Source organism: Ixodes scapularis, unplaced genomic scaffold, assembly GCF_016920785.2.
Source record: "Ixodes scapularis isolate PalLabHiFi unplaced genomic scaffold, ASM1692078v2 PGA_scaffold5__190_contigs__length_132052651, whole genome shotgun sequence".
NCBI classification, from domain to species: Eukaryota; Metazoa; Arthropoda; class Arachnida; order Ixodida; family Ixodidae; genus Ixodes; species Ixodes scapularis.
The window spans coordinates 91,834,404-91,906,492 of record NW_024609880.1 but is presented as its reverse complement, the minus strand read 5'-3'; the positions used below and the strand labels follow the sequence as shown (position 1 = coordinate 91,906,492).

The following is a 72,089-nucleotide window of genomic DNA, read 5'->3' as shown; positions in this document are numbered from 1 at the left end:
CAGAGGTGGGTACCGACTATTTGAGAAACACGTGGCGTTGCCTTCGGTGTCTTTACGCCAGTTTCTTATCTGACTTACGGTGCAACCGAAAACAACGACGCGACTTGGCAGCGGTGCCAGAATTCGCGAATGAATAAATACTGCTTTAAAGGCGAGATCAGCCTCGTTTACATGAAAGCGACTTCAACGCATCGACTCCACTCATTCTTTGAACGAAGCCGACGCGGCAACGTTTACATGAATGCACGCTAAGCCCTACATGGAAGTGGCGCTACGCCGTGTCAAAGCTCGAAGTTATGCAGTTCCGGCACCAGCCGTACCACGTTTTCCGGTGTATCGCAACGAGAGGCCTCTCGACGCGTTCATTTGGTTCAGTAAACGTAATGATCGTGCCCGCTGACTTTGGTGCTGTGGAAGAAGCTACGAGACGGAAGAAACATCAAAACCCAAGCGTTTAGGGCTCCTAGTCGGGTCGCCGGGTCACTCTGGACCAGAGGAGACGTGCGTGCGCATGCTTTGGGGAAGCCTCCGCGCTTCGCCACGCCAGACCTCGCCGATCGCGACCGGACACCGAGTCGTGTCGTTTGCGCTTGCGCCGAAGTCTTTGGGACCCCTTCGGACGCGCAAGTGGTACTTCGCAAGGCTTGGACGGGCGCCGCACTTATCGAGCAGCTCGCGTTTCTTCTAGGGAAAAATTGCGGGCGACAATACGGGACCGCTCTCCGCGCCGCCGACGAGGTTGGCCGCTACCATGTTCTCAGCTGTTCACTCGCTCCCGCAGCGAGCGCCTTCTCATAATCCTCCCGTTCCAAAATGCGACGCGACCTCCGTTTACATGCACACTAAACTTTTTTACACCCCTTAGGGGTGTAAAGCACTTGTCCCAGGACGAGCACCCTTTGAGGGTGCAAACGAGCACCCCTGTGCCAAGGCACCCTATAGGGGTGTGGAGTAGCATAGGGTGCACGGTGCAATGCACCCCAATCCAAGGGTGCTGAAGGTGATTTTAATGCGTGCTCGAGGATGATTCATTCTAATCGAAATAGGGTCTTGTAAAACAAAACTTATCTTATTTACACAGATGATCTCGTTACAGTGAGCACTTAGCCAAGCCGAACTTTGTACAGGCAGGCTGGCACCAAAAGTGGACTATTATCTAAAATTAGTTGATTAACTTTTTCAATTGCTGGTTCGACAGTTGTTGCGAATTGAAGACAATCACCTCCTTAAACCAGTCAATTTTTAATAAAGCTTGAAATGAGCACACAGACCAAAAAAAAAAGGAGAAAATATCATTTCACCAAAGGCAGCGGTATTGTAGTGGTCCAGAAAGTATTGTATCCCACAACCCGTTTTGTGTGCACAAATCTTTCTCAATCGTTTTTTCTTAGGTTAGTGCTCATTTCACGAAAAATAAGCTGGTTTAAGAAGGTGACTGCCTCCATCTTCACAATATGTTCGGGTGCCATTAAACCAGTAACTAAAAAGCTAATTCATGGCTTTTAAACAATAAGGCCACTTTTAGCTGCCATCTTGCCTGTATAAAGTGTCTGCCAGGACAACTATAACACAACTGTAAAAAGATAATTTGCATAAAACAGAAGTTTTATTTTACAAGAATCTGTTCCGATGAGAATGAATCACACCGGTATCTCAACACTTGTCAAAGCGGGTTCAGTATACCAGGTATGGCAACCAGAAAACCACGAAGTATGCAGACCAATTAAACGAAGAAATAAGGAGATGCAAAAGTAAAGTACCAGCATAGGACCTCGTTACAGAAACTGGATTCATTATTTGATATGTGTGCAATGCATCGGCACACATGCTACTTGAAGCAGCTGTGCATAGATGCATCGTCCGATAATGAAGGCAAGATGTGCATGGCAGAAAAGGTAATATTTCAATGTGAAGCTTAACTTGTGTGCAAACAGAAGTTACAAAAAAATCTTGCATGATTTAAGTTTTACTTCCCACAAAATTTGGAAGGAAAATAAAAAAAAATATCACAGAATTTGTTCCATGCCTAAAGCTTCTGAATCTATTAATTGCTCGATGGTCTTAATACTCGTATACTAGAATAGATCAGTGGGAGACATTCTCAAACATCATTTTAAAGAAGAAGTCTGCCACCACTCTCAATATGTCCTTAAAAGTGTCCAATTGTCAAACTACCAACACTGAAGTGTGATATGCATCACATGCATAATGAGCACTTGCTTATGCAAACTATGCAATGTGAGAAAGTGTATGGTACAAACATAAACAACGAGGAGCTTAGCTTGTCCAATCCTGATACTTGGTCCTTGCATCCTGCTCTGGCTCGTCGGTTATTTGCCTTGCATATGAAGTGGTTATGAGTCGTCATACTTGGTATGCCGTAGTGCCTTTACACTTTCGCTCACGGCATGGCGAGTGGCATCAGCTGCATACAAACAGCATGTGATTGAGCTGCAAGTAAATAAAAGTTGTTATAAAATGAGAAAAAAAAAACTGAAAGGAAAACTAAATAACTATTTATTGAGCTATTATGTGACCACAAAAAAAATAATGAGGTATGTCCTCCACACACATATCAAAATACAATACTTGTGGCATTCTATCGAATATCACAGCCTATATAGGCCTAGATGCTAGTAAAAATCGAGAAAACATTGGGGGTTTGAGTAAATAAAAGCCAAACTAAATGAATAATCATTTATTGAACTATTATGTGAGCACAACAAAATAACCAGGTATGTCCTCCATACAAATACCCAAATATATATATATTTTTTTTAATATAACACCGTAGGCTTAAGATGCTACAAAAAAAAAATCAATACAGATTACCTCAGTACATGAGAATGTTTCTTGATGAAATGTCTAGAACAAAAGAACAATTTAGATGCCTTCCGGTTCGAGTGTATACTTTTTGTTCCATAGCACATGCGACTTTCATTTAAGACCCTAAAGTGGCATAAAAATCAAGCTACACTTCTTTCAGTTCAGGACTTCAAACATTAAACAAGCTCCCATATTTTCCAGACTAGAGTCCACAATCCGGTGTATAATGTGCAAGGGCTAAAAAAAAAAAGTATTTTCTTATATAGTCCGCACTCGGTGTATAGTCCTCAGGGAAAACTTCAGGCTGGAGAACTCCACAAAAGGGATATCTGCGGATGAATGTCGGAGGGCTTTCTGTGATCCGCTCGTCAGCCAATCGCAGAGCTCCTCAAGATTAAGCTTGACCCAAGTTGGTTGCGTGCGGGCTTCCAAGCAAACACCATGTCAGATGCGAGGTATCGAAAGCCTGGGAAACAGACTGACGGTAAGAGACTGTCTCGATTACTTTATCTCAGCATAAAATATCCAAAACATGGCAATCTGGCCTAACCAGTTTCGTAATAATGAACCATCTTGAAACAAAAGTTGTATATTCCACACCTGTAGATAGACCATACGGTGTAAAATATCAACATTTAGACATGTATAGTTTGTGCACTATAGTCTGGTAAGTATGGTACATTTATTTTAGTTTAGAGTTGGAAAGTTAAGGGTGGACACTACCCAAAAAAGTGAATTTTTTAACCACTTCTCTGATTTAAATGACATTTACAGTAGGGCTGGGCAATTGATCAATTAACCTTCCGATTAATCGATTAAGGCTTTAATCGCGATCAAATTTTTTAACCGGTTAATCGGTTTTTTAATTGGTACTCAAAAAGAACTGGACGTACGCATGGCTTCATCCTGGTAAGGAAAACGCTGCGTGGCATGTATCCGGTCGTTCTGTCCCGAGCGGTTTTCCGTTCCCAGCCAGGTGCTATGAACAAGGTTCAATTCTCGCGCTTGCGAAGCGTCACCTCTTTGAGGATATACATTACAGTTCTGCCTCGGCCAGACGAACAAGCCGGGCCCGCAATTGATCCCTGCGTGACCGCGAAACTTCATGTGTTGAGGATCTCTTACACATCCTGCCCAGGCAAGACACACAAGCAGAAAAACAAGCTGTGAAGCTAACAACGCCATGGCTCCTTGTACCAATATTCGGCCCACAAAAATGGACGAGTTCACGAGTATGAAAGGCAGTCTTGCTGGAAAGTTTGGGTTTAAAGTAAACTCCAGCGGTGAAGTTTCTAACTCAAAGGAAGTCACTGCATCATCTGCAGAAAGCCGTTTTCATACAGTGAAAGCTTAAGTTCGCTTCAGTATCACCTACGAGCGAAGCACCCATGTACTCCGCTGCAGCAAGGACCATCCGCCAAAACGCAGACAACAATCAACGTCTTCTCATCGAGGTCCCTTTCTCTGAAAAAAGAAGAAAGCATCGCCCAAGCCCTGACTTCTTGTCTTCCTGTCGGAAAATGTGGACAAACTTCTTTGTCTTCGGAGCTGGAGCAAACAATATGTGTCTGAATCGTTGAACTATATGTATCCTCAATTCTGAATGTCCTTTGCGCCGTGTAACAGAGAGTAAAATAAGTCTTCAAAGACAAGACGAGTTGTTGAATTAATTTTATAATATTATTTATAAAAATCAACGCAACCGATTAATCGATTAATTAATTGATTAAAGGGTGGCGATTAATCGGGTTAAAATTTTTAATCGACGCCCAGCCCTAATTTACAGGGCTTGTTTCTATTGATGTCGAGAACATTTGTGCCAAATTTTGTTAACCTCGGTAAAGTACAATAAGAATTGCTAACGTTCAAAGATGGAAGTGGGCGTGTCTGCGTAGGAAAACTATCGTTTTGAAATTAATTATAAATTTGTCGTTTTCATGTGTTATATTGCTTTAGAACAGTTCAAAGCAGATAGCTATGGAGCTATTTTTTCTATATTATACCATCTTTCATGACAAAAATGCCACTAAACACAAATGCTGTTTTTTTTTTTAGATCTCCATTCTTTGTCCGAAATGCTAGTTCTTGAGCATGAAAAATTACATAAATAAAAAATTCAAGCTCATAGCTATCTTCTCCTTAAAACTTCACCCCAGAAAAACTTATAAAAATGAATCAGTTATGTAATAACAAAACGATAGTTTTCCTAAAGGGAAATTTATGCCAAAAGTGGATTAGAGAAAAATGCGTTCTAAGTGCTCCAACCCGTACCTTTTCTTTAGCATCGGTGGACCGAAAATAATTTATAAAAAATTAACTATGCAGTGTAAACTAGTGAAAATTTATGGGAATACTCTCTAGATGTTGGTGGATTTGAATATGACATTTTTCAAAATCAACTTTTTTTTGCAGAAATTGTTTTTTCTGGGTAGTGTCCCCCCTTAAAAGTTGAATGGGTGCTGTAATGAAATTTGGCTTCACAAAACAAGGCATCAGAAGCACACAGTGGGATGCTACAAACCCCAAAACACCACTCATGCAGAAATATCTCAACTGGATGGCCATATTTTCGAAAAAGAAGGGAAGAGGAGAATAGAGATGTCGCAAGCTTTGTTCAATCATGCTCATATTTTCCAAAAAGTACTGCCACCCGTACAACATACCGTCCTATGAGTTATGTTTTAAGGTTTGCAGCATCCCACCTTGTGCTCCTGCCTGGTTTCGTGCTATCCAAATCTCGGTTCAGCATCCCTTTGGTACTAGAACGGTTGTTTGTTGGCCTCACTGATTTTACTCTCTTGCGACCTTGTTCAGGAATTTCGTCCCAACTGGCCTCGGAGTAGTGCTGCTGAGGCCGAAAAACAACCGTTCTAGTACAGCAACTGTGTTTGCTGCCTTTTTCGAGCACTTTATATTAAAAAGCCAGTAAGCCACCATGATGGCAGCGATGCCATCCTCTGCATTCTTCACGGACAGGAACAGCTGCCTATCGACAGCGAGGTACGAAAAGTCAGCCCCCTCGGCGTCATTGCCAGAGTACACGACGCACGACATTGCCGGGATGTCTTGCTCCTGTGTTAGCAAACAAAATCAATGCAATGTAATGCACGAACCATGTGTAATAGTCTTTTCTAAATCATCACAGTTAACATATCATTATCTACCAGCGAGCTGGTCCAGTGTTATTTGCTATAGTTACTTATCTATGTGTAATATGTAATGCCCCCCCCCCCCCCTGCAGGCCTGATTATACTTGTGCAGAACGCAGCTTAGACAAGTGGCAGTAAATCATGCTTTCCCAGCACTGAAAAATATACAAGATCATCAGCGCAACAGGGACACCTGCATTATCTCTGCGATTAGTTAAATTTCGGCAATGCTAGCCAGAAGTCTGGTTCCACATAGAGACGTAAACGTTGCTTTGACTTGTTCATTGCAAAAAAGTCAAAATCAGTCAACAGCAGCCCATATTCTACTTGTGTGATGACTTCACCTCCCACGTACATCTGGACCAAAATATTTTGCTTTAGATAGTTAGAAATCTTCGAGGAAACTACTTTTGGCCATGATATTCCCAACCATCAGTGGGACAGGAAAGACACCCACTGGATCTTTTGTACCTTTCTAGAAAAGTGCGCCATGCAGTGAATAGAAAGCTTGCTTGTCAAAGTTGTAGCCAAACATGTGAAGCAGTGCCATCACCACCGTATTGGCTCCCCTGAGACCCAAGTGACTCCTAAACCTCAGCTCCAACTGCATAACTTTGCTAAACTCTGATCTAGATAAAGGCTAAACTAGGTACAAGCATGGAACATGGCTCTATCTGTTGTGCAAGAAAGGTGCTAGTTTGTAATGTACCGCATGGTTGGCTGCCATTAAAAAAAAGAAAATGAAAAACTTTAATAAGATGGATACATTCACAATTGCATATGTGCACCAATGTTACCTAAACATTTGCTTAGAAAGATTGTGAGCAAGGGAATTCATAAAAGTGCTAGGTCACATTCGGCAACCTATGCTAGGAAAGATAGTGGAGAGCTTACCTCCTCTCCAGCAAAAGCAGATGTGACAGTGCCATGGTTTCCTTGACATTGTAAACCACGATCATCGTAGCCGCTACTGCCAAGATGTCTGAAAAATAGTGGCACCGTTCCAGTATGAGATTAGTAGAAATTCTCTGCAGTTTTAATGCCCTTGGCGCCGTGGAGGGCGAGCCCTCCACGGCGCTTGCCCACATGATTTTGCAAGGTCCATCAAAGTTGGAGTTTCGGGTACTAAAAGGAGTGTGGAGCTGGATATAGTGCTGTACAAGTATACTTCTTGTAAGCGTCTAAAGCGCACTGGCAGACTCTTGGCTCCAGCCGGTATCAGGGGCAGCAGAAGACGACCAAGACCACACTAATGTTCCGAGCATGCCTACTTACAGCGCCCGGCGTGTCGAAGGCACAGATTGGCGAGCATTTGTTGCAGTTAGTCCCATAACCACCTGTTGCAAAAAATTAAGGAGCTGGGTTCTAAGCAATGTTTCCTGCAATCACACAGGTGTAATTGCAGCCACTGCACAGCTGTGACAACTGCTCAAGGGTGCTTTTACTGCTGAGAGCTACTGCCACCGGCCGTGCACTAGTGCGCACCCTGTTCCACCGCTTCATGGCGGGTGTGTTAATGATGTGATGTTTTCGTTGCTTAATGATTCCATACTTTATAATTATAACTTCAGATGTTCCTTGCTTATCTACAATATTAAATAAAAAGTATCTTAATAAATAACTGGTGCAGCTCCCTGATTATAATATTCATTTTGCTTTAAAAAAGACATAGCGGGTCTGACCCATTGTAGTTGCTTCATGAGGCATCGCCAGTGCGTCGCAAGTCACGTGCATTCGGCATTATGTGACGCCACTGCAACACAAGCTGTTTCTGCCTTGTTCAATTAAAACATAATGCATAGTAACTTAATTCTCTCCTTATTGCCTAGGTTGCCCAAACCACCAATACAGGAATTCTAAGGATTCCTTTTATGTGAAGAAGCTGAAATGAAAGGTCATAAAATGTAACGAAAAAAAAAGCTCCTTTATCGTCTTTTGCCCAGTACAAACTGACATGTCTAGCTAATTGCTTCAGAAGCTCAACGACGTCACAACGCACAAAATGAAGGCAACTGCATGGCAACTCCATGGGTAGTGGATTATTCTGTCCGTCTTGTTTTTCTGTATTATTGTTCTGTCGTGTTGGCATTCAATTTTGTTATCCTCAGCCTGCATTCCTCCAGGGCAATTTCTTGGCCACTAATACATATTATAGATTTTTGGAACCAATTAATTTGAAGGATATGAACCTCAGCTTTTCTAGTGGCACAGAGGCATTGCCAGAGCTTGTCCCACTCAAAAGATAATGAAAGCCCATCCCCCTCTCCGCTCTCTCCTTCCCCCTAAATCTTCCATTTTGGTGGGGCCTCCTCTCCCTCATACAGCATTTTGTCATGGGCACCGCCGAATAAAAATTTTGGCTACGTGCCTGGCTTGCACCCATTTGTTTGTTTGTTCATTACTATAGGATTCAACTGTAAGCACAGGGTTAATGCAAAGTAAGAATAGCAGCATACTCTTGTTGGCTAGTGCTGATGATTGGACCAGTTGGTAGACAATTATTAAAAAGAAATTGTGAAGAATATGGGAACAGCGCACACGGACACGACACAGCACTGGGTTCCTCTCCTCCTCCTTGTCTGTGCGACTCCTAATCTTTGTTTTTAATAATTCATTTTTAAGGATATTCTGTTTAATATAATCTGTATGGGAGTTCACTGCAACAACCCACCTGCGATTGCGTTCACTTTGGGGGCAGCTCCCCCTTCCTTATGGGGGCAGCTCCCCCTTCCTTATGGTGCCAGCGTTGAAGGAGTGCAGGGTGGATGTCACTCTGACTCTTGTGGTGCAGTTCCCCAGGTTCCCATAGGTTGCAAGCTGCCAGCCAAACTGCGCCAGGCCTGCCAGCCCTGCGGGGGATGCCAATTCCACTCTTTTAGACGTAGACACCCACATTTTGCGTTTACCTAAAAAAAAAAGCTTTAACAGAGAGGAAACGCAATAATTGGCCCTTTTTGAATGCATCTTTTTCTTTTGCTGGGAACATACATAAAAGTCACAAGCTATTGTACATTCAATGGTGCGGCTTAATTCATGATGAACATTTTTTATATAACTTCGAGCATTTAGAAAAAATATACAATATAATGGGTCGGACATAAATTGTTCCGGTGAACTATCCTATAAATTTACACATTACCTGATATCATGAAAGCAACACAGCAGAAAAGGCTGTACTGCGTGAATTAGAAATTTATAACCAACTAAAAGTTGGCATTTATCTCATTTATTACTATTGGATATTATTTTTTGACAGAAAGAATAACTGGGCGGGTCGGTACGTTGGTATACTCTTTTAACACCATCGAATATTCAGGATCTTTTCGCGTTTTTTTATACTTTTGAATTTTCTAGCTGCTCTGCTTTTTGTAGCGGCTTTCGCTGCCACTTACAAACGCGACATCCAAACTCACTTTATTTACATCACACAATCGTAAACTTCGAGACGTGCCGCTTCGGCATACGCGAAGAGACCGCGCTTCTCTGCGGCACAGGCATAAACATAGGCAAGAAATCATGCTGTTCGCTCTTGTAACTTTTTTTCTCGCTCCCGCTTTACGAAACGAATCGGTGGCGAGCGGCTGTTGAGACCACACGGCAGAACTAGCATCACCTGTGATTACTTGAACTGCCGTCAGACTGCACTTGAACGCTCCGCAAAAGGGTCGTCGGACGAACGACGTACAACGGCGCCCAGAGCAGCCTCTCGGCTCCGCCGCACACGAATCTTTCGTCGCACACGAATCATTCTCGCTCTGCGGAGCGAGCCACAGGTTTTGAAGAACGTGCGCTCTTTTCAAATAACGAAATAACACCGGCCAGAAGCATTGTTAGAATCAAGCATAGCTTAGCAAGCACATGGTACTACACGTACACGACAGTTTGAAACGGCGATGCACTTCGCAGAAACAAAATAGCTCACCGGCGCTTGCAGCAGTGTTGATGGACTGTCCGCAACTTGCGTTGGTAAGAGGCAGCGTCTCCCAGCTCTCAGTCGTCGCTTGCTAATCTTGAACACGGTATTCGTAAGAAACATATCTAAAATATCTGCTAAAGCGGCTAAACCGTAAAAAGGAAGCGATTCTCGAAGCCTGCGTAACGGCCAGTGCCAACGGTAGCTGATTGCAATAGCGATGGTCCTTGCGCAGTCTTCAAAAGGCTCTTCCTTTTTGTTTTTGAAAACCAAACTAAGCAAATTAGTATGATATTACTATTAATAGTGTCACTATAATGCTGTAGAAAGTTGACAAAAATTTAGTCTATCTTAGATGTTATCTAAAATTTAGGTTTTCTTTTTCAATACGGAACCGAAACTATAGCTCAAGCACGTTTCGTTCGTCGTATTCGTTTCCGTGCGTGCGTGCATGCGCCCTGTTCGTATGCGCGTGTGGATACGTCCGCGTGGTTGTTTATGCGTGCATCTGCGTCTGCGTGCGTTTTCGCGTGTGCATGCTTGCGTGCGCGCGTGTATGTGTGTGTCTGCGCGCGCGCAAGCATATCTGTTTATGCGTTCTATTGAACTACGCCAGCGAGAAAAGCAATTGGATGTCCCTGGACACTGTAAAAAACACTAAATGATTTTATTATATTGTTATTATTGAAATATGCCAACGCGAAGTCCAGTGTTTCTTGCTTAACTCTGCAGTAAACACTAGTTGATTGATTGATTGAGCTTTATTTTTGCTGGTCGTAATTTGAGACAGATGCCTATCGGCCACTTCCGCGAATGGGGCGAACATCCGTGGCCCTTCTAAATATCGCGCTTTGAACCTACCTCGAGGAGTCCGACGCCTTGATTGTCGCCATTTCCGCAGTTCTATAAACCACTTCTATAATCCTAAATAATACTAATGGCGCGCCTAAATTATACTTAATTATGCTTAGAGCGTACTTCGAGTAGGCTAGTAGTTACATGATCTAAACATACTTGGCAAGTATACTTGGATCATGGAACGGCTCCCGCATGCCACATGCTACTACTGTACTTTTTTGTAATATTCTATTACACTCCCTGCCATACAGTACACTACAAGTGTATGTCAAGTATACTTTTATTCCGCTCTTTTTCACTAGGGGGATGACGGTGAGACAGAAAACGATTACGTCACATACATATATCAGCACAACATCAGGCGCTCCAGTTTTTGAATTGTGATGGAAAGGCCGATGGCTATTTCATAACTTATTGCATTTTCGCGCATTGTTTCAAACGAGTTACACTTTAAGAATGGTTTCATTTAAAGCTGCAATTGCAATATCGGCCATTAAACTAATAAAAAAATATCAAATTTTGGTTAATTAGTCATAAATAAAAATAAAATAAAAATAAACTAAATAAAAAATATACTGTGGCGTTTATCAATTCATCTGATGTACTCTGACCCCACTTATATACACTGAAGACGACATACAGATATCTATCGCTTCCCTTTTTTCCAAATTATTCTATTAAAAATAAAGATCTTCACCCTTGTCCGAATAATTGAGCACCCTTCCAACACCCTTCCAGCACTCAGCACCGCTCACAATGTATCGGAAGGGTGCTCGCGCCCAAGCACCCTCGCGCTCGTCATGAGGGGTGCTAACCCTACGAAAAAAAGGGTGCTGGACGGCTAAGTGAAGGGTGCAAACCCCTTGCAGCACCCCTAAAGGGTGCTGCAGCACCCTTAAAGGGTCTAAAAAAGTTAAGTGTGTGGGCTGAATGAATCCGCACTCGCCATCTCGATCCACCTCTGTCTGGCGACTTGAATGCGATGCGCTTTCTTTGCGCATTTTTCCGTTCACATGACCGCATTGAATGCGACAACTGGATTCGATGCGTCTAAGTCGCATTCATGTAAACGCGGGTACTGCCGTAGGCATTCTTTATTTAATGAAGCCAACAGAAAAGCAGACGCAGTTCAGTGAGGGAGCAACGCCGGTGGCGTTAGTCGATCATCGCACTCAGCGTACCACTTCGAATACAGCAGTTTTACGTCACCCCAACGAAACCACCACAAAAAAACTAGCATCCATCTTCGATGTGACGACGTAACCTCTGTCAGGCGCGAGCAGCAAGGGACGAACAGAAGGTATGGTTGCCAACAAAAGATGTCGAGGCATAGGCCTATCCGCACGACCAAGCGGGCACATTGAACACGTTGACGGCGACCAGATATTTGGATTCTCACCTCGTTACACAAAGGTACCGCGAACAAAATAGAATACCGCCTCAACATGTTGAAGTAAGCCCGATTAGGTAAACGGCCGAACATTGCTGTCAGAAGCCGCCTTCCCTCGGCGGCGTCGTGTTGCCAAAGGCGCGCCAAAAGAAACAAACGAAACCGATTGCCATCCACAGTAGCCCTGGCACATAGGAACCATATACCAACGGACGGAACAACGAAGTCGATTGGCCGCGGCGTCATATGAAATTTAGTTGAGAGGCATTTGCTGCCGAATTCTGATCCTGGCACCGACTGTAGGATTTGTTTTTAAATGTCACTGAAGATAAATCACATGAAGTTGATTGATTATATGTTTAAACGTTATGCCATTCTCTTCGTAATTGTCTTGACTTTAAAAGCATGTACGGATTAGTACATTATTTGTGCGCATTTATTTCGGTTGAAAAACCAAATAAGAAACCAAACCCGACCAAAGAGGACAATCGGCAAACCTTGACTTCGGAAAACTGAGCAGCTTTGTTAGAACGGTGATAGAACAAAGGCTTGTCGAAAGGACTACGCAGAAGGGACCTAGTTGTGAGCCCGGGAATTACGCAACAGTTGTATGGCTATCCGGTATGACGGTTCGCCATTCAGCCATTTTCCGTCCGCGTCGGTGGTATAGTGGTTAGCATAGCTGCCTTCCAAGCAGTTGACCCGGGTTCGATTCCCGGCCGACGCAACTTTTTCTTTCTTCATTTTTTGCTATTGCGTTTTGGAACTTATGGCCATGTGCTCTCCGCACCTAACCTCCCGTCTGTATACTTCGGGAACAAACACTCTGTATATTAATATCGTTTTTTTTTTGTTTTTTTTTTTTTGCGTTATTTTGTGCATTTCAAGCAGATAATTTAGCAACGGCACATCGTAGCCCATGTGGGAGATATTTTTGCTCAAAACGAGATGTACTTTGTGTTGCGCTGAAAGGACTTGAGATTAGAGTTAAATAGCTAAGTCCAGCGCACCGAAAAGAAAGAAAAAAAAAGAATCATGAACTAGAGAGTGAAAATGAAAGGTTAAGACAGTTCAGACTCGCCGGTCAAGGAATAATGTTGCATCTGAACATATAGTGAGAATACGCATAGCGTTGCTGACAATTTCAAATTGAACGTAGATAATGTTGTAGGTCTGTGTAAGATTTTTGTTTTTTAGTAGGTTACTTATTATTCTTTCGAATTCTGAGTTCTCGCAGACAAGCATTAAGGCCACGGTCCCACTGAATGTGGCAGTTTAGGTACTTTTTGGCAGGTCATGACTCATCTCCTTTTAAATACTGTTTTGTGGGATTGATGTCATTCGAAAGGCAATGCAATCCTCTTTCATTTGACATTATGTATGTGTTGGTTTTTACTGTTCGTGCGCATTTGTAGCGTTGCGAATATGATGGAGCGGACCCTCACTTGCTCCGCTAGTTCATGTTTTACGAACGATCCATTAAAGGTAACACGGTTCCAATATAGCAGTTTTGTTAAGATGATGTCGGAGCAGAATGTAACGATACACTTTTTTGGTATTTGCACTACTTTGTTTTTTTCACCCCTCCACCTATTGCCCTAAAATGGACATTTTACAGCACAAATATGTTTTTAATGACAAGCGCTAGGGCAATGAAATTAGCTACAGATGTAGTGCTTATAATTGGTAATATGCAGAAAAAATTTAATGTTGTGTAAAATTTTTTTGTTTAGACATTTTATATCAAACGCAGCACTTTTTTGTGCTTCGAGTCATGGTACTTCAAATGCCGCTGAGGAAATAATTAAACTATGATAAAATCTTTTATAACATTTAGAGCTACAATGGTTGCCCAAGAGGTGGACGATGGCTTTTTTTTTATTTTCAAAGTCATAACGCTCCAGGAGCCCTTCAAACTTACCTGTTTTTGACGCATATCTTTTTTGGACATCAAAGTGATTTATTGCATCTAATAACAATAACATTAATTGGTTGGAATAGATATACATTTCGATGTATTACATTTTCACAATGATCTTGCATTGGTTTCTTAATAGGTGTAGAGCTTAGCTAATTTTAAAAACAATTAAAAACTGTTTGGGTGTTTTGTTGCGCTACCTGGCGGATGGCAGACAAATTACTGATTTCTAATGTTCAAAAAATTTCCGAGGGCGGCGTTGGCGTCTGTATCATCATCAGTCTCCGTGTCTTTTTACCTTCACATTTAAAAAATATATTGAGAGATTTACTATCGATAAATGAATGGTTTCAGTACTGGGTCAGGTTAGTAAATCTAAGACAAATAATTACACAAGCATAGCGTGATATAATGTGTTCATTATTCGATATGGTTGAAATCAATAAACAGTAAAGACGAAGAGGAAAAGAATACACCCGAGTTCACTTCATGCCTAGAGTCAATAAATGAGCTTTAAAGTATCGGCACTCCGTTACCCAAAATTGTTTTGGGCGCCGCCATTTTGGGTCTTGTTCAGAGCAAACGCAACTGCCGATCGTCATGATCCAAAAGTACGACTTCCTCAGCATTAGATGCGGTGCTAGGAAGCTGATGCACTATTGGAATTCTCTGTCGCGGGTTGCTTAAACATTTGTAAGGGACGGAAAAGCGCTTCCTGTGATTTTAGATAAAGCTTCAGATAACTGGCAACCATGATTTTAAGCCACAATATGGCCAAGTGTCGTTACTCTGAACCGTAGCTAATTTACTGGCACAAGCGGGAACAACGAGGAAGATTTAGGTGTCAAAAGGTAGTGGCTTGTGGAATCCACGGGGCTTACCTCATGGCCCTGTAGGGTGCAACGCACCCACAGATCCATTCTTCTCATGAAAATAAAAGAGATGGCTCGAGGCGCAGCACGCGCACGCGCCTCGGAGAGCGCGTGCAAGGGAATGCTCTGAAGCCGCCATCACAGGAAGACACGTCGTTCGCTTGTCTCGTTCTATGTCCTCACTTTAAATAACGTGGCAGGGCCTCACGGCCCCCCCCCCCCCCCCCACAGCCCCTACAGGTATTACAAGCCTCTTGAACAAGAGCATGAATAGAGTCATTAAATAAGCTACGCTTCAGAGTAGCGACACTTGGCCATATTGTGGCTTAAAATCATGGTTGCCAGTTATTTGAAGCTTTATCTGAAATTACAAGAAACGCTTTTCCGTCCTTCACTTTAAACAGTTTGCTACAAAGCAAAGCAACATTACATGAGCTTCCTAACACCGAATCTTATGCTGAGGATGCCACACTTTTGAATCATGACGATCGGCAGTTGCGCCTGCTCTGCACAAGCACCAAAATGGCGGCGTTCACAACACTGTCGGGGAAGAGAGTTCCGATACTCTAAGCGCAGCTCATTTATTGGCTCTAGTTCCTGCGAAACTCCTTTTTCCTGACTGAAACTGAAAGTAAATATGAATAATACACCATTATTATAGCTTATTTAGTTATAACCAACTACACATAATGAGAGAAGGAAGCGGCCGGGTAGGAGAAACGCGGGTTTCATGTGCGACCGTTCTAACCGTCTCAAAGGAGAGAACGCGCGAGCTTGCGCTGGTTTTAAAAAAAAGGCATCCAAAGAAAAGAGGCGGCACGCTGTGTTCTTTGTTATTATGCCTCTAATTGCAAATTGTTGTGTGTATGTTTATACAGCCGGAAGTTAGTCTGCCTTAGTAGGCGTCTGGTGTCTCAGCTGTAGATGAGCAATTTAGCCAGTGCGGTACATCCGCAAACCTGGGGTCTTTAACGTGCACCACGCAGTAGTGATACACGACCGCACGCCGGTACGATGCTCTTCCAGATCTAAACGGGCAGGGGCGGGGTGGGTTCTGCAGCGCGAGCTTTCGCTCCACGTGCTCCAAGCTGGTGTGCGCTAGACCATGCACTCGGCCACCGACCCCCCCTCCCCCCCCACCCCCTTGTGCGTCTAATTTATATACAGGTAGAAGTATTTGAAGATCGCCGATGGACGTTGATCGTCTCGAGGTAATGTAACGTAATAACATTATATAAATAATAAACTTGTTGAAGGACTGAACGACTCAATTTTTCAATTCTTTTATTGTAATATGGTGGTAGCCTATTGTACTTACTGTTGATGAAGAGCAATATGAGGTGGCGAGGTGATGATTAAATGATGAGGCTCTATAAGGACGACGACATTAGTGGGTGTCAAACCACAACGTACAGTGCCAGACTTGTTTCAAGTATCGTGTACCCAAAGACTTTACTCAGCCGCAACAGAATACGGTAGAATCAATGAGGATGCTGCTTTACAACTCTACGTGGAACAGGAAAACTGCACTGTGCAGAAGTGCGGCTTATTCGTTAATATGAGGGACGGATTTCTAACAGCATTCTCTGACTGACTACTTGGAACAAATGGCCTCGTTGACGTAAAGTGCCCCCGTTCCAAAAGATTCTTGAAGCATACTTAAACCGCAATGGAGTATGAGGCGAAAAATAAGAAAAAGGAGCTTGGTGTGAAAGGTCCAAATCACCACCATAGCTTCTACTATCAAATACAAGGGCAGTTACACAATACACAAAGAGAGTTTTGTGATTTAGTTATATTTACTCTCAAGGGCATTGATATCCAACGTATTCAAAGGGATGACACCTTCTGGTCAACCAACATAGAGCCTTTTCTACTCAGGTTTTACATGGAAGGCCCGACTTCCGCTGAAATTTCTCACGTAGACGAGTTGTCCGACCGAATAAACTGCCATTACTCCTGATCTGGGAAACTCTCGATCTTCGTTCGTAGGCCATAGTATCATGAGATCGAGTGGTGTGGCTCTTCGTCAGCCGAATATTGCTTCGGCGGGTGTTTTTACCATGTAAGATGAGACCGTCGCGTGCTGCTGAAACAAGAACCTGGCGATTCTTCATTGAACTGCTCCTTCTGTAAGCTTCAAAAGGGCTTTTTTTCGTTTCGCACATCATCTGTTCTGCTTGCCCGTTAGTTGCAGGATGCTATGGTGCACTAATGTGAAGCCTGATGCCGGTTATTTTTCTTTAAAAACTTGTTTATTTTATTTGAAGCAAGATTTGGCGCGTTTTCAGAGAAAAGTATTTTCGGTAGGGCAAAAGTAGGTAAAAGAGACCGTAGAACGTCAATGACGTGTTTGGACGTCGTGGCAGGCATCGTGTAAACTTCCAGCCACTTAGAGTATGCATCGACCATGACTCCGCAGATGTGGATACGTTTCGCCACCCACCGACTGAATAGTGGATCGTTTTCAGTTACTGTTCATGATGGCGTTGGACTCAAGGAAGACTTCGAGTCTTTCCAGAAAGTTAGCCCAGGTGCCAGGACTTTTGTCGAAAGCGGTAAGTGTTCGAAACGTCGACAACGTCGGTAGCCCCGTGTTGTGATTGACAGTGGACACTTACCATTCGCTGAGAAGAAACTTGATTGTTCGTCTGCCACGAGTCGTCCGATATCAGGTCTTCACCGCAACACCATCTCCCGACAAAACTGGTCTTCCTTGTCCGCATGTCCCATAGTTAGCAATCACGTCAACTTATAAATTCCCGAACGCTCATAACTTGCCGTCGCTAAACGCCGTTCATTTATAGCGTCCTCATTGCAAATAAACGTCTTCCTATTTATTCTGATGGTTTTCATCATATTACTTCTAAGCCGTACTTGCAACATTATGTGTGTCGGTACTTCCGAAAATATTGCAACGGCGTTTGTTTTCTTGGAAATATAATGTAATAACCTCTACCACATCTTCCGAACCCCGCGAAGCACAATATTTCGTGGTGTTATTTTAGTCGTCAATAAAATGGTGAGGTAAGTACCGTAAATCGCGAAGCAGTTTACTTGACGTCCGCTTCCACTGGTGTCTTGGAAGATTGAGTCTACTGAGCGTGCATTCCTGCAGAAGAATTTTTCATTGATAGAATATTGACACGTCAATCAACATTTCATCCCTTCTTGGTAAGATTTATTGCGAAAGCCCGTGACAACCGCCGAACCGCATTTCCCTATATCAGAGAACAATTTATGCCCAGCCTGACATTCTCGCATACATCCGTTTGCTGGGCCACGCTATTTGAACTAGCTGAGCACAGCTGGCAGCGGCGCGAGCAAGGCCACGAGGGGAACGTGATGGTGCTCGAGCCATCCCACTGTCAACCAATGTTTCGGCCACCCCACGGGTGCGTGTCGCCATCTATTGGTTGAACTAACGCCTTGTTCAAGATGGCTGCCGTGGGACCGCAGCCTTAAAGGGGCACTGACACCCCAAAGGTCGTATTTATTTTTATTGTCTAAAACGATGCAAGTTGCAGTCATAAACACGCAAAAAAAACCGCATCGCGAAAAAAAATTTTCCCGCGCGCGCGCGCGTCTTTTTATTTTTGGCGTTTGATTTTCCCGCCTCTCGCCTCCTCGCTTCTTTTGATCGGTGACGTCAAAAATCAGGAAATTTAGAAGCTTTGTGGGCGACATCTCTATAACATTTAATTACGGCAATCCTAAAACATGTTTTTTAACGCAATTGCGAACGCACTACGGCCCTTCTTTTTGAAATACCAAAAATCGGGAGTTCGTTGTGGTGCCGTCTCCTGGATTTGTATCCTCCAACGGAAAACGGGCGACACCGCTCAAAACCGGTCCGCCGCAACGCCGGGCGCTCGCTCCTTTCCTCCTCGCTTTGGGTCGCCATGGCAACAGCAGGGAGTGGTGAAAGGAAGTCTACTCTCAGGTCTCCGTAATTTTTGACGTCAAGGCACCGGCGCCGATCGCGCGGGAACTTCGAATTCGGCTTTTGGAAGTTGTTTTTTTACTTCACGAATACTGAATTCCCAAATCTCAAATTTTGAGGGTAATGTCCCGGCATCGTTTTCAATCGTTTCGGATAATAAAAAAAAAATATGATTTTGATGTGTCAGTGCCCCTTTAAGTGATGTCGGCTAGAATGTATATAAAAAAGTGAAATAAATTTATTATGAATAATATTATTATATTATTATTATTATTATTATTATTATTATTAATCAGGTGACCTAACTCTTCACTGGCCAGCTCGCACTAAGTAGGCCTAAGCGGCTTCACGGCTTCACCAGACGTCCCTTCTGGAACGCTCGTCCTGCGCGAGCTCGCCTGGAACGACGATCTGCACGGTGAGCGAGCAGCTCGCGCCGCCCTGCTCAACGCCTCAGTCCAACTCAAGTGACACGGACGCGCTGTACTGCATACCGACTCCTACGCTTCTACAATGTCCCCTCCACTCCAGTGCGCGCAATGCAAGGAGAAGGTTATGAACGACGGTCGGCACATGTCCTGCGCCGACTGTGGAGCATTATACCATCTGGGGAAGCTTTGCTCCGGTATTGCAGACAGTACATTCAAGACCATGGGCGCTGGAAAACGAAAGGCCTGGCGTTTGCCACGTATGCAGACAACAGCAAAGCGGAGATGGGTCTCGTAGTGAGGCAGATTTGTCGCAATGCGCATCTCCTGCCACTACGGAACATTTTCAATCTCTTGAAGCTAGGCTGGAGTGCCTTACTTTACTCAAGGCCAACGTTGACACCCTCCTCGAGTTGCCAACCCAAATGAACCAACTGCTAACGCTGAAGCCGGTAGTCGAGAGCCTGAAATTTGCAGTAACGGAGGTTCAGGAGTCCATCGCCTTTCTCTCGGCTAAGTACGACTCTGTGCTGTCGACAGCCACGAACAACGCAGCAGCTATAAACGAACTGCGCAGCGAAACCACATCACTGAAAACAGTGGTAACGGAGCAATCTCAGATAATCGAGCACCTGAAAGAAGAGCTCAATGACAGTGAACAGTACAGTCGTCTCTCAAACATCGAGATACATGGACTTCCTCAATCCCCAACTGAAAATTTAGTCTCCGTTGTCAGTGAGTTGGCGTGTAAACTAGGCCTTGGTGACTTTCGGCCAATTGACATAGTGGCAGTGCATCGTCTGCCTTCTCGACGCGATGGCCCTCCAGTTGTCCTGGTTAGATTGGCATCCGTGTCACTAAGAGAGCAGTGGCTTGCCACACGAGGTAAGCTGCGTACCTTGGCGGCAGACAGTTCGTTGCCAAAACTCTACCTGAACGAGAATCTAACGCGAAGGAACAGGGAACTCTTTTGGATGGTGCGTGAGAGGGCAAGGGTCAAGCAATATAAATTCACTTGGGTGAAAACTGGGAAGCTATTTGCGAAGAAGTCAGAAAGCTCTCCTGTAGTGCGCATCTATCGGATGGTCGACTTGGAAAAGATTGTCTAATTTCTTTTGTTTCTTAATGGCTTGAAAATAAGGCGAGATAACTACCACTTCGAAAAATGGAAGTACAGTTTCATCGATGTTCAGATTTTTCTTCTTTTTAACGTCTCTTGAGCCCAGTCAACGATACCGCTCTTTGCTTATTACATGTAATTATTAGGAGTATTCGTAAATATTGGGACCAGTTTGTAATAACTATCAACAGTGTAATGTCAATAATTGATGTTTTTGTGCTAACAGAGATCAATGTTAAAGAAGAGTTTTGTAGTGCCTTTCAGATACCGGGATATAAATCATTTTTTCTTACACGACCAATTGGTCGAGGAGGAGGAATCGCGATATTCGTTAAAGATTCATGGTGTACTGAAAACTTTGATTTAGATTTTTTTCATTGCGAGTCTTTGTCCTTAAGGTTATGGAATTCTGAGTGGTCGTTGTTGTTATTTGCACTGTACAGAGCTCCGTCATCTAATGCTTTAAACTTTTTGGAAGAACTCAGAGATACACTTGGTAAATTTCAGTCCGTCGACATCTGTATGATAGGTGATTTTAATATTGACACTCTTCAACCCATTAACTTCCTTGTTTGTGACTATCTGAATTTATTAGCGGAGTTTGGTCTAGAAGAACTGATTCTAGCTCCGACTCGAGAGGAACTTCTGGGTGATCATCTCGTTGCTTCATGTCTTGACCATATTAGCGTACGCGCCGCAAATGTCGTTGCGCAGTCAGCTGTAATAGAACAAAAACTAGCGGACCATTACTTTGTTGCGTGTCAACTTACATCAAAACTTAGCGTTAAAACAAAAACAGCAACAACAAAAAGAGTTGAAATAATTGATAAAGTAAGGTTTGATAGGTTAGTTAAGGCCTATAATTGGGATAGTTTGTTGTCCATTTAAGACTTTGTTGAAATTTACAGTACGTTTAGAAATCAATTCGGCTCTTTCAGGGAGCAATCCAAAAAGATTATTACTGTCAGGCGGCGTCAAAATGCACAAGTGTGGTTAACAGGGGACATCTTGTCATGCATTAAGTATAAAGATGCTTTATGGGCTAAATGCCGACGTTCTCCTAAAAATGTTCAGTTAAAAATAGAATTCCGCGCTACGCGAAATCGTGTAAATGCGCTTATCCGGTGCGCTAAAAGAAAATACTTCCGAGAGAGATTTTTTAAGGTAAGGTCAAATATTCGTGAAACTTGGCGTTTACTAAATCAGTTGCGTGACTCTGGTGTTAGGAGATCCATTGATGATTCACTTGAGAAAGTATTTGATCTTAATACGAAAGTGGCTGAGGATTGCAACAAGTTTTTTGCTAAATTCTCTGGAGTAGCGCCTAACGATGCCACGTTCTCTACAGAATATCTAGAGTCTAATGTTTCCTCGGCTTTCCTTCCTCAAATGACCGAGCTTGATCTACGAACTTGGCTTTTCAGTTTCAAAACAAACAAGGCGCCTGGCATAGATGGCATCAGTGCAGAAGACCTGCAACGCAATTATAATTCTATAAAACACGTGCTTCTTTATATGTTAAATGGTTTTATTTCTTCCGGGATTATCCCAGATGATTTAAAAACTGCACTTGTAAAGCCTTTATTTAAAGGAGGAGAGCGCAAGAAGCTTGACAATTACCGCCCAATTTCTATTTTACCCTGTATAGTCCAGATCTTAGAAAAACATATCCTTCAATCTATGACGGGGTTTCTTGATCGCTTTAACATTCTATCGCCAACTCAATATGGGTTTGTCAGTGGACGTGGGACCCAGCCACTTCTAGAAGATTTTGCTGATGAATTGAATCATACCTTTGAGAAGCATAAGGTTGCTTGCGCACTTTTTATTGATGTGGCAAAGGCATTCGATACCGTGAGTCATAATATTTTACTAACTAAATTGCAAAACATTGGATTCCGCGGTCCATTCCTTTCACTACTTCAGAACTTTTTGTCGGGAAGGACACAACTAGTTTCCATAGCGAATATCCGAGGCTCCAAAGTTAGCTTAAAAGCTGGGGTTCCTCAGGGATCCGTTTTGTCACCTCTCCTTTTTAACATCTTTGTAAACGATATGTCCAGGGCAGTTTCCTCATGTAAATTATTTCAATACGCTGATGACACGGTATTGCTATCGCAACACCTTGATTATGTTGCAGGAATCACTTTACTCCAAGACGACACTTGTCACCTACATGACTGGTTTAGAGCTAATTGTCTCACGATCAATATACATAAAACTAAGCTTGTTTGCTTTCATAACCCACTTAAACTTATAACTACCGATTATCCACTTTATATGCATACATCTCGGTGTACACCTTGCGACTGTCGTCCTGTGTCTTATGTTGATCAAGTTAACTATCTAGGAATACAATTTGACAGTGACTTGTCGTGGAAAGCCCATTTATCACAACTTTGTAAAAAACTGCGAAAAGTATCCTGTTTTGTGTATAATGCCAAATCTCTAATACCCATTTCAACCAAAAAGACAATAACTCACGCTTTAGCATACAGTGTATTACGCTACGGAATAACTATTTTTGGTCACAGCCCAGGACTATGGGGCAAAAAAATTGACTCGGTTTTAAAAGGAATATTTAAAAGCATAATGTACGGTGCAACGACACAAATTGATGAAGAAATGCTAACATGCTTGGGTTTGCCTTTTTTTTATCCTTCACTTGTACACACGGTTGTTCTAAAATACTTCTGGAGCGATACTTTTAAGATACCTCGTGTCTTATTTAGACCTCTTCGGCGTGTTGAGCGGTTTGAAGTGCCTTTCGTAGAAACAAAGTACGGAAAAAGAGTGCGAAATTTTTACGTTCCATTTATTTTCAACAATTTACCAGATGATATCTATGCTGTGGACTCTATAAAAAATTGAAAGAATCACTTCAAGGTATTAGGGAGAAGTTGTGACTGCATGTTTCTGTTTGCATATGTTGAAATGACCATCATCACCTACATTGTTCTGCATCTGTAGTTGAATTTGAGCTGTGAACTTCTTGTTTGTGGGGACTCTTTCAAGCATGAATTATAGGGTGCTGTCCCACAAGCCACTTCTGGCTTTGACAGGCCCGTGTATCTGCCTTGTTAAATGCGTGTTGCAATAAAAAATTATTACTATTACTATTACTATTATTATTATTATTATTATTACTATTCGTTATTATTACTATTATTACTATTATTACTAATTATTACTATTCGTTAGCCTATAGTCACCTGCGCTATGGAATAACTCTTTTCGGTTCATGCCCTAATTTATGGCAAACGAAAATAGACAATATCTTAAAGGGGATTTTGAAAAACGTGTGCTATAACCTCAATTATTCTCATTTAGACCTTTCTGAGACATTGTCAATGCCGAACTTTAGATCACTTTTTTTAGAAACAGTTGTGATCAATCACTACTGGTCTGACGACTTTAAAGCTCCTCGTCTCGTCTCACGGCAGCTACGGAACGTTTCCAAATATCTCGTCCCGAAATGCTACACACGGTATGGCAAAACTATGCGTTCATTCTACGTTCCAGACATTTTTAATCAATTACCATCAGATCTCTGGAACATTACGTCAAAGAAAAAACTAAAAAAGCGCCTCCGTCATATGGATATACTAAAAGAAAAAGGATAACTGTCTTTTTTTTTCACATTTCTGTGGAGTATGTTTTTGTGACTAGGAGAGACTCATCGCGTGGTATTTCTGTCCCTCATATTTTGTGTCGATCTTTGAATGTGCTGTGAACAGACGTGCCGTGTGAGTGCGCCCTTTTTTGTTCATTCTGCTAGACTCCTCATCCCGAAGATCTGTGCCTCAAAGTTTTGTGTCGATTTTTTTTAATGTCCTGTGACCAGACGGACAAACCAATTTTAACTCTTTTTTCTCCTGTTTTCTTCAAATAATTTATATTGATTAGTACCACCGAAGTGGACATTTACTGTGGACTTCTAGTGTCTTAACGTTTTTTGTTTTTTTTTGGCCGATTATGTTACCAATTCTACCCAAAAGGGTTTAGTCACACAACCCATGTCGGCTTTGACGAACCTGACAGCTTCATGAGTATAGTCCTCGAAAATAAATGTATTATTATTATTATTATTATTATTATTATTATTATTATTATTATTATTCAAATAAATTAGATACCTATTTGTCCTCATTAGTGAAAGTGCATGGTGGCAATGCTGGATGAACCAGTCGTGACGGGGAGTCCGACAATTTTTTGCTACCTGTCACCCAATGGGCCAATCTTTCTGAAAATGAATATTGTAAGAGCGCTACGATATACTTATATGTGGGAAACCTGCTAATACGTATTAAAGGCGCTACTCAGTAAGGAAAATTCTTCTTACAACTAAACCTCGTAATTTCTTGTTTATATTTTGTTTACTCTGTATTTTGGGTGTATTTCAATTGTGTGTGCTTAACCCAGTAGGCTTTCGAGCTGTTGGTTAGCACAAGAGAAAAATAAACATCGATTGATTGATTGATTGATATCAAGTAAATTATTCGAAGCAAAACTTCAAGAAAACAATTTTGGCGTTAAAGAGATCGCGCATCAATTTTTGTTGCAATCGGTGGCAGTTACGTAGCTTTCAGCCTAAGTACCGAGTACAGCAGCAAAATCAAAATGGTAGCTGCAAAAAAAAAAAAAAAAAAAAAAAAAAAGGTTCGTAGTGTTAGGGAATCGAAACAAGTGTGAGGATCTCCTGATTGGAACGGACACCTCCTGCATTACAGGGCCAGAGGACTGAATCTTCAAAGGTCACCCGAACAAGCAAACGCGGGGCACGAGCATCAGCCGTCGAGCGCTGACGCGGCACTCGTGTCCCGTCCGTGTTTGCATCTTTGGGTATCGTTTTGCTCTCCAGGAGCGTCGTTAGAAGACAAAACCCCCACAGAAGGAGTCCGCAACAGTGACGTCATTCCCCCGAACAGCGGTCACGTGATGAGGCTATTTTTAACATTCTTATTTGTTTTTATCCCGTAAAAATGTCCGCATCTCCGTCGGTGAAATGGTAGAGTAGTGTTTAGCGTAGCTGCCTTCCAAGAAGTTGACCCGAATTCAATTCCTGGCCAACGCATATTTTTTGTTTTTTTCTTTTTTACACGAATGGTTATATTTGCGACAACGAACCCGCAAAGACATGCGAGCGTCGTGACGATGCACTTTTCGTGCAACCTGATTGACTCCACTGAACTCTCTACCATCGGCTGCGTTCGGACTTGATGTGAAACGGATTATAGACCTTTTCATCCGGGCCCTCTGTCCACGTGACCGGTGGACAGAGGGCGCTGACACAAGCGGCTAAATAAGGTGGCTTGGATTTGGTTGGTTTCAGTTTCAGCGGGCTCGCAGGGTGTGTTATATTGTTTTCTCTTAGTTTTGTGGTGTAAATATTTTATTTGTGGTACAGAACCAATGATACAGTGGTCATGGGCCACCTTGAGAACTACGACGTAGTGGCCAGCCTAAATTCTGGACGTTTTTAGTACGAACACCTTCATATGATCATGTTGTAACGGCCTGGAGTTGAGTCGGTTGGCTTGACATGCTTCCTTGAATACCAGCCTCTACGTTCAGCTGATATCAACAAAAGCTAATCATGCTCTTCGTTCGGCCAGGTTCGGCGGCGAAACGACAGAAAAGATGGCGATGGAGGATTACGGATATGGACGGCCGCACTGGTCGTGCCCACTGATACTAGTTTCTATAAAAGGTAAACTAATGAAGAGACTAATACAAACACTAAAAAGCAGGTCGACGATTTGACTAACAGTGTGCTAAATCACTGAGAGCAGAGGAACTCGCAAGTTTAGTAGTCACTGTTCGGTTTTCGCGAACACCGTTTCGTAAAATTTGCCGGCAGGAAAACCCTCTTGTAATGATGCATGGAACAAAAAAAAAAAAAAAAAAAGAAGCGGTAGTGTCTAGATAGGTATCTTTAAAGAAATAAGCCATGCTAAAGTATTTATTAGAAGCATTTCACAATGTTGGCCTTGAAAACTATTTGTTATATGGACATTTCCTTACAGCGTATTTTGAGAATATAAAGTCAGAAACAAACCCGTGAATCGAAGTCTGAGTCAGACTTCAATTGACGGGTTTGTTTCTCACCTTAGACACCTTAGACGAAATATATTTAATTTGCGCAAGAAAATTAACCTCCAGCAACCAATTGGCTCACATCAGATGTCAGGCACCACTTCATAGATATGTGTGGCGAGATCTTTATTTGTTTGAACATATAAGATTTCTACTTTCAGCGGCGTCGAGAGTAAATGCGGCATCGACAACGCACTCGAGTGATTTCCGTGCGAACGGCTTCTTTTCGGCGTCACATATTGCGTGCCTCAGGTACTTTTTTTAGGCACTCACAAGCTGTCTTTGACGCGTTTTTCACGGGAGCCAACCCTGTGTGTCTAAATAAATACTTCAATTGGGTATCTTAAGAAACTTGAATGATTGCAGGCTTGCGGCCGAACATAAGGTACTGTTTCTTTATATTCAAAAATAAACAAATGGAACAAATGCTTATACCGCAAAAATGGATTCCCCTTTGTATACAAAAGAAACTTGGATTTTTATGAAGGCACAGCACGATGCTTTCAAGAAAACATATCGTGACTACTTTCAGTGTCAATATTTGCCTTCTTATTTGAGATCATACATGCGTGGTCATAAATACACTTTGCGCTTCTTATTGCGCCACTAATATTAGCCCCTATCGCTTAAGAAAACTTTCGCTGTCATAAAGAATTGGCCTCTGAACCCTAGTGTGTCCTAGAGACATCTACATACTAAATGTGTACCAGTGTTAACGCTTATTCCTCTCTTCAAGTATGCAGTACCCCGACGGTGCATATAATCATAACCTCTTATAAAATAAAGTGCAGAAATTGTGCACACAATGATGACATGCAGTTACGTAGTAAAAGAAGTGTCAGACGACACTTCACAAACCAAGACCAAAAATCGGAGTAAACCTCGACGTCACGGAGGCTGACCCTCCCCACCTCGGTTTTTGTCGAAGTGCGGAGGGAAGAGCGGAGCGACGATTTGCAGCCACCTTTTAGTGGCCACGTTACATGGTTCCAAGATGGCACCCCCATGCGACGTAGGGTAAAAGGTCTATAGAACGGAAATTTTCAGGTGTATTTTTATACCAAAATTTGACGGATGTTTTTCGGGAGTTGAAAAAGACATAATTGGGACTTTAGGGCTTACTCTTTGTTTCCATCCCTGTTTCTCTAGACGCCCTTTAAAACAATTGCTTTGCTTGATTTTGGTGTTTATTGAACTAAGCGTGTCCACTTGAGCTGAACTAGAAGACGGAAAGGTTTTGTTTCGTGCATTACAAAACAATGCCGCGATCTAATACTAATTATATATCTGTCTGTCTTGATCTTCATATCTGAATAAGTAGTTCGTAAAAAAATCTTATTATGTGTTCATAGAGTTATTACTAAGTCAATAATTTGTATGACTAAAATCGAAATACAAACAAATCTGATGAGCAGCTTTAGGCTGTATCAGCGCAGTTCTTGAACATCAACTAGCACCACTAGAATAATTTTCGGCAATATTTCGGGAACTGGCAATAAATACAATAACGTATACATGTAAGTAAGCCCGATTTCACCAGACATGTGCGTAACGCGTTACTAGTAACGAGTTATTTCTGCATAGTTACGTTTTGCGGCAACGAGTAAGGTACGCGTTGTGGGAGCAGCTAGCGCCACGCAGCGGGCGGCCGCCTCGTGATACAGCCTGCAGCGGGCAAAAGAGAGATGGAATGCAGGCAGGATGATCTGGGATGCGGGCCACGATGGCTCGCTCATTTTCCACATGGATTTGAGCGAATATAAATATGCAACAGTATTTAGTTAATGATTGTAGAAAAAGAGTGAGAAACGAAATTAGTTACGTTTAAGGCAACGTAACAAGTAACGGTATTTTGTTACTTTTGAGGAGTAACATGTACACCAATTTTTAAATAGCCTCGTTTTAATTCTAGCCTGAGTATGCGTCTATTGAGACATAGGAAAACGGGCAATTCGAAAAATAACAGAACACTATGAAGGTATGGCAGCGGTTGTCACTGAACACGCCAGTCGAGCTCTGCAGCTGGGAATGTCCTTCACCAGAGACAATAAAGTTCGCCGGTTCAGCCTTCAAGAATTGTGTAGAGACAGAATGTAAACTCGGAGATTGCCCACGAGGGAAGGCACAGAACCCATTACCAACGTTGAACTTTAGAAGCAAGCAGAACAAACAAAACAGAGAGGGGAATCCCAGATTCCCCAGCTCTTCCTCAAGCACAACACTGCTGTTCATTCGCGAGCGTCCGTAGAACTAGTCTTCAGCGTCGCTGGAGATGAATCCTCAATGAAGCGGGGAAACAGAACTGATGAAAACTTACTGAGGCAGCTACTTTTTAAGTGCAGCGACTACTGAAAAGAAAACAAGAATCCATTAAACAAAACACACAGCTGTGTATTAGGTCATCTAATTAACGATAAAAATAGCTCGCTTTTATCGTGGTAAAGTAAAAGCGTTCTTTTCAAGAATCGGTAACGAGTAGCGTATTAAGTTACTTTTTAGATGAGTAACGAGTAACAGTATAGAATTGTTTTTGAGGGGGGGGGGGGGTAAGAGGGGGGTTCGCGTAGATGTCTGGATTTCACCGAGTCAAATCTTGTTTCCTCCTGTTCTATAGACCAACTCAACTCACTGACGTCACGCCCCTGCGGTGGCGCTGCTGTCGGTACTGCGCGTGCGCAGAAGCTTCACTGCTCCCGAATTCGGTTTGTGCGCACGGGCGGCGCCCACACTTGGTGTGGGCAAAGCGGGCTTGTTTGGAAACACTGTGTTGGTGTATAGAGTTGGCTAGGAAAATCACTGCTGCCGTTACTGCTTATATGCATACGCTATAAAAATGCCTGCGCGTCATCTTGCCCGCAAAACACTCAAAGAGCCAATCTCTGCGATATACTAAATCAGCTCAGCGAATGAGACAAAACATCCATTTGGAAGTGAAAAAAAAAATGGATTGTGGCATTCCGCAATGTAAGGCGTCATGCTTGCATTGCGTAATACTGCAGCTCAGACTTAATTTTGAGCTCTAAACAGATGTTCCGCCTCAACATTCGCTGAGCTGATTCCGTAAATCGCAGAGATTGCCTCTTAGAGTGTTTTGCGGGTTAATAGACGCGCGGGTATTTTTAAGAGAAGTACATGTACCGACTCTCTTTGCCTTTCTCTTCGTTGTTTAGAACAAGTATCTCAAAGGCAGTTCTGGACGCCACTGGAAATGAAAAACCGTGTCTCATTTTTTTTCTTCAATGCTGTTTCAATTGCGTACCATATTTTTTTATGATGTAATCCTGTTATGCAATAGAGGCAAGAGAATCAAACTAACGACCATATGGTCAACACCAACGAGCTGATGTGGCTTCCGAATGCAAATTCCCCTACTGGTTGTAGTACTGCAGATGCATAACTGGACCCTTAAAGCGCATCTGTAGTTATTTTGTATTCGAGCGGGAAAAGCACAAACTTGAATTATCTGTATTGACCCACAAGTATCAGGAGTATCACAATGTTTTTTTGTTTTGTTTTATTTGAATTTGCGGAGTGCATATATATTCGCTTTTAAAAAGAATGCTTAGTAGATTCGTCACAGCGCACAAGAAACGAAGATGAAGTACAAGCGTGTACAAAGGACAACGTTACTAGAAAAACTCAGTTGGAAAACTACCATAGAGCCTTCACTGAAAAAGTGGCACCAATCAGTACTTGAGAATTGAGCTAATGGCTATAGCAACGCCGCGCCACCCCTCCCACATCGCCCACACTCTTAGAAAAAGGTTATCGATAGTCCTCCCTAAGGGGAGGAACGGTCTTGTAACCTATGTTTCTTCAGAAAGGGAGGAACCCTTGTCCCTGAAGCAGGGGAGCAAATAGTTCCTCCGTCGCCTGCATCTCATTATGGCGGCCCTGAATCGAGCAAATCGAGCTCCATAAGGCTTAACGAGGACGCTACGTCTCCTGTACGAGACGAGAGGAGTAGCAAATAAAAGCGTTACTGGAGCTTTCCGCGAACTGAGTTTATTTTCGAAGCCAGATTCCCCCGGCAGGTACAGGAGCTTGAGTTTCGAAAGCAATAACTCAGTCTTGTCGTCGTCAGCACTGCGATGTTTAACGAAGACAACCCATACCTAGTTACTTCGCGCACTTTACGTCTTACCTTTGCTGTTCCTCGAGCCACAATTCCTTCGTCAACCTCACATCACGGAGGAATGGCAAGCCAATCCAAGAAACTAAAAGCCGCTCTCAACAGAGCAAACTCGAAGCCGCTGTTTATCGCGTAGCGTTAAGGAAGGTTAAATCGCTTGCCACCAGATGGCAGGGTCAAACAGAGTAATTGCAAGTAGCTAAGCTACGTGGCGCTAGGTACCCCTAATTCATGTTCCACAAAAAATATTTTTATTTCTTCAGGGAACCATTGCGCTTCGGGATATTCTGGAACTTCTACTATACACACATGAAGACAAATGCTACAAGCATCAGGTGAATATACATTGAGCGCATACATTCATGGTACAAACATCAATACAACGGCACACTAACCCGAATACTCCACCCAAACTTTGCGTTTGCGTCTTTTATACTGGCCGTTTTTAACGTACGGAATTTCTCGGTGATTGCCTAGGCAATAAAATAATATTCCCAGCATGTTGATTTTTTTCCAGCAATGTCATACCTCTGAGAGTATATTGAATGGCTCAGGAAATGAATCTTTTATTAAAAAGTAAACGCTCGATCATGCCGTAATTATTTGAAAGCCAATACATCAAGCCGCTCCAATGCGGTTCGAAGCCATGAGTTTGTCTTTCCATGGCGAGGCATGAGTCGGCGTCGCCATGGAAAGACGAGGCCGGCCGAACGTCGCCACCTACGACTCTACCAAATTTTTCGATGACTTCATCGTGGAGCCTAATATTACATTTATAGTTTGTCTGCCCCAGCAATCTACAACGGGGCTACCATACAGGTTACGGCCCGTCAGGTCCAATCCCGAGCCCTTGAGAAACCACTTACGTATCCAGGAAACGATATAACACGTGCATTTTTATTTGGCTCATGGTGGCACCAGACAGGCCTCAGCTTAGGGTTTAGCACATCGCAGGATGCGATCAAGTACACGTCTTCGATGGTTGTTCAAAGCACTAGAGAGAGAGGTTATGCCCATGCCCGACACTTATGAGTCCTCTCTTGCTTCATTTGGGCCGTCTGTGTCGCCAGAATAAGTGGGTAGCAGCGCCTCCTTTTAGATCTTGTTTGCGGATTTTTAACCTGTTCGCTTTCACTCCTGAGAAGTGTAAATCGAGACCACACACCACATATTGTCAGTACTTTCCACAGCTTTGACTTCGTGTCCTTGACCTTAGCTGCGCTGAAAGCTAGCGTAAAACAAAGAAATGATGCCGCATACCTCTACAGCGGTTGCGCGAAATGTGTAAACTCATTTATCTAACGTCGCCATTCATTTTTACGTTATGTTTGTGTATGTGCGAACCCTTAGTAGCTCCAAAAAATGCAAACAATAATAACAGCTACTCTGCCTAATACTCGCTTAATAGTTAGCTGTAAAACACAAATTTGTAATCCAACATTATTTTTTTGTCTTTGACGACCCGCGAACAGGTAATCAAGTTACGCCAAATAAAACAATGTCCTGAGATAAATGGTGATCGTTTCTTTTTATGTGCGATGTGTAAAGTATGCGACAGCTCCTTCAGCCCTTTAATGCATCTACCAAATTGAACATTGCATAAACAAAGGACATTGCCCTGAACGTACCCTTCCTCTCGCTAAAAGGAGTACTGAGGGCTATCCTGGAGTAGGTTTGGACCAAAAAATGGTAGTATAAAACCTCCACGTCGATAGGTGTTCCCCATCCTCCGTGTTTTGCAAAAATAAACAGCTACAAGGCCTTGAACCAGGCACCCAACAAAACATTAAAAATAAATCTTTTTGTGCTAATTATTCGCGTCTTATAGATAAAAAAAGGGGGGAATCTGTCATTTGCAAGTTTAAACAACTAGCGATATAATAATGAAACTAAATAGTAGGGATGCATCATAACCGCGATAGCAAAAAAACAAACAAAAAACAGATGGATGCATTATAAAATTATTTTCTTTTTACGACCCACCGAACATAGGACAACAACCATTTCACACTTTCTGACGACTTTCTGACGCTTTTGTTCTAGTTTTCTTTCTATCTCAATCGGACGGATGCTTCCGCTGCATGAGGGCCGGCATAGTATCGATGTTCGGCAAAGTAACGCTTATCGCTGGGGTACGTAATTTATTTCCAGGCTGATTTGCCGAGAAAAAAAAAGCACGACGCGTCATTGCCAAAATTTGTTTTTTTTTTTTTTGTATGAGATAATAATTGATGCGTTAAGGGAATTCTTGAGATACTGATCGAAGCGTTAAGAAGGGTACAAAATGCTAAAACTCGAAAAAGTAAAAAAAAAAAAAAAAAAGCGCCGCACTTGGGTGCACGGTGCCGTCGGTTATCAAATCCTTTATCTGCATGAAACCGCAAAGAAACCGGATCGCACTTCGTAGAAGCTTATAGTTCGGAGAAACAAAACAATGACCAGGGATGACAAAATTGAAGAGATGGCAAAATCCATACTTTATCAAAGCGCCATCATACACGACTTTATCTGCTCATGTCTAGGTCTGGATGACGATGCCGGCGCCATCTCTTGTTCTAGAATCACACTAAGTGAGGGTGGGGTTTCACTGTAAGAAACGCAAACCGTGGCTGGCTCGTTTTGGTTTCGAGATTCGGCATTTGAGAATATGTGAGCACAGGAGCGACGATCGGGTACTCAAGAGATGCCTTGTGTGTCGTAAGCTGTTAGAAACTATAGCTGCATGAACACAGGGCATCACATCATGCCCCCGTAGTTATGGGAGGTGACTTCGGTGTGCCTTTGCTTAGGCAGCACGATCGCCACAAAAAGTCCACAATCTCGGACGTTCAATGCCAAGTTTCAGTTACAAAGTGAGGGCTATTGCCTCCTCATCACGCAACGATACAAATTAATATAACCGCAGTCGTATTGCGTTCGCGTGAAGCCGCTTACACTTCGTCTGCCTCACTACGCTCAAGGTCACTTCCTAGAAAGTCCAACCGGCAAAGGAAGTAACAACAGAGAAGCGCGGAGCGGGACTCAAATGACTCCCTCTACAACGGGGAGAAAATTGAAATAATATTCGTTTGGCTGTTAGCACATGATATTGAATCCCGGAGAAAAGCTCACCGGAGAAAAACTCACCGGAAATAAGCTCACCGGAAAAAAGCTAACCGCGAAACCGGCGGATGCGGAGAAAAGCTCACCGGCCATTGAGCGCATGCGGAGAAAAGCTTACCAATATTTTTTTGTTCTTTTTATATGGAGGCTGTGGGATAATGCGTAACATGTATCAATTTATAATCATTAAAATTCGTCGGCTTTGTAAAAAAGAAAATGTCTTCTTTTGCAATATTTGTTAAGCTTATTGGGTATATTGCTCCCAAATTAATTGCGGGCGAGTGTTTTCTGTGGCTTACTCTCGAGGCAACGAAAGCCTAACTAAAAACTTCATGAACTTGAAGAACAGGAAAAAGTTAAAAAAAAATTTAATAATGTCTGCATAAAACCTAAAAAATCAAAGCTCTTACTGTCGAAAATTCAAAAGTGCATGCGCAACACCGCGGTGCCTGAAATTCTCTTTGAAGCTTTTGTTAACCTTTGAAAACAGGATAAAACAGTCAATAGGATATCGAGGCTTCTTTCTTCCACGGACATGCACGTGTTCTAGCCTGTTCTCACACGTTCCCTTTGTGTGATACTGAGTGCCCTTCTACGGTGAGCCACCCATGACCTTCGGAGCTGCGCAATGGCACCGTTGCCACTCGTAACCTATAGAAGAAGTAGTCTTCTGTTATGCAGCTAATAGGGCGAATTGGTAAACGTTATACATGATGAAAACCGCTCAAACGACGACGACGGAGTGAAGAAAACAAACACGACACGACGAAGCTGTTCTCGCAACTAAAGTTTTGTTATTGAAATTAACAGAAAGAAAACAGCGTAGCCGACACTGATTACATCAACAAACACCTTCTTATCTATTAGGCACTACACAATATTTGGAGCTGAACCGGTTCACACACCGCTATTGATTATAGCTCGCAAAGAACAAACCTCTTCATCTTACGGAGCTAGCGACGGCGCGCTGTTAGCTGTCAATAAATTGTTGCCTCTTTTATCGGTGTAAGATATTTTGATTTTATGCTTGCTGCTTCATTAATTTATAGAATAGGTGATTACTAATTTCTGAAGAATTGGTAAATATGCCCAATGAACTTCAAGAATATTACAAGAAAGGGGACACATTTTTCATGAAGTGACGAATGCGAATTGTGTTAAATTGCCACGTTTGACGCAGAATCAAGCTAAGCTAAAAAAATATCGGTGAGCTTTTTACCGCATCCGCTCAAAGGCCGGTGAGCTTTTCTCCGCATCCGCCGGTTTTGCGGTGAACTTTTTCTCCAGTGAGCTTATCTCCGGTGAGTTTTTCTCCGGTGAGCTTTTCTTCGGTGAGCTTCTCTCCGCCGCCCCATAATATTGGACGGTTTCGCGTAACGTACACCTTGGGACACTTTTAGCGAGAATGCGACATCGGTGCTTTTTCCTCATTTCAAAGGGCAGACGACAAAGTTTACGTCATTGATTGGTGCCCCAAAAGGACACTTTGCAGGCTACACCAATAGAATGTTATTAGGTCAACTTTTGAATCTTAGAAGAAGAAACAAATCAAAACAAAAACTGGCGATTACTTGTTTGAACATGGAGTCTTGCGCTACACTTCCTCATCGAAATCTCTTCAGATTCATGTTGAAGGACTTTCGCCCTATAATTTCATATTCGAAGATGCAACATTTTCCGCCTCACTGGCGTTATTTTTGCTTTGTGGTTAAATACGTTAGCTGGGGTGGTTGGCGGCATAAATAGGGAGCATTAGTTGGTACTCGATGTTTTACCTGTTGGCCTCTTGTTGAAGGTAATAATTGCCGGTGATCAAGAAGTCCGCTCGTCGACGGCAAAAATGGCCGCAGCAGGGGCCATTTTTCATGGAGCGCTCTCTGCACCTAAGAGGACCAGCTGCTGTTCGCCGTCTCTCTGTGCATGATCGTCCGCCGGCTTGTCCTATCAAGCGAAAAGAGCACGCCATGAATATGCGCTTCTTGCCACGTTTGATTGGTCCTTCCGCTCATAAGACAGGCCGCGCACGGACCTCAGGGGAAACGAAGTAGAGACAAGGCCATTATCATTTATGCTCGGGGTAAGAGTGTCAGCTAATCTTCTAGATCAGTGATCACAAACGCATTTGAGTGCGGGGGCCAGATAGTCCACACCGGAAAGACCGAGGGCTATCGTTAGACCGGAGAGAGGGGGGGGGGGGGGGGGGGTTAGTAGAGGAGACCTTCTGTGGAACTCTTTTTGTAAACTCAGTTTTGCCAGTGACGTCTTTACATTTGATCATCTTATACGAAACTTTGGTCTCTTACCTGATCTGATAACAGTAATTAAAATGACGCCGCCCGGCCAACGTGCAGGAATTTAAATAGAGCAAGAAAGCAAGTACACTGTCGTTGCCGTTGCTCAATTCACTCAGGAATTAACGAAGCTAAATGTTTCTCCAAAAAACAATCACTTAATTTGGCAGGCCTCGCTTCCCAGTCGATTTTCACTACAACACCTGAACAAATATTTTTATTTTAATGGTAATCTTTTTTTTTTTCTTATGTCGAGAATTGCGAGATTTTTTTTTCTTATTTTTGGCAGTTGCTCTTTCTGATCGAGAGTTCACATAGCCGAGATGCATTCTTCAACGAATAGCTCGCGTTTGCAGCCCAATAAATTAACTGTTGTGCATAAAAAAAAGGAAGCAAACAAATAAAACGAAACAAAGGGAAGATGAACGCAGATAAATAAGACCTATCTGAATACGTTAGAAGAGCAGAGCTGCGTTTCGAGCGAAAATGAAAGGGCGAGGTGTGATCACTATGGCGCATGCCATTTCTAGTGCTCGTTACATTGGAACCAGGACTGGTCGCCGGTTGTCTAAGGGCCACGTACCAGCGAGTCGCGTACCGCACGCGGCCCGGGTGCCGCGTGGTTGAGACCTTTGGTCTAGATGAACGGAGAAGCGTATCTTCCCTATCATGCAAGCGGTAATATAATATGCAACACAAAATATTTTATAACAATGTTGCAGTTCGGCACATGGGATCCCCGCCAACTTTGTGAGCTTCCAAAACAAGCGACAGATCTGTAAAGCGAAATGGGTGTGACATAGAAAGTTCAATTCAGAACTTTGGTCTGAAACGCAGTTAAGTCTAAATCGGGAGATGAAAAAATATAGAGGTCAAACTACTGACTTTCTGTCTATTTGCTTGGTTTTCACAGACGGCAATGCGTAAGGTTATTCATTTATTAATTCACGCATTCATTTCCATCTTTATAGTCTTTGCTGTTAAACATCTGATTTTCAGGAGATAATGCACAGTGAGATTACAAATTTGTCAAAAAACAGCTTAGATAAAATGAATATTGAGCGAATGAAAACAGTTAATACTCGCTGCACCTGGGTGTCGTTATAAAAGTGATGTATGCAATTAATGGAAATGTGGTTAATGGAAATGCTAGGAATAACAAAGAATGCTAAAGAAAAAAGCATAGGCTGCCTTTAAAGGGTAAGTGCAAAGAAAAAAAAGGATTTTTTTTTTAAAAAGCCTAATTGGGACAAGCATGCCAAAAAACAATTTTTCCGCGAGAAAAAAAAATTGCAGAAATATTTATTGCGTGAGAATGATTTTAGTTTGCGGGCTATTTCGTCCGTTTTAAATCGCGCGCCACGAAGTTTTGATTCCTTGACGTTAATCCCAATCGGCTGCTATACTTCTCGTTGGCTAAGAGTTTAATTGACTGCATAGATCTTGCTTGTTAAACCTTTCTTATATGTTGCCATTTCCTTTTGAGCGGCATATTTTTACGTTCAAAGAACAACCCATGTGATGAGAGGAATTTTTCTTTACAAAACGTTTACAAGACGGGCACTTCCGTTTGGATTCATACCATAAGAAACAAAAGCTTCGCCATCCTTTCATGGCCGACGAAGTATTGCCGAAGTCTCTGCTCCCGCCTGTCTCGCCTATCTGCACTAATCGTTTCGCCGAAGTGATCAGTGTTTCGTGCTGATCCAGGGAGTGAGACTTCTTGAAGTGAAGTAGTGTGTGTTTAGCAGCTGTCGCAGGTGTGAATGATTGGAAGCGACGCGTGGTTTTTCGCTTTCATAGAGCGGTTTTTTCGGTTTCCTCTTTGCTTGCTTGACGTGCTCTTTTAGTTTTTTTTTGTTTTTTTTTTTTTTTCTGCTTGCTTGCGCGTGCAATTGCCGACTTTCCGGAGATTTCACATGAGTGATCCCGAGAGCGAGCCTTCCAGCGGCCATTTCGCCCCGGAAAGGAATGCCATTTGGCTGGAGGCAATCGGGCGGTCGCGTAGCGACAAACGTGTCCAGTTAGGTTCTCGTAATATCTCTCCGGAGGCCGTCGAGATTCGCACCGGGTGCACCTAACGCCCGCGACTAGGCACACAAAATAAAAAAGCACTATGTTGACTACGTATAAAATGGTCTCAGTTCATGCACCTATGGGCAGGTAGGAAATCTTGCCCAAATTTATTCACACCGCACGATGAGCGCAACACGTCGCTGTGTAAACGCAGTTCAAAAACACGAAGCATAAAAACTGCAGATCTAGGACAACAATTCGCAGTCCATTGTTATATTAAAACGACGTAATTTTGTTGAAAACGCCCACAGCTTTTGACTCAGGGTATGCGTCGGAAATCTTCCACATTTTAAAATAGAAGGAAGGAAGATTTACTTTTAAAAACGCTCGCTGCATCCTCCCGGACCAGTTTGACTGGATCAGCTGACGACGACGGGACTGAACCCGTTGAACCTCGATTACGTGTTAACACATCCATCGAGCCAGTACATCCACCGAGCCATTACATCCATTGATTGATGTAATGGCTCGGTGGATGTACCAGCTCGTTGGATGTGTTGACACGTGCATGGATGCAGCTGCTCAATGGATGTAGTTACTCATTGGATGTAGTTGCTCGATGGACGTAGTTGCTCGATGGATGTAATTGATCACCCTTCCTGTTACGACGCCTAGCGTGCCACTACATCCATCGTGCTAGTACATTCATAGAAGGCAAGATGGCCGCCATCGGGTTTTTTACGTTATTCACATTCTCATGCGGAGAGCAAGTTCGTCTGCTTCTTTTGCAGGGGTTGCGGAGACGTCAGAACGCCGAGTTCTGACTGGTTCTGATGGAAGGATAGTGGGTAGACCTCAAGGCAGCTTGCTTCAAGGTCTACCCACTGGATCTCAGATCAGAGCCAATCAAAGCTCGGCGCCTTGTGTCTTCGTCTTCTTACCTTGTCCTAGTCTTTCGGCGCTTGTCTTTTTCCATTATGAACCAACTGGCCCAACTCACCATTTTGTTGCAAAGCTCGGCGTTCTGACGTCACCGCAACCCCTGCAAAAGAAGCAGACGACTTGCTTTCCGCATTGGTTTGGGAGCCACAGCAAACAAACGGTAAGCCTCAGAACGTTAGTGTATGACAATAAAAGTTTATAAGACATTCAGATTTTTTTTCTCCCAAGCGAAAAAAAGGTGTGATTTCGTGTACCGTCCTAATTCTATAATAATGTTAATATTTAGATAATTTTGAGGGTGAAAACAGCAGTATCTAAAGTTTGATCAGTGTGGAAACAACCAACAACGAGCCAACGATGCGTTAAAGCAAGTAGGCAGGAGAGCTGGTTAAGGATAGACATAGTCACCCTGGAGCCTGAAGACAAAAGGGACGGACAGACACGGTCTGTCCGTCCCTTTTTGTCTTCTAGCTCCAGGGTTATTATGTTGACTATCGGTGTTCGACTTTGAAGACGCCGAGGGCCGCAGAAAGTGCATGACACCCCCAAAGCGGGTCCTTTTACTCACTTTAGTGCATGCAATTTAGCGTATAACTGTTCAAGATAATGTGGTCTATTAAACCGCAAAGTTAAACGAAGAAATAAACCTACGTGATTGGTGGATGTAATGACACGTTTTTAAATGAAGCTGCATAATGGATGTGATGACACGATGGATCTGATGACACGATGGATGTAACGGCACGACGGATGTGACACGCTTTTGGACGAAGTTGCTCGGTGGATGTGATGGCCCGGTGGATGTAATGGCACGATGGATGTAACCGCATGATGAATGTAATGACCAGTTGGATGAACTGGCCAAAAATGGATGTAATGGCACGATGGATGTGCTGTCACTATTGATGTACGGGCACGATGGATGTAATGATATTAAATTGGACGTAATTGCTCGATGGATGTAATGGCACGATGGATGTGTTGCCCCCAAGCCGTTGAACCTCTACCCCACAACAACCAAATTGCGCTCCGTGTTAGTGTGGGTGCCTACTTCCAAGCGCCGCATTGCGCACACCACGAACGTTTAAGCTCTTTGTCACATCGCCGTATTGCATTAAACAGTACTAGATTGCCGAAGTCAACGCAGCGCTGTCGTGAACGTTGGCTTGTGGTTGCGCACTCGTGGATTCTTTGACTCCCTTCGCTTTCCAAGCACAGACGACGATTATGAATGATGCTTTCCGTCGTCCGGGAACATCACAATGGCACTTCTCCGGTCATGTCTTCGCTATGTGCTCGCAAACCCCGCGGGAGTTTCAAATGTGGAGAGTTTCTGAGTCCGAAAAAATTACGTCCAGTGGCGTAAATATTTATAATTTTTTTTTTTCGGGGAACATTTTTTTTGTGACATGCTTGTCCCACGTAGGCTGTTTTACAAAAAAAAAATTTTTCTTTGCAGTTATGCTTTAAACGTGGCAAAGCTGGAGTCTGCTTTCTATAAAAAAAAAAACAATATTTGTATCAGAGGTCTACAACTATGGTCTGAAAAGAAAAGGACCATTTCATGTTCCTCGTAGAAATACCCGGTCATTACGATCACCGCAAAAGTAACGTCAGGGTCAATTTGATTTTCATATTTACAGAGATGTCTTTTTTTCTAATTTTTAAACTAATCTTTTTAGGGGATTTACCGCTTATTGGGATATTTGATAAAATCGCAATGATAGGCCCGGGGTGTCATAAAAAAGTGCATGAAAAAGTGCATGAACGTTTTAGATTGTTAAGAAAACACTAAAAAGATTATCATTAAACACGGATCACAAAATTGAATAAAATCATTGAAATTGATTGTGGAGACAGAAAGACGTTTGCGGGTATAAACAAATTATCGCATCTCCACGTGGCGAATGATGCTGATTGGGGCGAAGCTCGGGTGGTGCTGATGATATTGATTTTAGTCATAAGTAATGATGATTGTGCCGTTTTCATTCATGACAGTAGGAGAATGTGTGGTTTTCATCTTTTTCTTTTTTTAAGAAGAAAGATGGGATGGCAACTCAGAACCCCGTACTCTTTTTTTTTCCCTTTTTCTTGATACTGATGTTGGTCATACGTAGTGCTGATGGTGCCGTTTTCATTCATGTCAGTAGAAGATTGTGTGCTTTTTTTTTTCTTTTTCTTTTTGTAAGAAGACAGATGGAATGGCAACTCAGAACCCCCTACTCATTCTTTTCTTTTTTTTCTTGATATTGATTTTAGTCATAGGTAGTGCTGATGGTGCCGTTTTCATTCATTTCCGTAGAAAAATGTGTGGATTTCTTTTTCTTTTTTTAAGAAGACAGATGGTATGGCATCTCAGAGCCCCCTATTTTTTTTTATTTTTTTTTTGCCCTTCTTGCTGAATTCACGAGCAGGGGCACGGCAGACGGCGGACGAACATACGGACATGGCTAGCCCCTAAGGAGCTTCGCCCCTAAAGGTTTATCACCAAAATTATCAAAGAAAAAAAGAGCTGCTACAAATCCATCCTGCTGTCGCTGTGATCGCAGCCAGTCTCGCCGTTCGGGCAGGGCTCGTGTTCCGTGTCTGGTACACGCCACGGCGTGCGTCACGCTGCGTTGGATCACTGTCACGCATCTTGGCGTGGCAGGCATTCCTGTAGCTATCGCTCGTCCGCTACAAGATGACACCAGGCGCACCTTCCGCCTACGCCAAGAAAATTTCATGACACGTCTCCAACAGCGGATTTGCGATACGCTCGCAGTAAAACATGCGTAAAACAAAACTTAGGGCCGGAATTAGAGTTGGAGAAGAATGATTCGGACGTTGCAATGACCTGCAACTCCAGGCATTGTGAGGGGAAAAACCCAAGCTGCAAAAAGGGCTTTTTCCTCGTTGGTTTGTTTGGACTGCAACTATATAAGAGCTTTGGACTCCTGTTAGACACCACGGCCCCCTTTGCGTAGAGCTGTACGAAGGTGAGTAGGGTCGCTCACTGATAGAGGTACTGCTTCTCACTCTTTTCTTCGTTTTTTTTAATTCATGCCTATTCTTGTTGTTTATTAAACAAAAAAAAACGTGTAAGAGTAATGTTGCGGGCTAACATGAATTTCAACTAAAAATGTAATCAGGAGCCCTACTTCATACAAAGAAAAAGAAACTTACTTGCTTGCTAGAAAAAAAAAAACAGCAACAGATAAAATAGCTTTAACTTACACTGCTGCCTCGTAAGCCTAATGCTGTTAATTATTAGACAAAATAAGGTGGAAACTAAAAATAGATATATTGTTAATTTAATTCAGAACTAGCAGTTTAATTGCGCAAATTTTTAAGTTATTTTCGTGTTACGATAAAAGCAATTTTAACAATCATAAATATTTTTGTTGGTGACGCAGCACACAGGCCAAGTAGAACACCGCATCATAAACCTTGAAATCATGAAGGTCATTCCTGTTGCCTTGATCGCCCTTCTCGTTGCTGGTGAGTGAATTTTTGGTAGTTATTCACTAAAATCTTAAACTGTGAACTCGGAAGCTGCTTCTTGACCTCTGACTTATGAACCCTATGAACTAATGTCCCGCATGTTTTTACCTTTTTCAGGAGCGTTTATGGCTTCCAGCGCACAAGAGGAAGCAAACCAAGTGGCTCATGTTCGAGTTCGTGAGTAACACCACCCCAAATATTTGTCCCTGTAAACACATTAAGAAAAGTACAGTAATTTTTAGGCCAGAAGGGGCTAATAGCATGCGATGTTGTTGCAAGCATTTTGATCCAACTAAGGTCCGGAATTTTCCACTTATCCACGCGGTATGTTCTATGCCAGGGGTGGCCAAACCGCGGCTCGCGAGCCGCATGCGGCTCTTTGCTGGCCACGGTGCGGCTCGCCGATCCCTCGTAAGAGAACCCCCCCCCCCCCTTCCCCCCACGTCCCTTTCCGCGTTTCCCCAGGAAAATAGAAATTATTTCAGAATAAAGAACAGCTTGCGGTTCGGAAGCGTTGTGCCCCCAAACGTACATTCGAATCGCTTTTCACTCGTATGTTTCCACAGATCCTGTTTCTTTCATTGTCCAAGGGAGTTTTACCGCGAAGTCATGCGGTTTAGAGAAGCTCGTTTTAACGAACGCCGTTTTACCGACCCCAGTTTATCGAATTGCTTTATAGAGAAACCCAGTTTAGAGAAAATGGCGATGAGCCTCCTTTTAGCCAATTCGGCCGCCGCGAAGCGGCGTGTGCGGATAAGTCAGGTGAGTTAACATTTTTGTAATGAGTTGCCGCAGACTGCCGCCGCCAAGCGGCGAGAGCGCAGCGGGGGCTTGGGTTAACACGCGCACCAGTGATACACGCGCGAAGTAGAAAACCTTTTTTTTTTAAATCGCGTCACCTTTTCGATAAACGGCATTTCTCTAAACTGAGGCTCTGCTTTCTCTAAACTGTGCTTCGATAATACGTGCCCATTCTCTAAAACGTGCTTCGACGAAATGGCATTCTATCAACCGTAGTAAACCCGTTTCCCGGACCTTAGGGGGAAAGGCATCAAGGACAGGGACTGTCAAATCATGCATGCGCTTTGGCTCGAGGTTGAGGAAATGTTCGGTCTCGCGGCCTTTGTCAATCGCCGGGGATACTTGTCCCCTTTAGGTAACGGATGTTCCCTCCATATCGTTTCTTGTTGAAGGTCGGGGAAGCCCGGGCTGACCTCATTCATAGCTTCCACTAGTCACAAAAGTTATGCTCAAGTTCACAAAGGATCAGGTACATTCCTATTGTTGATTTTACCGGCTTTCAGTTGTGACCCACAGGCTGCTTTTTTATGCTTTCGGGGGAGGGGGGGGGGGGGGGGGGGGATAACCAGGTGGCAGCGGTGTTTGTTTCGCCCCCCCCCCCCCCCCCTCTTTTTGGCGGCTCTCAGAAGTTTCGTGGCCTATTTTGCGGCTCTTAGGCCCGGTCAGCTTGGCCACCCCTGTTCTATGCTATGTAGCAATAAAACCTCAAAAATCTTTTTGAGCTCTTATCACCGAGACAAAGAATACCGAATCAATTGGCTTTGCGCATGCGTGGATTTTAATATTCCGCAAATGTTCCGACCATGTGCTATGCCGCTCTCAGCATGCGCGGAAGGCTACCACACAGAGAGCTACTGCTGTTTTTCGAAACGCCTTTCAGATCCCAGTAGACAAAGCTGGCCGCACGCCGAAATCTATCATTGGAATGACTTACGCGTCTCCCCACACCAAACTCAGATGGCAGCCACCCGATTCGCCACAGCGTCTGCATTAGGCAGCCACGTTAAGGACTTCAAAGGATTCATCTTCAAAGTGTGCGTGCACGAGTTCATGCAGGTCCGATAGCCAAACGTTCAGAGGTACTCAAGGGGCCAACAACCGTGACGGAAACACTTCAAAGGAAAAAGTTTTCGTCCTTTCTTCATCGCCGAATATGTTTGAACTGAACCAAATGAGGGACATTTGTGGAAGTTTATGTCACAGAGCTTTCCAGTCTGTGCGTCATTCGAATATCCCCCACGCCGTACGACACACTATTTTCGCCATTTTATGTTCATAGCTTTCTCGATTAACTCAAAGCGATTTGTTGAATCATCAAATCAAAATAAGCCAGTTATCATTTCACAAGTATAACTCACCATGACAATATAAAAAAAAAGAAAACAGGCCGCGTCTATATCACAGCCATTATGTGAATAGACTGAATTGTGAATCTAGTTTTGTAGTATCACGCGAGTACGTTTTATTTTTTTTTTTGTATTGAGGCACAACGTATTATTACATATATCTCAAGTATTTATGAACTGTTACTTGGGCCGCACTTGTGGGCTTGGTCGAGTCTTCATAAGTGAACTAAAAAGTGCTCATGCAACACCCTATAGAATAACGGAGGCCTCCGAACGCTCGACTCTTTATCCATGGAAGGTCACCACCGCCCGATGGCGCAAACTCGGTCATTGGACCCGAGCCCTATGCCAAGCGTACTTCAGCGCGTTGATTGGAGACGAGGCCCAACCGAGCGATGACGCAGTACTCGTGTCCAATTCCTATATTCGCTCGCTCTGATTGTGATGACGTCGAAATCCTCGTGTGCAGGCTTTGATTATTCTAGTTGGGGTTGGTTCAGGTCGGTAGCCTCTCAGAAACGTGAGGGAGCAGCTTGCAGTCATAGGCAAACATGGAAAAAAGATTAAAGATATTTTTGTCATTAAATTTTTAATCTAGGGTGGAACAAAGTTTAGTCAAGGAAAATATATTTATTATAAATCAGGCTTATTTCATTTATATTGTATTTATTTGACTTAAATCACTGTAGTTAGAAATTAGTGATTCTTTACCGCCAGATTTTTTTTAACATGGCAGGTCGTTTGATCATCCTTTGGATCACTGATAACAATGGGGAAGAAGAAATTACAGTAAATGTTAAGTAACAGCTTGATTTCTTTAGTTATTTATAAAAAGTGCCATTTATTGATTTTGTTCAAGTTTTGAGTTGATCAAAATCAGACATTAAATTCCTAGTTTTTGTTTCTTACTTTATTCCTCCGGATTTTGTGGCAATTGGACGTTACGCACTTCATTTTGCTCGTCTTCATTCTTATAGAAATGTTTCTATGTGAAGCGACACCAATCGCTGGTAATATTGCCAAAATTAATTAAACGGATGCGACTGACTGGTGTTTTATGTAGCTCGTTCAATATACGTGTGCGAGCTTTCTAAAATGTAATATTTTTGCTGATTCGATATAAATGTGTTTTTGCAGGACGTGGTTTCGGATGTCCCTTGGACCAAGGGGCGTGTCACAGGCACTGCCAGAGCGTCGGACGACGCGGAGGTTACTGCGCGGGATTTCTGAAGCTGACGTGCACATGCTACCACAACTAGAAAAACAACGACGCTGCTATACCACCCCAAATGTGAGGAGGCATTCGACTTTGATACGTTAGACACGAATCAATGTGCTTTTCGGTAGACTGTGAGCTTATTTGCGGGGATGTTCTTCTCTCAGAAACACATCTACTTCTGTAACCGCGTGTTTACCGTCCTTGCGATGGCCTTTCAATAAACTCCTTACTTTGCTTCACAATCTGTCTTTATTATTGTAGTTAATTGAACGCAAAGCTATTACATTTTCACTGGCAATTTTTTTTTTTTTTTTGCGTGTAGTACACGATACGGCGTCATAAATTAGACCCCCCCCCCCCCAAAAAAAAAAAAAAAAAAAAGAAAAAGAAAATTCGGCCGTAGTGGTGAAAAGAAAACCCAGCATGGGCGTTTCTGGCGCCATAAACCTTTGAGAACGAGATTAGATAGGCCAGGTGTGAATTCATGTACAAGGGGTTGGGCAGAATTACTACGCCGCGCGTCTAAGCAAGACATACATTGGCAATCCCGAACGAAATAGGCAACAAGAAATGAAAAACAACAATAAAGACAACGAACAACAGTACGATTATTAAAAAACGTTTAAATGGGCCGTGTGTCAATAAAGAACCCAATGCGAGCATCACTCTCTGAATATATATGGGTGTTTTCATCTCAAATCGTGCAGGCAAAAAGGGTCGAATTTTTAATTTCGCTGAAAAAAATGTATGTTATGGCGCCGTCTCTAAAAACGCAGTAGCCTATTGCAAGTTCGTCGGATTTTTGTTCTCGAGTTACGAATTCTAAAAGAGGCCGCGGCGGGAAGCAGTGTTTTTCACATCTGTCGCGGGTCGGATGTTTCGCTCGATCTCCCGCTGTGGGTTTTCAGTCCAAATTATATTAACTTTCTTCAAGCACTCTGTGAGCACATTTAAAACGCTGTAATGCAATGAAATAATTTTAGACGTTTTTGTGTTTTTTTTCTGTAAAAATGGCAGTTACGCCACATCGGTTAATTGTTAACAAAATTTTACAATTAAATACTGGCGATCTATTTGGGTTACTTAAATATGTTTTATGTCTACGGAGAGCCCAAGGCACGCTCTTTATATATATTATATGATGACTCAGCTGTATGAAATATCCTTTTCGAGACGTTTACGTCAATATTATGCGAAAACCAACAAGTACAAATTTTCAAATTAATTTTCTCAAAAACCCATCTTTATTTTTTTAATCTGTTGTTAAAATGCGTATATGATAGTTGTCTACTCGAAAATTAAGTTAAGAAAGTGTTATTTTGTTTGTATGTTCTATAGTTAAGCCTCAATATCGGAAAACAAAGTGTTCGTTTTGCAAGTCCTAAGTCAGTCATGGCGACCCGTGCGTTTCTATGAACTGTAAAAAAACTTTTCTTGAATTTTCGTTTGAATTTTTTAGTCAATTATAAAGGTATTTTGTGGTATTGAATAGTTACTTATGTTTTGATAGGAGCGGGAAACCGCGAGAAACATATCCAACCAAATCAGCAGGCCTAGTAGACCATAAATATCCAATAGGCACAGATATTGTATTGTTTCGATTTATAAACCTTTCACTGTGAACTAGCATGACTAGCTATTACCTGTCATATTACTAAGACATAGGAAGTCACCACATCATTGATATATTATATATACAATTATTTTCAAAACCAAACGCTAGGGTTTGTTCACCGAACATCGCACAGATCACCAGGGAATGTCCTTTCATTTCCTTAATACACTAAAGTTATGACACAGAAAGAATCCGAAACACACGGAGAGAGTGTCACGGAGAGGGACAGGAATAAAAATAAATAAATAAGTATAAAATTACCCAACTCCGTTCTTAACAAAAATTGCGTTAAAAAAATTAAAAAATTGGGTTTGAGCGGTGGCAAGGTGATAGGTTCATGCCTGGTGGAGAGTCTAACAAAAAAGTTGACAAAATGTAAAGCTAAAAAAAAAAAAAAAATTAATAAAGACGGAAAAACTCAGCCGCAAATGGCAAGAACAAAAACCAACTCCTCCGGGCATTCCATAAACGGGATACAACCAAATGCGTGGGAACACGCTCTCTACAGCACCATCAGGCCGCTACGCCAAGACGAAATAAACCCAACAACTAAACAGTGCTAGCAAAACAGTGACTAAAAAAACATAAAAAAGAAAATGAAAACGTTCAACACAACCGCATCCGAGAAACAAAGTTCAGCTGGGCAAAGAATCACACACGAAATAAAAAAAAAAAAAAGTCTTAACTGACCGACGCCGAGTCCAGTCCCACGACAGTGAAGCCTGACAGGATGACGGCGTCCAGATGACGCACGAATCTGTTCTTCACTCTATTACGTACATCCACGACTTCTGTGCGAAACAGTGGCTGAGCGGAGCAAAGTGAAGAATAGATTCGAGCAGCGATGGTACGAGAACGTAACCGAGACGTAACGTGCCTCGAGTTTCGTATCGAGAGAGAAGCTTTCGAGGTAGTTACTGCAGTTACTCAAACTTTCTCTTTCTCCTTCCCTTTTTCAAAAGAACGCGTCAGCCGGCGCTAACTTTTCATCTCGGGAGAATGCCACTCTTCACAAGCGGCTATTCGCGACTCCAGCAAAACAGACGCCACCAAGCGGGAAAACCGGGAAACAGCCGGACCAGGTCGTTCCGCGCCCCTCCGCGTCTCTGGTGGCTGGCTTTCGCGGACACGTGTTGTCGGCGCGGTAGCGAACAGTGTAATTTCACGAAGGTCCGAAAATTTCTGAAGTTTGCCTGAGTGTTCATTAGTGTAGGGAAGCCTCAGTAGATTGCTTCCTTCCATCACGTGTTTGAAAGCCCGTTTTCTCCCCAGCACACGGTCGCGTGCTTTAGATTTCTTGGATGGAAAGGAATCACGGAAAAAGGTTTTGATTACTTGTCTGTCTCTAATCACATTCAAAGTGACGACTACTTGGTAACTGATAAGTGTATTTTTTATGCGGATGTAGAACAGTGGACTAAGGACGACAGACGAAGCGTTCCACTGTAGGGAACACCAATGTTGCAGTCAAGTGAATGGGAAGGTTCGACAGCGGCTGTTCTTGAGTTTAGTTATGTTTAATTAGATTCAAGTTTGAGCCACCCACGCCGGTCGGTGCGTTGGCTATTCATCTTGGCTGCTTTTCGCCGAAAAAGATTCTGGACCACACTGAAGGAGTTTGGGCTGATTTCGCAATTACTTGATTCAGGAAAACCTGCTCGCTGCAAATGATGAATGAGGGAAATGATCTGTTTTCAAAAGGTGGGGACGAGTCTCGCAACGTTAGAAGCCGTCACGGCATTTCGATCTATCGCGCCTCCAATATTTATATCACACCCCCGTCCAAGCCAGCAGTCTACAACGCTCAAACTGACCGGCCAAAAAAAAAAAAAAAAAAATTAAATTTTTTTGTTTTGGATTTTAAGCAAAGTTCAATGCAGAGAGGTTCTGCGTGAATCTCCGATGAAGACTATCTCCAGTTTGTCTCCGTGCTGCCGGCTAGAACCATTTGGCTAAGTTTCAGTAGTATCTTTCTGTCTGGCAAATATACCTTTATTCAGCAGTTCACCTAATAGCAAGACAACTAAGCTCATATTTCAACCCGAAGAATATACTAATATCGCTTTAGTGGGACCCCCCTCCCCCCCCCCTCCCCCATAGTACGTAATATAATACATAACCCGCTCGTCAAAATGACTTCTCGATTGCTAGTAAAACCTGAATTGGAATACGACTATCAGCTGCTTAGTGGGGCTTCGGCGAGTTAACATGGTCCTCAGCAGAAGCGCTTGCTTAATTTTTTTAATTTTCCTGCAGCCTGTGTTAGATTGATTGAATTTGGTGGTCGCATCGATACCTTAGAAAACGGCCCATGACCACGGAAAAGAGAGTGAGCGAGACTCGAACCGGCCAGTTCTTGATCGGCGGTTTTCGGGCGGAAAGAAACCGAATTTCGAATCGCAAATTGTGTTCTGGGTAGTTGGGCTCTCATGTGTCACGTACAACTAAAAATCTCGGCGAGCATAAACACCCTGTCAGTGTCCCTTTTAACGCGGATACGCAGAAAAGCTCGATTTCGCGGTCAGATAAGTCGCATGGTCGAGGCATGCGAGTTAGCTGAACATTACTCTCGGTGGAACAATTCTCTAGTCATCGCAGCTTTTCTTAGATGATCAAAACGGATTAGTATCTTACCGTCTCTCCGGAACCCGTAGTTTTGGTTTTGAACGAAATCTCCGAAACGAAAGTTTGACATGAAAAGAACAAAAAACACCCGGAAAACAAAACTATGCTTTGCAAGCTTATGTGCGCCGGCATAACTTAACCGTCTCAGTTCAAATACCTATAAAATTGGACATTAAACAAAAGAAAACCTGTTAAATTAAACGCGCCACCTGTTCAGGCGGCCCGGTTGAGCCGACGCGACCTGGACTCAGCCGCCATTTTTGTTTGGTGGTGGCGCGCCCTATAGGTCGCTGGAGTCGCGAATAGGCTACGTTTACATGGATGCGATAGCAGCGCATCGGATCCAGTTCAGTAGCGAATCGGATCCACTTCAACCACTACGTTTACATGGATTCGGATCGACCAGTAGCGGCACCTGGTGTCGAAGGATCACAACGCAGACCTCGTGACCTTCAGATTGTTTCCGAGGTGTCCGGTTTGCCTAGCGGCATGCAAAGCAAAGCTCCCGTAATCCCTCGCTCGAGCACTCGATGCGATCCGCTAGCGTATACAACATGGAGAGTCTCGATTTGAATCGACCATCTAAAACCACCCCGCCCCAGCGGATCGGATCGGATGCGATCTGATTCGATCCGAGCTGTTCACATGGACCGATTCGATTCGTTAACTGGATCCGATGTGCTGCAATCGCATCCATGTAAGCATAGCCATTGTTGACAAGGAGGCTGACTTCGACTCAACTAGTCCCCGGGCAGAATAAACACAAGTATATTTACCAACACTCGTTTTTTTTTAATGTCAGTCTCCGGGCCTTGCTGTTTCCAAAAGAGAGATAGAGCGCGGCCGTTCTAAGGGATAGGGCGCTCGAAGCCTATGCAAATACGTGGTATCGTGCACGGATGGCTGGTTTCAAAATTTCCCAAACATCCCTAACAAAAACGGCCCATCTTTGTGTGTGAGTCTGCAGGATTTTTGTCACGCACCGCCGGTTTTAGCGCGCACGCGGCGTTGTTTTGGCCGGCAGAACTGTTGTTGGCCGTCAGTATTGTAAGGCCGTGGTGTCCTCATCCTTTCAGGAAACAATTCCTTTGCTTTCCCTTGTGCAATACTCTGACTGACTGACTCCTTCTGCTTGACCGTCACTGTTCGCCGCGTCAACGACACATTCGTGCCATTTCACTTCTCGTGACAGAGGGTGTGCTGCTCGCTTTACTGTCACCGGCCGTCCTATCTAACACAACGAGCGCGAAAGGTCGTGGTCATCTGCTGGTTCCGAAAGGGCGGGACGTTCATATAGGCCAACGAAGGCCCCGAATCAATACGACGTCTGCCGATTTCTATACATTAAAAATTTACGACGCCTACTGCTCTGTTAACAAGGGTTGCTTTCCCTTTTGAACTCCTCCAATGTAGCTTGCCGCCTATAATAAAATTTAAATATTCAATAAATATAACAAGGTGTAACTACTGTATTTCATTTCAAAATTACTATATTTCATTTTATTTCAAAAAAGCCAAAAATATTTCCAAGTTTGTGAAGACGCGCAATTCGCAAGTCTCTTTCGAGCCGTAAAGACACGTTTTTGTGCGATATTCATGCTTAAATATGACACATACAAACAAAATAAACACTTTCTCGACTTACTTTTCGTGTAGTGAACTATCATATCTACATTTTAACAAAAAATGAAAAACGTAAACGCCCTGAAAAAGATACTTCATACAGCTGAGTCATTTTATATTAAAGAGCGTGTTTTGGGCTCTCCGTAGACACAAAAAATATTGATGTAGCCCAAGTACATGGCCAGTATTTAATTGTCAAATTTCGTCAACAATTGACCGCGTTTTGTCGTTTTTGACATTTTTACAAAAAACAAACGCCTAAAATTATTTCATGGTGCTAGAGACTTTTAGCTGTGCTAAGAGAGTGCTTGAAAAAAGTTATTATAATATGGACAGAAAATACACGGCGGGGGATCGAGCGAAACATCCGACCCACGACGGATGTGAAAAACACTGCTTTCCCCCGCAGGCTCTTTTAAAATTCCCAAGTCGAGAACGAAAAATCCGACGAGCTTGCGGTTTGTGGTACTGCTTTTCTAGAGACGACGCCATAACATATATTTTTTCAGCGAACTTAAAAACTAAAACCCAATTTTTGCCTGCACGATTTGATTTGAAAACATCCATCTGCAATTCAGCAAAACGTCTATTTTTGCACTTTTTTTTCAAATAACATACCAAGAAATTTGCGTGTCTTTATAGGCCCCTAATTTGAAAGCTTTCAAAATAGATGCTGGTGATAAGCAATGAGGTAACGGATCATAAGTGCTAACAAATGAACAAATGCGACGCAGCTTAAGTATACATGCGCAGCTTGACAGCTCATCATAAGAGTCCGTGCTCAGTCACAAACTCGAACCCCTTTAGCAACATTACATTATGTAAAAATCAGCTATATGTAAATTGGAGCAGGAGTAGATATAGCATACAACATTACAGCTTTATGACATCTCGTCACATCTCGTTGTGTCAAATTTAGCGATCACTTCTGAAAGCTAAAAAAAAATATTTCATGAGATGCTATTCGCCATGGTCGCTGCCTGCATGAATTTGCAACAGCACGACAGCGCCATCTGAACTTGTACTGTACATTGCAATCACTATATGGTTTCATGAGGCCATTTTTCCAAGTCAACGTTACTATAGATTATCTGAGCTTTTTGGAATTCCCTTGGAGGGGTACCCCCTTCCCTCCTTCATTCCGCCACCCATCGTTTAAAAGCACTATCAACATTCTTGTTTCCAAACTATGTTCCATAGAGGACGGTGGAACACCATCTAGGCGACGTGCTTCGAAATATACGAATTGCATATAATCCACTGCAGTTACCATCGCAGCCGCCGCCTTAAAACGATAAGACTGCTCACCACAAGAAAGATTCAGTTCAGGCTGAATAACGTTACAGCTCACCACAAGAAAAAACACTCACAAGCACACACACACTAGAAGAATATACTCATTTGCCGCCAAATGACTATATATTTTTTAGTGTGTCTGTGTTTGTGAGGTTTCTGTTGGGGTGCGGCTCTAACGTCATTCAGCCTTAAAACGGTGGCGCCTTGAACGACGGGAGGCGAACAGAAAGGAGCGACCGTGGGGCATATTTGGACCTGCTAGGCGATAGGACGCATAGCGACGGCAGCCGCTATGAATACCATCTCGGTGAGTTGGCAGCGTCCATCTAGACTTCGTTTCAGCTTACGGCCAGACGCAGCTGACGCCACTAGCTAATAGGAGCAATCAAGTACGGTCAAAAGCGCAAGCCAATGTGGCTTTGTTGTTTATGATATTTCGGCGATGGTAAAACACGTACAGAAACATGGCGGACGCCGTGCTTCTAGTGTGCCTTTGACGTTGTCTCCTGGGTCCCATCAGCTGCTAGCGTGGGCTGCTTCTGGACTTCTTGTGAAACTAAGTATATGAGTATACTTTCAGCCCTCGTGCTGCGTACCTGAGTATGAAATAATCACGCCGGGCGAGATAGCGCCTTGATCTAGTCAACCATCTGTCAACGACTGGGGAATTCCGAGTAACTGGAAATTGTTGCGTGGGAGTTCATATCTGCCCGGACGCGTGATACCTTCAACATATCTGTTACATGGGAAACCCCAGGTTCGGCTACTGGCAACGCTCCCCATATTTTCGGACGCAGCTACGGGTATAAAAAGCGCACTGACGCTTAGAGCACCTACAAGCCTTTTCGCCTCGGCACACTGCGAAGGTAAGCCAATTTTTGTATAACTTAACCTCTGATTGAGCGATATCCCTTTTTTATACAAAAAGGGCCATATTTATCAAATACGTAAGTTATGAATGCCTTCGTTTTGGTTTCGTGTGTAAATGTCCCATTTATCAAATATTATCGGGCGCTCTGTGTAAGCAGAAATATGTATCGCAGTTGGTTTACGTTTTAGTGAAGCGATACTTTTTACCAGATGAAAGTGTATATATTTAATTATATTTTATAGGATTATAATAAAATTAAAATAGATATATTGTTTATTTAATGATCAGCTAGCAGTTTAATCACGCATATTTTTAAGAGTTTTTTGTGTGATGATTAGAACAATTTTAACAGTCATCAATATTTTTTTTTGATGAGGCAGAACACTGGTGAAGTAGACCACTGCATCATCAACCTTGAAATCATGAGGGTCATTGCTGTTACCTTGATCGCCCTTCTCGTTGCTGGTGAGTGAAGTTTTGGTAATTGTTCATTAAAATCTCAAACTGGGAACTCGGAAGCTGCTTTTTGAGCTCTGAGTTATGAACCATATAAACTAATGTTCCGCATGTTTCTAACTTTTTTCAGGAGCGTTTATGACTTCCAGCGCACAAGAGGAAGAAAACCAAGTGGCTCACGTTCGAGTTCGTGAGTAACGCCAACCCAAATATTTGTATCAGTAAAAACATCAAGAAAAGTACAGCAATCTTTAGGCAAGAAGGGGATAATAGTTAGTTTTGTGATGTTGTTGCAAGTATTTTGACCCGACTAAGCTCCAGAATTTTCCACAAAGAGTAATACAACACGCCCTTTGTGCTATGCTATGTAGTATTGTAACCTCAAAAATCTTTTTGAGCGCTTATCACCGAGACAGAGAAAACCGAATAAATTGGCTGTGCGCATGCGCACGTTTTAATATTCCGCCAATGTTCCACCCATGAGCTATGCCGCTCTCAGCATGCGTGGAAGGCTACCACACAAAGAGCTACTACATTTTTTCAAAATGCCTTTCAGATCCTAGTAGACAAAGCTGGCCGCACGCAGATATCTATTATTGGAATGATCTACGTTTCTCCGCACACAAAATCAGATAGCAACCAACCAATTTGCCGCAGCGATTGCCTTAAGCAGTAACGTTAAGGACTTTAAAGGATTCATCTTCAAAGTGTGCGTGCACGAGCCCACGCAGGTCCGATTGCCAAACGTTCAAAGCTACTCAAGCAGCCAACAACAGTGACGGAAACACTTCAAAGCAAGGCGTTTTCGTCCTTTCTTCATCGGCGAATATGTTTCAACTTAATAAAATGTGGAACATTTGTGGAAGTTTAAGCCAAAGAGCTTTCCTGCCTGTGCGTCATCCGAATATCCCCTCAGCCCCAGGCCCCCCTATTTTCGCCATTTTATTTATGTTCACAGTTTTCTCAATTTAAATGACTCTATTTAGAAATTAGTTATTATTCACCACTAGATTTTTTTGCAACATGACAGCTTGATCAATCATCCTTTGGATCACTGATAACAATCCGGAAAAAGGAATTACAGTAAACGTTGACTATAGTTTTATTAAGAAGTTCTCACTGCAGCAATCCCCGCCGCACTATAACAGAAACCTTTTGATTTTTATTTAGTTTTTTATAAAAAGGGACATTTGATTTTGTTCGAGTTTGAAGCTGATTGCAATATGAGATTTGTTTTCTAGTTTTTGTTTTTTACTTATCCCTTCGGATTTTTGGCAATTGGACGTTTCTTGGTTCACGAACGAAGTGGAAGGTAGAGATCAAGCTCAATGCTTCTTTTTCCTCGGAACGGCACTTCATTTTGCTCGTGTTCATTCTGATAGAAATCATCTTGCTTGATTATCATTTTATTTGAGTACAACACGCATGCACATCGAAATAATCAAATAATAAGTGAACGGTTAATTAAAAGAATTTTCGGATTTTATATAATAATAAAAATATGTCTCTATTATATTCTTATTAAGTTATATTCTACACCCTGCTCTATACCAATTGCGGTGCGCCAACAATCGCTTTTTATATTGACGAAATAGATTAAACTTATGCGAATGATTTGTGTTTTATACATCTCGTAAACTATACGTGTACCAGCTTTTTAAACTGTAAGGTTTGTGCTAATTCGATATAAATGTGTTTTTTTTTTTTAGGACGTGGGTTTGGATGTCCCTTGGACCAAGGCGCCTGTCACAGGCACTGCCAGAGCGTCGGACGACGCGGAGGTTACTGCGGGGGATTTCTCAAGTTGACGTGCACATGCTACCACAACTAGAAAACACCGAAGCTAGTATGCCACCTCAAATGTGAGGAGGAATTCGACATTGATTCGTTAGACAGGAATCTATGGTGCTTTTCGGCAGACTGTGAGCTTATTTGCGGGGATGTTCTTGTCTCGGAAGCACATCGACTTCTGTAACCGCGTATTTACCGTCCTTGCGATGGCCGTTCAATAAACTCCTACCTTGCTTCGTAATGGGTCTTCATTATTGTATGTTATTGAACACAAAGATATTAACATTGTCTCCGGTAATTCTGTTTGCCTTTTTTGCCTGTAGAACAGGATGCGGCGTCATAAATTAGCCCCCCGAAAAAGACATCGGCCCGTAGTGGGGAAAAGAAAACCCGCCACGGGCGTGTCTGGCGCGATGAACCGTTGGGAACGAGATTTGATTGGCCAGCTCCGAATTTATGTACAAGCGGTTGGGCAGAATGAATACACCGCGCGTCTGTCCGAAGCCGGACAGATATTGGCAATGCTGAACAAAACAGGCTACAATAAATAAAAAAACCACAATAAATACAAGAAACAACAGTACGAACAACAAAAAAAGTTTAAATGGCCGTGTATGAATGAAGAACACAATGTGAGCATCACACTATGAGTCTCAGTGAAAAAGGAGGATTATAAATTTCCGCGTATTCATCACAATAAAAACAAAAGAGCATACATATTCAAAGTGTAAAACGTCCGCAACGTTTTGAATTCTTCAATTATCAAATTTATTGTTTATATATATATATATTCAGTTCAGCTAGAGGGTTCTTTGTTTTTTCAAACAACAAACTAAGAAATTTGAGTGTCGTTATATGCCCTTAATTTCAAAGCTTTCAAAATAAATGCTGGTGATAATTAATCAAGTAACGGACCATAAGCTTAAACAAATGAACAAATGCGACGCAGCTTAAGTGTGTACATGCTCAGCTTGACGGCTCCTCATGAGAGTCCGGTCTCAGTCACAAGACTCGCCCCTTTCATGTATACTTGACATTACGCTAAAATACTGCCAGATGTAAGTTGGAGCAGGCGTAGATATAGCATTCAACATTACAGTGTCATGACACGGGTCACACTTCGTTGTTTTAAATTTAGCGATCACTTCTAAAATCTAAAAAAAAAAAAAAAAGAAACAAAAAATCTTTAGGGATGTGTCATTCGCTTACAATAAAATTTAAAGCACTGCATACTCCCGGTTACTCAAGTATCATCCTTCTCGAAACCTGCCGCTCTCGTTTCTCTTGGATTTCGGCGACGCGTCGCTATTTGTGTGTGTGTGTGTGTGTGTGTTTTGGTTAATGGCGCATCTTACTTGTGAACATGTGCTCCCCTTTTCGATCTGTCGTGGCCGCCGGCGACAGGGCAGGGTTTACAAGGTAGTTCTACAGCCAACAGGTCTGCAGTGGCCACTGGCGACGAACCGCGGCATATGAGGTGACGTCACGCCATTTTTGGCTCAAGGCCCTGCCATGATGCGCCACAAGGGCTTTAATAAACTTTGGTGTTTAGCACCGTGCAGACAATCTTTTCTTGTCTCTCTCTTTTTAGAGCTGGAAGTGTTAAAAAAAAAGACGTGCGGAAATAGGCGCTGCTATAGATAGAATGGCGACTCCGCCTTCACAAAGGTGGACGTCGTTATCAACCATTATCATATCAAAGTATGCGAAAAATGTTTATGAAGGAACTGCATCCATGTTCGTTAAAAAAAGAAAAAAGAAGAAATCTACCGTACAGAGAGAAGGCCTAGACACTGCGACTTTCGCGAAATAAACATCAGGCTCGTCCATGCTTCAACAATACCCATACGCTTCCTATTTTCAATGCGGACCTCAATTGGGGCCGCTTCGCTAGCTGTACGAATTTTATGAAATCGCTGTGATGAACCAACAGCGCACGCTTCGCGGGGACGTACGTGGAAAACCGCTTCGTACATCGTAAGCCCCAGGGTAACCAAACCCCCAAACATTAATTCTTAAAGCGTGGATCAAAATGTTAAGCGACTTGCCAATTGACTTTCCACAGACATTCCGCATGCACTCAGAATGTTTCACTGCACTTCTTCAAAAGCAGCCACGCGATATTCTTGTCGTAAAAAATGCACGAAATAAAATTGAAGGGCGAAGTTGCGACGGCGGCTGCTACTTCGGGGTCCGCAACAGTATTGCACAAATAATTCAAAGGGGGACAACCCTAACGGCAAACAAAGTTCTCTTTCTTGTTGCTTCCTTTCGACAGTCGTTATATAAGACTCTCGATCGTCGGTTGGACACGACGGCATCCTTTGCGTGCAGCACAGCAAAGGAGAGTGGTGTGGGAGTGCTAGCTGATAGTGGCGTAGTTTTTGGCTGGTTTCTCATTTTCTTTTTCAATCTCCATTATTGTTGTGTTTATTTTCTTTAGAACTAAAGTCGTGTTAGTCCTTCTTTGTCCAATGAAACTAAAGATTATTGTTCGCTTTATTAAAAGTAAATATAAGTAAACGTTCATTAATGCTGTTGCCTCTATTGAAAGTGTAGTTTGTTTTGATAAACGCAATGAGTTCAAAATCTAAATATATATATATATATAAGAAACTTTTTTTTATTGTGCACCAAGTAGTTTAAGGAAAGTCACTCCTAAGTGTGATTCTCTTGTTATGAATGAAGCAATTTTAACAATTATCATTACTTATGTCGGTGATGCAGAAAACAAGTCAAGTACCACAAAACATTATCAATCCTGAAATAATGAGAGTTGTTGCTGTTGCCTTGATCGCCCTCCTCATTGCTGGTAAGTCATTGTTTTTTTCACGTCAAATGATTTCGACGGTCGACTTAAGAAGGTTCCGACATCGATCCTCGGACCAGGCGGACTTTTTCAGCTGCCATCAGTCGCCTATGGGACGCAAGTTAGTTTGTTTCATTACGAGTAAAAACCAGTGAATCCTAGCGCAATGGCGAATCAGTTTGACTACTGTGAGCTCAAAAGTTGCATTTTGAGTGAGAAACGCTAAAAGTTAAGGTCCTAAGGGTACAAAGGTACTATAAATAAATGAAAATGTACAATCAAATAGTGTCCCAAAGAAGTTCTAGTTTGAAAGAATGCGGATGATTGCCCCCCCCCCCCCCCCCCCCCGTCCCTTTTCGGATTTTAATATAAAGTTAATTCACCGATTGCCTGTGTTTTTTCTCATTGATCGGGAACTAAAGTCCTATATCTTTCTAACACAGGCGCTTTCATGAGTTCCGCCGGACAAGAGAACGGACGTCAAGTTGCTCAGTTTTGAGTTCGTGACCAATATTACAAATATTGGTATAATGGACACGAACCTGCAGTAAGCTTTATGGCAGAATACGATTGCTGGTTTCGCAATTTTTGCAAATCAGATATTAGGATTTTTGCAAATCCTAATATGTCAAGCAGCAATCTTTTTTATGTGATTACGGAGGATTGATAACACTCCAGGCAGCAATACTTCGGCCATCATCCTGGGAACAAGATATGAAACCTATTGTCTTATTTTGTGCGACATATATGGCTAGCGTGTATATTTCCTTCTTAAAAACAGGAACGAAGGTCTGCCGATCTTTTCCAGCGTCCGCATAAAACAGCTGCTTTGACATTTCTTCCAATTACGTACACTATGGAAAAAAATCCAGTGTGTACAGTTTTCCGGAGTGATTTAGGGGGAACCAATTGCTGTCATCAAATGATCCTTCCTAGTACATCTATCGACGTTTGGCAAAAGAATTGCTCGAATGACAAGGCTGACATGTCTAGACCTAGAAAACACGGTCTGTGCCATGGCACTGTGCTTGAAATTTCAGCACGCGGAACTAATCGGTGGGACGCCAGTGGTTGACAAAACTAGTTAGGAGGACACCAGTGATTGGCATTTAGGATGGAGACAGTTCACATCTAGGGCAGTTTTGGAGTGCGGGCTTTGTACTGATTGGTTCTTGATTTTGTTCCACGACGTGGCTCTGGCTGTCTCTTCAACCAAGGAGCCTGAGACAGCCCCTGCAGGAACATCGGACGGCTCGGAGGCGCCAGGGTCTGCGAACAGACAGGAACGCGCAGCAAGCGATAGAAACGTTCTGCCGCATCCACCGTTCAGGATATAAGTGAAACGTGGAGCGCTACTGCTTTGGATCAGATTGAAAGTTCATTTACGTGGACGTCCTCCTCTTATAGACATGGCTGCAGCCATCTTATTGTGTTCGCAGTTATTCCAATATATTGCCGCGCGCAAGACCACGGACCTGTAGAAGGTTCTCGTTTATTCTTGCTGCGGACATAACTTCTATCGTTTATCCCTGCTCTCGTTTTTCTAGAAAGTGCATGTTCATTCTCGCCCCGAGCGCGCTACGCTCGAACCTTCTCCACCGAATCTTCGGGATGGTGACTCACTCTAGATAAGAGGCCGCCGGCGACTTTGTCGAGTCAGTCTCGCCCTAGCGTTCCACTCTGCTCTCTCTCGCCGACTTCGACGCCCGCGACGCTCTGCAGTTATATTTTGTTACCTTTTTATTTTTGGGCACAAGTTCGCCCTGATTAAACGTTTCAGTTTTGCCGGTTATTCTGTTTCCTCGCCCGTTCATTCGTGACAATATGTTCAACTAACGAATTGCATGGTGCAATATTGTTTCATTGCTGTAGTTCACTTTACTCAAATATGCTCCATGTTTTCTGACTCCCACTCGCCTTCGGAGTAAGCAGGTGTCCAAATTTATTCTGTGAACCTAGACCTTACTTTTTCGATTAATATTTTTTTCCTAGTTCTCTTTTGGCCATTCAATTGACTCGGCATGATACCATGGGACCTATTTATTTATTTTATCTACTGCCTGCCTTACTAGGAAAATACGCGTGGAAATGTTATATACACAAGTAATTGTACAGTTGAGAATCATTATACACAATTTTAAAGTAAGCAACACAAAACTGAAATAAAAGATACGAAACAAGCCTTAATTAGGCCAAACGCACAAAAAAGTAAAACTAAAATATTTGTTAACACAGGCACGCTACAGAGTGTAAATTTTGGAGCGACGGTGAAGAAATAGAAACCCAAATTTGAACGTAAAAGAAACTTTACTAGGTTGTGTTTGTTCACTTTTGTTCACTCGGTATTTTAATAGCACCCTGAAGGTGCTATTAATATACCGAGGAACCAATAAAGCTCCTGGATCAGTTTAATTCCTTTGGTACCCTCGACGTTACCCTTAAAAAACGCTCCAATAAAACAAAAAAACAAATTTTTCCCCAAAAGCTTAGACAAGAATTGTGTATAAAAATAGTTGATGACGGAAAAACTTTTTTTTTTTTTTTTTTGCAATATTTACGCCGCTAGACGCAAATTTCGGTGGAGAAGGTTGAGGTCGCGGCCCACTAACTCCGACCCTGCTTACAAGGTGCCTACATCTCTCATCGGCTGGAGAAACGATTGACTTGTGAAAGGTTGGTTGTAAATTTGTACCTCCGTGCCGTAATAGTATTTTAATCCAGAATTTTTTTTAAATGTTTCAGAAACAACTCCCGTCTATATTGTTTCCAAATGTTTTCTGAAATTGTTTCTCCGGCTTTCGCTTGAGACGTTAAGAAACATGGCTGCCAGGGTCTGCTGGGTGCTGAACGGGCTGAAAGAGCGTAGCTCGTTGAGCTCGTCATTTTTTTATGAGTGCGGATCGTTTTGAGTGTACAGAACGATTTAGAGGAAGATTTCATCAACGGACATGGTTCGCAGCAAACAGCTGTCGCAAGTACGCTTTTTCGGCCGCGCTGTGTGGATGCTTGTTTCTGTAGCGGGGCTTGCTTAACGTTCGACGTCAACTGTTCTGATCAATCTGGCGTAATTTCTTTCTTTGCAGGTGTTCATGCCGAATGAAAATGTTGGTTTCCATAAAAGCGGCCCCGCTGTTCTGTGAATTTTGCAACCAACGTGATTGTAACCACGGTTTCAATACCTGGAAGATACCTACACACGTATGAATTTGGGAGCGAATTGGCTGGAGGAAATTGGGCGCTCGGCTCGCATCAAGTTAGTCCAAGTGTGTTACCGTCATTTGGCTTCGATAGGCGAGTAGCTCTCATGTTTGCAAGGCCCCTGGACTGCCGAAGAAAATAATTTCTGGTAACGTTTTAATTGTGCGTCATGACGCTCTCTCACCTTACTAGCGGATGCCATGAGAAAAAAAAAATAACAAGAACATAAAAGCTTCGATGACGGCATATTTATTTTGTTCCTTTTTTTAGTTTCCTTTGCCGCTTTTTACCGCACATCGACAGATGCTGACAGACGCTTGTATTTGACTGTAGCCAGCGCATGATAGAATGTTAAAACGTCGTTCACATGGTCGAGTCTTGCGAGCGTAGAAAAAGCTTTTAGACGAGGGAGGAATATTAGCAGATGGACGAGGTGAAAACGGACGCCGACGGATAGCGTTAATGTCCGTGTCTTTTAGGCACGGCAGACGACGATAAACGGTTTTGAAATCGCAGGCGATGCCGGAGGCTGCCGCGCGTCTGCTCTCACAACTAGCAGGCGTTGTTTGACTTTAGACTAGACGCTCTTGATGTCGGGAACGAGAGAAACCAGGCTTGTTAGTGTGTTTGGCCCAGCAGCCAACCCAATCCAGTAGCAATGCACGGGCAAAGTGATTTGTGGGCGAGACAGCGAGGTACAGGGCCTTACAACAATAAATTGGCAGCTGAAAGGGGCCCCCAACGAGACGCCGCCATCTTGCACATTTTGACCAGTAGACACGTTACCTGAGAGTTTTACGTCAAACGTTTACCGAAGTACCGTGCACAAATATTTTCTTATTAATCTTTAATAACAGTACTCACGACATAAGTTATGTTTCGTTTGTTTTAAGTCAAAAATGTGCTTTTACAGCAAAAGCTTGGGCAGCTTCGCAATGCCTCCGCCACCTCAGTGCATAGCCTCGTACAAAGAACTAAACACACGCACAAAGGCGGACTGGATAGCTGAAGGAGAAAAGCTTGCGAGCAAACATAACTGGAAGGCCACGGCTTACGAGCCCCAGGCAAGAAAGATTCGATGCTGTACTTCGTTCATCCCTAAGCTGACAGTGCGGTGGGAGCTGCGAGCTAACCAGAACCAATCAAACACCACCTTTGAATCACCGGACCCGTCCCTTTCTCTGCACGTTGGTATGAACCAGAACGTGGGTACGTGGCGAAAGGTAGACATGTGACTGTTCCAAAAAGCCTGTAGCTTCAACCGCGTGCACTGTCAGCTTATGGATGAACGGGTTTTGGGCTACAAGGCGAAGGACACGTCACCAATGAGAGGACCGGACAAGCACGTCTCCAGCCTTCGTGTTCTTTCGTCAAGCTAGGTCAAACCGTAAGCTTCGACCATTGTGAACAACAAACGATGTTAATAATTAGTTATTTCCAAATGCCTTGTCAAGGCCCCAGCACCTTTCGTGCTGGGGCCTTGACAAAGCAGAGCAAAGCAGGTGCCGCTCGCGGTATGGATCGCTGCCTTCCCTTGAAAAGTTTATTCGGGAATAAGCCTACAAGCTAATATCGCCACCCGTTTGTTGGGAAAATACAGAATTTAAGAAGCGCGCATCATTCCTTTCCTCAATTGGCGACGCTTCTGGTTAGCAATTATCCAGCCCCTTAGTGTGACAATGCACAAAAGCTTTGGCTCTTCGGGTGTTTGAGACAATTCTTTTTGGGAGGACGGACCGGGAATACGTCAACTAGTGCACTTGGGGCGATAGGATTTTACTGCGTCCGAGGCGGAAGGAAAACGTTTCACGTAATGACTCCTCGCAAGAACGAGCTTCCGTGGCCCAACTTAACATACTGACAGGGGACTATAACTTCGTCTAAATCAGGTTGACGGAAACATAGTACCCTACTAGTAAGGACCTTCACCTTTAAATGAACAGAGAAACCGGTGAGTGACTGTATTTGAGCCACATGTAAAAGAGCTATTCGTCATATTTAATACCTACGTCGTGTGCGCCAGCAAAACGACTGTTCAGTATGGTTCACTTTGACGCGCATAAGGCTGTTGCAGTACGAACAGGAAGGTCTCATTTTTGGTACATCTACGGTAAATAAAACAAGCACAAATTACTGCTTCAAGGCATTCAAAAGTAATGTAGAAGTAATTTCATTACTTTTGGAAAGTAATTGTAATGTAATGTCATTATTTTTAGTCTGCGGTAATTTGTAATGTAATTATTACATCTTTGGAGTATTCAGGATAGTAATAAGTAATGTTAAGTAATTACTTTTTAAAATTAATTTTGCCATCTCTGATGCAGGTCATGTGGTTAAATAATAGATAGGATTAAGAAAAAATATAGAAGAAACTAGCAAAGCTCGCCTTTAAATGTGGCAAACTGGAGGCTCCTCTCTATAGCTATGATGTGCATCTATAAAAAAAGCAATATTTTTTGTCAGATAGGTCTACAACTGTCTTCTTAAAATAAAAGGACCATTTCATGGTCCTCTTCCAAATACCCGGTCATTACGATCGCCGTAAAAAGGAACGTTAGGGTCAATTTTATTTTCATAATTACAAAATTTGTTTTTCTAATTTTTAAACTATTTTTTTAGGGGCTTTACCGCCTACTTGGAATATTTTATAAAGATGCAATGATGGGCCAGGGTGTTATAAAAAAGTACATGTAAGGGAACGTTTTAGATTGTTAATGCTCATGTAAGAAAACATTAAAAACAGGATCCTTAAACACGGATCACAAAATCTAATAAAAACATTGAAATAGATTGTGGCGATAGAAAGACGTTTGCCGGTTTAAACACAAAGACATCTTTATCACCACAATTGCCAAAGAAAAAAGGAGCTGCTACAAATCCATTCTGCTGTCGCTGTGATCCCAGCCAGTCTCGCCGTTCGGGCAGGGCTCGTAATCCCTGTCTGGTACGCTCCATGGCGTGCGTCACGCTGCGTTGGATCACTGTCACGCCTCTTGGCATGGCAGGCATTCCTGTAGCTATCACTTGTCCACTACAAGATGACACCAGGCACACCTTCCGCCTACGCAAGAAAATTTCATGGCACGTCTCCAACACCGGATTTGCGATACGCTCGCAGTAAAACATGTGTAAAACAAAACTTAGGGCCAAAAGTAGGGACAGAGAAGATTTATTTGGGCGTCGCAATAACCTGAAACTCCAGGCATTGTGAAGGGAAAAACACTAGCTCTAAAGAGGACTTTTTCCTCGCTAATTTGTTTGGACTGCAACAATATAAGAGCTTTGGACTCCGGTTAGACAAAACGGCCACCTTTGCGTAGAGCTCAAATAAGGTGAGTAGGGCTGCTAACGGTTAGAGACACTGCTTGTCTCTTTTCTTATTTTTTTTTAATTGATGCCCATTCTTGTTGTTTGTGAAACAAAAAAAAAAAGCGTGTAAGAGCGATGTTGTGGCTCAACATGAATTGCAACTAAAATATTTAATCAGCAGCCCTACTTCATAGAAAGAAAAAAAAAACTTACTTGCTCAATGAAAAACAACAACAGATGAAATAGCTTTAATTTACACAGCTGCTTTGTAAGCCTCTTGCTGGTAATTATTATACAAAATAAGGGGGGAAATTAAAAATAGATATATTGTTAATTTAATTCAGAGCTAGCAGTTTAATTGCGCACATTTTAAGAGTTATTTTCGAGCTACGATTAAGGCAATTTTAACAATCATAAATATTCTTGTTGGTGAGGCAGGACACAGGCCAAGTAGAACACCGCATCATCAACATTTAAATCATGAAGGTCATTGGTGTTGCCTTGATCGCCCTTCTCGTTGCTGGTGAGTGAATGTTTCGTAGTTATTCATTAAAATCTCGAACTCTGAACTCGAAAGCTGCCTTTTCAGCTCTTTGTTATGAACCCTATGAGATAATGTCCCGCATGTTTCTAACTTTTTCAGGAGCGTTTATTACTTCAAGCGCACAAAGGGAAGAAAAGCAAGTGGCTCACGTTCGAGTTCGTGAGTTACGCTACCCCAAATATTTGTATGAGTAAAAACGTTAGGAAAAGTACAGTAATCTTTATGCAAGAAGCGGATAAAAGTTTGTTTTGTGATGTTGTTGCAAGTATTTGATGCCACTAAGCTTCAGAATTTTCCACGAAATGTAAAACAACACGGGCTATGTGCTATGCTATGTAGCATTGTAACCTCAAAAATCTTTTTGAGCGCTTATCATTAAGAAAGAGAATACCAAATTAATTGGTTGTACGCCATGCGCGCGTTTTAATACTCCGCCAATATTCCGACCATGTGCTCTGCCGCTCTCAGCATGCACGGAAGGTTAAAACACACAGAGCTACTAAGGGTTTTCAAAACGCCTTCCAGATCCCAGTAGACAAAGCTGGCCGCACGGAGAAATCTATTATTTTAATGATCTGCGTTTCTCCGCACACAAAATCAGATAGCAGCCAACCAGTTTGCCGCAGCGTCTGCATTAAGCAGCCACGTTAAGGACTTTAAAGGATTCATCTTCAAAGTGTGCGTGCACGAGCCCACGCAGGTTCGACTGCCAAACGTTCAAAGCTACTCAAGCAGCCAACAACAGTGACGGAAACACTTCAAAGCAAAACGTTTTCGTCCTTTTTTCAATGGCGAATATGTTTTATCTTAATAAAATGTGGAACATTTGTCGAAGTTTAAGCCAAAGAGCTTCCCAGCCTGTGCATCGTTCGAATATCCCCCACGCCCCAGGGCCACCCTGTTTTCGAAATTTTATATATGTTCTTAGTTAATCTCAATTTAAATCACGCGAGTTCGAATTTAGTGATTCTTCACCACTAGATTTGCATTGCAACATTACAGATTGATCGATCATCCTTTGGATCACTGTTAACAATGCGGAAAAAAGGAATTACCGTAAATTTTGAGTATAGTTTTATTAACAACTTCTCACTGCAGCAATCTCTGCCGCACTGTAACAAAATCAGCTTGATGTTTTTAGCTATTTATAAAAAAAGCCCCATTTGATTTTGTTCGAGTTTTGAGTTGATTGCAATATGACATTACTTTTCTAGTTTTTGTTTCCTACTTATTCCTTGGGGGTTTGTGGCAATTGGACGTTACGTGGAAGATAAAGATGAAGCTCAATGCTTCTTTTTCCGCAGAAGCGACTTCATTTTGCTCTTGTTCATTCTTATAGAAATCGTTTTTGCTTGATTATCATTTTATTTGAATAAAATACGCATGCATATAGAAAGCATCAAACAATAAACAGAGGATTAATTTAAAAAAATTGGGGATTATTATATAATAACAAAAACCATAGCAGATATTTTTAGCGGGAAATGTTTGATTTAATGAATCCTTGAAAGCTGGTATGATCTAAATCACAATTGAAATGATTATAAGTTATATTCTACACCCTGCTTTATACCAATTGTGGTGCGACACCAATCGCTTTTTATATTGACAAAATTGATTAAACTGATGCGCATGATTGGTGTTTTATGCATCTCATACACTATACGTGTACGAGCTTTTTAAAATGTAAGGTTTGTGCTAATTCGATATAAATGTGTTTTTTCAGGACGCGGTTTTGGATGCCCCTTCGACAGACGCAGCTGTCTCAGGCACTGCGAGAGCACTGGAGGACACGGAGGTTACTGCGTGGGACTTACGATGCAGACCTGCGCATGCTATTACATTGTACATTGATACGTTAACACGAATCAATGGTGCTTTTCGGTAGGCTGTGAGCTTATTTGCGGGGATGGTCTTGTCTCGGAAACAAATCTACTTCTGCAACCGCGTGTTTATCGTCCTTGCAAAGGGCGTTCAATAAACTCCTTACGTTGCTTCACAATCTGTCATTATTATTGTAGGTAATTGAGCGCAAAGATATTAACATTTTCGCTGGTAATTCTCTCTGCCTTTTTTTGCGTGTAGAACAGGACGTGGTGTCTTGAACCAGCCCCCCCAAAAAAGACACTGGCCGTATGGTCGAAAAGAAAACCCGGCACGGGCGTTTCTGGCACGATAAACCGTTGGGAACGAAATTAGATCGGCCAGCTGCGAATTTGTGCACAAGGGGTTGGGCAGAATGAATAGACATATATTGGAAATGCCAAACAAAATAGGCTACAATAAATTAAAAATAACAATAAAGACAAGGAACAACAGTACGAACAACACATCATGAGTTCTCAGCGGAAAACGAGGATCATAAATTGCCGCGTATTCATCAGAATAAAAAGAAAGAGTATACATATTCAAAGTGTGAAATGTCCGTAACGTTTTGAACTTTTCAAATATCAACAATATTGTTTATATATATATATATATATATATATATATATATATATATATATATATATATATAAACTGACATACGCAGATGAATGAACCCTACTTAGTCCAATGAATCAAAGAATCAAAGTTTTGAGGAACCCGACGAAAGCCAAAAAAAAAAAAAAGGCGGAGCGAGGATTTGAGCTTTGGGCCTCCCAATGTCCGGTCGGGTGTGCTAACCTCTACACCACTTCACCTTGGCTTTCTGGCGTTTCCTACCTGTCTTATTAATGCATGAGGAACCAAATGTATCAACTCGGAGGTGTTTTGGAAATACACGCCGCCGCGTGGAACGCGGTACGAAGCTTGGTGCCATGTGGTACGTGCTCGTTTGTGCTCCAGAAATCCTATTTGGACCCAAGATATTAATCCCAAAGTACATATACTAAAAAAACCTTTTAGTGCATATACTAAAAAAAGGCGCTGGTTCTCGCTTCTCCAAAGTACATATACTAAAAATGGAGTGGTGTAGAGGTTAGCATACCCGACCGTACAATGGGAGGCCTAAAGTTTAAATCCAGCTCCGCCGTTTTTCGGCTTTCGGCGGGTTCCTGAAAACTTTAATTCCTTGATTCATTGGATTAAGTACGGTTCATTCATCTGAATATGTTCGCTTATATCCTCCTCAGAGAGCACGTACGTTGGTGTGAAGTGCTCGTGTTACATATTCAATAACGTGGCTCTTGATTCTCTCAGATGATGATGATACCGTGTCCCTGAAGCTCGTAAACAAAGAATACTACATGTACACCGAAAGAGACAAACAGTGGGAGGATTTCTGGAGATAAAACGAGCACGTACCACGTGACACCAAGTGTCGTACCGCGTTCCACGCGGCGACGTGTGTTTCCAGAACACCTCCGATTGGATACATATCGTTTTTTGTGCATTAATGATACTGGTAGGAAACGCCAGAAAGACAAGGTGGAGTGGTGTAAAGGTTAGCACACCCGACCAGATTTTGGGAGGCCCAACTTTGAAATCCTGGCTCTGCCGTTTTGCGCTCGAGGCATAACGGTTATCGCTAGTGGGTGCCACACGGAAAGCCACGGTTCGATTCCTGGCCGCGGAGGCGCATTTTTATTGACTCTAACGTAATGTTCTGGTAAACTCGAGAACCGTGTTGCTTCTGCGAGGTCAGAATGTTCTACACGCCGAACCTTCTAAGCCGATTATTCCAAAAGCCCACACGTGTACATAAGGGGCTCCGCTCGGCGATCTGGGGTCAGTCTCGCCCCAGCGTTCGACACTGCTGTTACGCCGACTTCGACGTGCGCGGCGCTCTGTTAATATCCTTTGTACCCTTTTATTTTTGGCACAAGTTCGTCACATTAAACGTTTATTTCTTCATGTTTATTTATTGTTTTTTGGTCACCACCCGTGACATTTTGGTGGAGGTGTGGAATACGCACCCTATGTTTCTTAAGCGTACGCCTGCGAGGACCCGTTCGGCAAGCCCTACTCCAATATGTCGATCCGTGGAAGAGGCAGGGCCCGGGGCAAGCCAGCGTCTGCAAGGAGAATGCGCTGAGTTTGGACCACTGCCGGACAAGACAATGAAGCCATCAAAGCCGACGATGAGCTCCCCGGTCCAGCAGACGGAAAATCCTCCAGCCGCGTCGTCCTACGTATTCTTGCCTTTGGTGCCCCGCGTGCCGACGCCATTCCACGGTGAAATCTACGAGGACGTAGAAGACTGGCTTCTGCAGAACGACCAAGTGGCCCGCCACAACGGATGGACTCAAGAGCAACGCTTCCAGGACATCTTCTTCTCACTGGAAGGGACAGCAAGGCTGTGGTAGGAAAAAACGAAGTCGCGTTGACCACCTGGTAAGTTTGTAAGAACGAGTTGAAGAAAACATTTGTCAGTCAACACCGACGTGAGCGTGCCGAAGACCTGCTCGAGGGAGGAACCAGAGATCAAGGAAAGCGTGGCATCTTTCACTGAAAACGTTCTCCGCCTGTTCGCCCGCGCCGACCCGCAGGCAACAAATGAAAAGAAGCTGAGGGTACTCATGCGGGCTGTCAGGGATGACATTTTCGGCGGCCTTGTCCGCAATCCTCCGTCGACTGTGGAAAACTTGATCTCGGAGGCAACCAACCTTGAAAGGGCGTTCCTCGCAAGGGCGAACCATTACCAGTGGTATAATGGCGCCACCGTGATTCCACGATCTACCTGCAGCATCAGTTCCGGCAACTCTGACCTCTCGGCGATCCATGAGGTGGTTAGAGACATAGTCCGCGAAGAGCTTAGGAAGTTGGTGCCGGCAGCAGAACGACCGCTGCTCTCCAACTCACCGAGCTCGTTAAAGAAGAAGTGGAGCCGGCCTTTCAACCGGAGTCTCCTGTTGACATCGCTGAACTAGAAGAACCGGTAATAACCTATGCTTCAGTGGCGCTACGACCACCACCGACTGCTCGCCTATACACGTCGCCACCTCGACGAGACAACACAGTGCCACACTACCTTCGACGACAAGAAGAAAGGGTCCCGTACGTCCGTCCGGAACAGCCCGAACCCAGAAAAACAGACGCGTGGAGGACGCCCGACCGACGCCCTCTGTGCCTCCACTGCAGGGAAGCAGACCACGCCTACCGCCGATGCCCATACCGACAACTCGGACTGCGCGGGTTCCACCCGAACGTCCCGCGCCCACGTTATGGTGAACGCCATCGGGAAATCGACGAGTACCTGCGAAAGACCTCAGTCCCCCGAGCCCGCGTCCCGCCGAGAGTTCCGGCCGCCGTCGCCACGACGTCCAGTTTCGCCGATGCACCGACCCCGACGTGAAAGCCTGTCGCCCCTCGCTCCTCGCCGGTGAAACTAGGCGCGGCAACCCCTGGAGGTGGTGTTGCCGTAGATGACCGACGCAAACATTCTCCACAAACGTCGGAGGGCCCCCACTCTAACGACGGCGCACGTACAAACAACGCTCCTGCGACGGTAAAGAACAACCTACACGTCGTTATCGAAGGCCACGACGCGTCGGCTCTCGTCGACACCAGATCAGACTACTCCGTCCTGAGTGGGAGGCTCTCCCAACGCCTTCGGAAAGTGACGACGCCGTGGGATGGTCCACAGATACGAACTGCCGGTGGGCACCTCATCACACCTGTCGGGAGGTGCACCGCTCGCGTCGAGATTCACGGTGAGACATGTCCGGTGAAGTTCGTTGTTCTACAAGACTGTGCAAGAGACGTTATACTCGGCATGGACTTTCTGTGCGAATACGGCGCCGTCATCGACCTGGAAGTCAACCATCTGATACTGCGGAAACCTGTTATGACGTCCGGGAACCAGGAAACAACGCCGGCCGCCTCAGCCACAGCGCGTGTACTGTCCAAGCACGTGGACTTGCCACCGCGCTCGAGTGTGCTGGTGCCCGCCCGAACCGAAACAGCAACCTGCGGAGACGCCCTGCCGGAATTTAATGTTCAGCTGCTCCTAGGCAGAGGGATCGGTCTAGCCAGGGGCGTAACGAAGCTCCAAGATGGTCGCACCGCTGTCCTTGTAACGAACTTCCGACAAGAGGCTCAGCACCTTACAAAAGGTACCACCGTGGGACACATCGAGGAGCTCCAGGACTCAGCCTCAATCGCCGGAATCTCTAAAGACTCCC

At 43.1% G+C, this 72,089-nt stretch overlaps 2 protein-coding genes and 1 non-coding gene across 4 annotated transcripts; all 3 read left to right on the top strand.

The window, feature by feature from the left end:
- Positions 1 to 12,791: 12,791 nt before the first annotated feature.
- On the top strand, positions 12,792 to 12,863 carry Trnag-ucc. Its single transcript has one exon. It is a non-coding gene; the product is annotated as a tRNA-Gly (tRNA).
- Positions 12,864 to 42,418: 29,555 nt separating this feature from the next.
- Positions 42,419 to 45,885, top strand: LOC120843594 (4 kDa defensin-like). Its single transcript, XM_040214998.3, has 3 exons — positions 42,419 to 42,476; positions 42,597 to 42,656; positions 45,764 to 45,885. The coding sequence occupies exons 1-3, from the start codon at positions 42,434 to 42,436 to the stop codon at positions 45,883 to 45,885; spliced, it is 225 nt and encodes a 74-aa protein (XP_040070932.2). The 5' UTR covers positions 42,419 to 42,433.
- A 7,892-nt stretch (positions 45,886 to 53,777) lies between these two features.
- On the top strand, positions 53,778 to 56,363 carry LOC120843593 (defensin-like). 2 transcript variants are annotated; one of them, XM_040214997.2, is made up of 4 exons: positions 53,778 to 53,870; positions 54,256 to 54,340; positions 54,462 to 54,521; positions 56,041 to 56,363. In XM_040214997.2, exons 2-4 carry the CDS (start codon positions 54,298 to 54,300, stop codon positions 56,160 to 56,162), a joined length of 225 nt encoding a protein of 74 aa, XP_040070931.1. In that variant the 5' UTR covers positions 53,778 to 53,870; positions 54,256 to 54,297; the 3' UTR covers positions 56,163 to 56,363. The 2 variants fall into 2 exon arrangements, with proteins under 2 accessions (XP_040070931.1, XP_042149860.1); XM_042293926.1 differs by having other exon boundaries at positions 53,808 to 53,870; positions 54,252 to 54,340.
- The last annotated feature ends 15,726 nt before the right edge of the window (positions 56,364 to 72,089 follow it).

Bases quoted from the DNA above. Each gene is read 5' to 3' on its own strand.
- LOC120843594 (XM_040214998.3), top strand. From the start codon at position 42,434: ATGAAGGTCATTCCTGTTGCCTTGATCGCCCTTCTCGTTGCTG. The intron at 42,477-42,596 runs GTGAGTGAATTT...TACCTTTTTCAG, and splicing joins GATCGCCCTTCTCGTTGCTG to GAGCGTTTATGGCTTCCAGC. The intron at 42,657-45,763 runs GTGAGTAACACC...GTGTTTTTGCAG, and splicing joins AGTGGCTCATGTTCGAGTTC to GACGTGGTTTCGGATGTCCC.
- LOC120843593 (XM_040214997.2), top strand. From the start codon at position 54,298: ATGAGGGTCATTGCTGTTACCTTGATCGCCCTTCTCGTTGCTG. The intron at 54,341-54,461 runs GTGAGTGAAGTT...AACTTTTTTCAG, and splicing joins GATCGCCCTTCTCGTTGCTG to GAGCGTTTATGACTTCCAGC. The intron at 54,522-56,040 runs GTGAGTAACGCC...TTTTTTTTTTAG, and splicing joins AGTGGCTCACGTTCGAGTTC to GACGTGGGTTTGGATGTCCC.